The sequence below is a fragment of the Thermobia domestica genome, chromosome 3, assembly GCF_964235325.1.
Source record: "Thermobia domestica chromosome 3, izTheDome1.hap1.1, whole genome shotgun sequence".
Taxonomy (NCBI): domain Eukaryota; kingdom Metazoa; phylum Arthropoda; class Insecta; order Zygentoma; family Lepismatidae; genus Thermobia; species Thermobia domestica.
Window position 1 is genome coordinate 120,166,900 of NC_137456.1, and position 72,089 is coordinate 120,238,988.

The 72,089-nt window shown below is 37.5% G+C and overlaps 1 protein-coding gene across 1 annotated transcript; it reads right to left on the reverse strand.

The window, feature by feature from the left end:
* Positions 1-26,875: 26,875 nt before the first annotated feature.
* Positions 26,876-31,876, reverse strand: LOC145681931 (uncharacterized). Its single transcript, XM_081753532.1, has one exon. The coding sequence runs from the start codon at positions 31,874-31,876 to the stop codon at positions 26,876-26,878; it is 5,001 nt and encodes a 1,666-aa protein (XP_081609658.1).
* Between the last annotated feature and the right edge of the window lie 40,213 nt (positions 31,877-72,089).

Below are 72,089 nucleotides of genomic sequence, written 5' to 3' on the forward strand. Positions count from 1 at the left end.
AAGTTTCATACTGTGTTACTTTTCTGTAGAACATTTTTCTGTACATTTCTAATTTTGAAAAAAAAAAGTATTTGTTATCATTGTTATGACCATTATTGCTTCTTTATTGTTGCAGACTATTTCGTAACTTGAAATTTTAAAATATTATTCAATCCTTCCGGCAAAGTAAACATGCATACGAATTACCTATATTTGTGTTTTAAAAGTAAAAGAGATTCGTTTGTTCGTTCGTTATTTAGTGATCCTCCTTCTTAATGAAAGGTTGGATACAGTTCTCGAAAAAAAAGTGTATTTTTAACAATTTGAGCCCTATATCTGATTGTAATTGTTTTCTATTTTTAAATTAAAATGAAAAATAAGCATAATGATTTACCACGGGGAAAAAACAGTGGTCTAGCTTTCTTCTCTGTGAGAAGGATGTCAGTAATCAGACAAAAATAATACAGTATTTTATATTTTCAAATAATAATAATAATAATAATAATAATAATAATAATAATAATAATAATAATAATATGTGTGCCGCGAGAATTCAAGTTACCCTGAAGTGTGCCGCAAGTTGAAAAAGGTTGGGAAACGCTGCTTTACAGGAATGAGGAATGACTAAGCAAATAATAATAATAATAATAATAATAATAATAATAATAATAATAATAATAATAATAATTATTATTATTATTATTATTATTATTATTATTATTATTATTATTATTATTATTATTATTATCCTATGTGATCAAAAGTATCCGGACACTCCCCAAAACATACGTTCTTCATATTAGGCGTATTGTGCTGCAACCTACTGCCAGGTACTCATTATCAGCGACATCAGTAGTCATTAGACATCATGAGAAAGCAGAATGGGGCATTCCGCGGAACTCATGGACTTCGAACGTGGTCAGGTGATTAGGTGTCACTTGTGTCAGAAGTCTGTACGCGAGATTTCCACACTCCTAAACATCCCTGGGTCCTCTGTGTCTGATGTGATAGTGAAGTGGAAACGTCAAGGGACCGTACAGCACAAAAGCGTACAGGCCGACCTCGTCTGTTGACTGACAGAGACCACCGAGAGTTGAAGAGGGTAGTAAAGTGTAATAGGCAATCCAGACCATCACACAAGAATTCCAAACTGCATCAGAATCCACTACAAATACTGACAGTTAGGCGTGAGGTGAGAAAACTTGGATTTCATGGTCAAGCGGCTGCTTATAAGCCACATATCAAGCTGGGAAATGCCAAACGACGCCTCGCTGTGTGTAAGGGGCGTAAACATTGGACGGTTGAAGAGTGGAAAAACGTTGTGTGAAGTGACGAATCATGGTACACAATGTGGCGATCCGATGGCAGGGCGTGGGTATGGCGAATGCCTGGTGGACGTCATCTGTCAGCGTGTGTAGTGCCAACAGTAAAATTCGGAGTTGGTGGTGTATGGTGTGGTCGTGTTTTTCTGGAAGGGCGCTTGCACCCCTTGTTGTTTTGCGCGGCACTCTCACAGCGCAGTCCTATATTGATGTTTTAAGCACCTTCTTGCTTCCCACTGTTGAAGAGCAATTCGGGGATACCGATTGTATTTTTCAACACAAGCACGAGCACCTGTTCATACTACACGGCCTATGGCGGAGTAGTTACACGACCATAAAATCCCTGGAATGGACTGGCCTGCACAGAGACCTGACTTGAATCCTATAGAACACCTTTGGGATGTTTTGGAACCCCGACTTCGAGCCAGGCCTCACCGACCTACATCGATACCTCTCCTCTGTTCAGCACTCCGTGAAGAATGGGCTGCCATTCCCCAAGAAACCTTTCGGCACCTGATTGAAAGTATGCTTGCGAGAGTGGAAGATGTCATCAAGGCTAATGGTGGGCCAACACTGTATTAAATTCCAGCAGTAGAGATGGAGGGCGCCACGAACTTGAAAGTCATTTTCAGCTAGGTGTCCGGATGCTTTTGATCACATAGTGTACTTTAATATGGAGTCTGCAACTCTGATTGATGTCCGTGAGAGATTTGGCAGCACAGCGTAAGTAACGATGCTTAATGTTACCTTTCATCTACGTATTCTGACGGTTCTTTCTTTCTTACTAGCTTGTCTCACATAACAGACCTTTAAATGTCTGACCTTACGTACAATGGAATCTTACTTTTAGCGTGAAAACGAAAACGTACATCCTACCTACTTTCGTGAGGCAGGTGTGGGAGAGGAGAAGAGGATGGTGAAAGGGTGAAGCCTCTCAGCTCTGTGCGCTTTACGTGAAGAAGATGCGAAGATAGATCTTCTTGTTGTGGAGAAAGACCATTTTTTTTTTTTTCATAATGGAGGGCAATTGTTGTTAGCGTCAAGTAGTACAAAGACGATCTGAACATTGTCTATAGAATGTATAATTATTTAAATAGCGAGACCGAACAGAAAGCTGCCAATCTCCAGCACAGCGATTGCTACGTTGCCACATTTTAGAAAAGAACCACCATAAATAACCTTTGTTGTGTAAGATTACGAACGCTGTAGAGAACTGTGAGCAAGAGAAACATTTGGGTGTAGGTCCCTGTCAATCCTTTGGCTTCAACTCTGTTCACACATATCTTTTAAATATACAGTAGGAATAAAACATATTACAAACACACAAGGTATACATTTGCTAGTAACGAAAAAGGTGAACTTCGCTCTTCTCCCTCCCAAGTTTAAGAAATATGTTCCATGAAAATTTTATTTTAAAATGGTGTTTCATTCTAATGCAATATTTCGAATACCTTTTTTTAAAGGATTCCAAATCTTGCATGCATCTTTGCATGAACCTAACATTACGAAAGAATAAAGGTTGGATTTAACCCTCAAATTCATTTTGGAAAGTTCCACGATAACTTTCGTAAACATTATTCGAGGGCATATAAACATTTTCTATGAGACTTTCCCGCAGTACTCTATCCTTAGGATTAAAAACTCCTACGGTGAATTTACGCCACTGCGCGAGCAGAACAAACTGAAGCATCGTTAACATTAAAATTGACGTTTCGCTTACAGCGAGAAAACCTTATTTGTCTCTTTATTATTATTCCTGGTATATCATGTAATTTGTCTTGCTTGCTCTATTATTACAATAAGCTAAAGCACAATTAAGATGACTTTTATCCAAACTTTAAACAATATACTAACTACCCAAGTAAATTACGCAGTATTCTACTTGTACTCTTGAATGATACCTCTCCATGACGTTACTGACCGCAAAGTACACTGGGAAAAAAGGAAAGGTTGTTTTGAGAGACTCTTTTGGAGTTTCTGTTACTGTGTGTGAACATGCGTTTTTAGAACTCGTAATTAGGAACAATGTAACGTTGGCTACTTGTGTTTATATGCAGTGACAGAGAATTGGGAAGCAGAAATTCAAAGTGAAACGTTAACGTATCACTACAGTGGTTTCTTTGGGACAGAAACGGAAGTTTAAGAAGAACCAATATCTTTGTGAGAAAATTCGTTTACAGAGAGAGACAATGACAAATGCGGTGGCCGAAAGCATGGAAGAAAGGGGAACGAAGAAGTAACTTTGGTGAGTGTCTGTGTGAGAAAGAGAGAGGAGAAAAGAAAGAGAAAAAGGAAACGGAGAAAATTGTCTGGCAATACCCAACAGCAAAGTAACGAGAAGATACAAAGGAAGAGGAGAGATGGTTGAATACTCTATACCTCAGTTAGGGAATGTTCTTCATTACGCAATCTGTCTTTTTAAGTTAAAGCTACTTGAATTAATAGCCTAACAGTACGCGATGGAAATTGCCTCTTCCACGTACACGATGTAAAACTTATTTGGTTTTGTGCAAACAGCCTCTGGGAGTGTCGTCCATGACGTATCTAGTGGCGGGCGTTGCGTTTCGTTGGCGGTTTTGTTTTCGGCTGAAGAAAAGAGAGAGAGATAGGCGACTTTCCATACTAGGTGGCAGTAGTTGCAGCAGTATCAGATTCCAACCACCAAACAGATCCAGACCATCTAATTTCTTTCCCGATTCTTGGAAATTCGCACAAAAAGAAAGAAAACTGGTTAATTGATGACGGTAAATGCGGTGTATTTTATCGATGCTAGTTACACTGTCAAATATCAAAGAAATAATTTAGTTTGACATGTCAAGTTTTACTGAACTATTGATAGAAGAAAGAATGCCCAGTGGCGAAGCGTAATCCCACAAGTAGGGTATGCCCGATAAACTATAACACAAATAACATTTAATGCACCATAAAATGTTTAAAGTTATAATTCTATTTTCCTTATTAAGTTAAACAAAAGAAACTATCAAATCTGTTTATTTTAAAGAACTTTCTTAGCTGTATTTCTAACACTGTTTAGAGTTAAATTTATGCGCATGTATACATATTAGCTTTTTGTTGCTGTTGTTTAATTTAACAAGAAAGAACTGGATATTTATATATATATAAGCAAAAGTAGACGGAAAGTAGTTTATTATTATTCATGGAGGAAAACACGCAATGTGTATTAATGGAATATTATCATTAGCTCCACTACAAATATTTTGAAGTGCAGTTCATATTTTCTTTTGTCTGGGACTTGCAGGGGGATGAGGGGAATTTCCTCCTCACTTGCTGTTTTCATTTCCTGCATATTTGAAAATGGAGGGAAAGAAAAAGTAAGTACATTCTTACAGTTAACTGTCAAATTTCTTGGATCAGCGTTCTCCCACTTTAAAGTAAGTAAAATACTGCGTTTAATTAACGCATCACGAACATTAACTTCACTAGAAATGTTAATGCTCAGAAGGAATTTCATTTAAATCAACGCAAGATATTTGATATTGTATTATATGCAGTGACATATTTAAGAGGGTGGCTTTCGGGCATAGGCACTCACCGAAATTTTATCGCAAATTTTTATTATTTTATATAAACTGCACAATTTTTACACTTCCAGGAATAATGTTAACAAAGCCCCTCTCGAAACAAAGAAAAAAGAAAGAAAGAAAAGAAAAGAAAAGAAAAAGAAAATCACTAATTCCATGAAATGTAAAACTTAACTAAAATTGTGCAAAAATATTGTTATTTTATCCTGTGAGGTGCGTTTGGTAAAGTCATATATATGTTTAATTCATCAGACTTATATTCTACAAGCTATAGAAAAAGCCCCCATGTAGTAAAAAAAGATACTCTGAATAACTCCTGAGAGTATATATCTAAATTAACCCACAAAAACCCAAACATAGTTCAAGTAAGAATTCTTGAACAAAACTTTCATTGTTCACTGAGCGAGGGTCTTAGATAACAGAAATGTCGAAAAAAACGTTTTCGAATGAATTGGAAACCCAATATGACACCTGTGACTCAGCGAGAAACAAATGGTTCTTATAAGCCTAATCTAGTACATGAACAGTTACTATTTTACCAAAGGTATTACTGACCCATCTAGTTACAGGAAAAATAAATTATTAGGGATTTAAATACTTACTTATCATAAGAATAAATTAAATATATCCGGAAACTGAAAGGTGCTCGAGAACTCCATGAGCCACACGCACCTACTGACATGAAAACGTGAATAAACTTGCTAAAACCTGAAGATAAGGAACGAAACGAAGCTTGCTACAAAGGTTTATATGTGACTTGTAACGTACGATGGGTATATGTATAAAACGTTGGAAACTAAATTCATAAGGTCAACTGGAAATCAATGTGGCACCTGTGATACACTGGGGATTTGTGGGTTAAACAAATTATCACCAATAGACACATATAATTGTACACTGAAACTTCTTACTCCATGCAGGGCCGTCGCGTTGAACTTATTTTGGAGTATAATTTGATACTGTCGGTAAAAAGAACTTGAGAAGTTTTAATACACAGAGGAATATCATTAATAACAAGAATAAACAACTGGGGACCTAGAGTAGATCCTTGAGGGATTCCCGATAGAGTATTGAAGTTGAAAATTACCGGTAAAGTAAAACATCGTCTAGGATTATTCAACTGGAACTCTCTTCAGCCCTGTGTGAGAAGAGATTTTTTTTTTATTTTGGAATTTAATATTTGTATCGTTATTTATATATTCTATACTATTACTATGTTGATGCGTATCAAGTTCAAAATAAGCAAAAATAATATTTGATTTCAATAATTCAAAACTATGTTTTCATTATCTTTTGTTTTAACTACAAAAGCCATTCACTTTTAAACAAACTGACACTATACCAACTTCTTTTGACTTACATTATGATCTTATATTCCGTATAAGATCTAGGAGTACGGAATAAACTCTGGTTATATCTCATAACACACTGGGAGGGGTGGCATAGAATTCCCACGCCGGGCGCTTACAATCCACGCAACGGCCCTAACTCTGTGTTAAAGAAATAACTTTATAACATGTTAGGATTGAAAGATGCCTTCAACGCTAAAACTAAACTTCCAGAGGCGAGCCTTCGCACCTTCGCACCTTCGCAACAATGCATGCAATCCCAGCGATAATAGCTTCGCTCACTGAGCAGCATAGCCCTTAAACCTGTCTAGTGAGCTGGTGAGGCTCAGACGGAAGGGACTCCGAGTGTTTCCAACCTAATATTTTGTTACCGAAAAATACGAAATGTTGAAGTATTGACTATTTTGAAAGAAGTCAAAGATAAAGAAAATATATGCTAGAAAACAGGGTAGACCCGGCCTCAGAGCCTCATAGTACGCTTCACCACTGAATATGCTTGAGATTAATTTATACCGAGAGGCGGATCTAGTCCGGGACCGGGGGCCGAGGCCCTCCCCCAGTTTTTTGAATAACAAAAATAATAATTTAACCTATTATTTATACATATTCTGATAGTTTACAATAAACTCATGATATACCTTCATAGTCCTGGTTCCGGCTGCCCCCCGCAGTTTTTACCTTCTGGATCCGCCACTGTATATACCAGCAACGTCATTTCAGATTTTGGCAGAGTGGAGAGAAAGAAGATTGTCCACAAAAGAATTTCACGTTTTTCATTAATATTTCAGTATACAGTTTATTAAAAAGCATGTGTTTCTGAAACTCAGGGTGGGAGTCAATTACCCCCTGCCCACCAGAAATCACGCTCCTGTGTTAGCAATTTTAACATGTGAGGACAAGCTTGCTGTTAGCATTTTGTTAGTATTGCCTTAAAATCTAGTTTCCATCTGTTCATGTCAGCTTCTCTATGTCAGTGGTGCGAGGCGCGTCATTTGAAGTAGGCAGGAGTCAAGTTGACCCACTTGTGTTTGAGTAATACATACATTTTAGTCAATAGACATTTCCACTGATCTTTTATTGCACTATAAAATATATTAGAACTTGCGGATTACGGGAAACAATTCTTTTGTTCATGCGTTGGTTCTAACTAGTCGAGATTTGCAATTGAATTTGCTACTAGTGTGCTTTAAATGGCCGCTATGTTTGTACGTCATCGTTGGTTCAGACAAAACTGCAACCTGCTCCGCTCACTTGTCAGTAAGGAAACGGCTTAGGGAATGATACGATGCATTTTTTAAGTGACTATAACATTGTTATTTAAATGAGAAATGAGAAAAAGTAACAAAAGTCACTGTTTCATTGAAAAGTAAACCATTTGTTTATGACCAATTATTGGAATATTCCGAATATCTAAGGACGAGATTCTACTGCACTTGCTTGCAAGATTACACAACAAAACATTTATCATATATACTGAAGTATTATTCAGTAATAAGCAATGGATTGAATTTACTACACTACTTAAATATTTGCCTAGTTTTACTCTCCTTACTAGTACAAACACTCAGCGCCTATAAACATACTCATGCAAGTTTTGCAGTTCTGTTAGAGTACATTTGTTTTATCTTGGCACGCTTCCTGCCTAAAGGACGAATCAATTGCAGCCTGGCAAGAATGCGTTGCAAAGTTACGAGTTACAATACGCTAGGAAACAGCAAAACGCCACACCACTCACAAGTCACTGTAACGCACTTGTTCGCGTGTGGCAACTAAGCACTTCAAATACCCGCCAAATAAAAATGACCTCATTTGATAGACTGGCTGACAATTAACGTCACTACACGACAAAGCTAATAAGACATCTATTGGATTAAAATATTGACGTGAGTGCTAGCAGAAAGTACTTTAAAAGCCAACCAAGTGCACTGGTGGGAATCGTGTCAAGATAAAACAAACGTACTCTAAAAGCTGAAATGTAAGCTACACGTATAAGCACATTAAGGCTATTGTGATAATAATTTTATTTAACACTCTTGCATAAAGGGCGTTGTTTACAGTCTAACCGTAAGTTACTATACAATAATTAAGGTCCTTATGTTTGAGTTAACAACTGACCTTAAAGCGAATTTTATTCATTCTTAAGAAAAAATCAACGATAGAGAAGCACAGTGGTCTTAAAGAATGCTAATTTCTGGTATGCAAGTTATAATAACGACTGTGTTCAAGGGTGGGGTAGAGAAAAACACAAGAAGAAAACATTTCCCTAAATAAAACTAATCTAAATCCTTTACTGCATTCAATAGTACTGTAGAACGCACAAACGTAAGATGATAATCATGTTTATGAGCATTCTGGGAATTTTCCAGTACTATTATCAAACTATTTTAGACCTTAATAATATTATTTCACTGTTGTTTTCTGTAGCAAATGAATCGTACTCGTAAATTGTTTATATTAGTCCTTGAAATGTATATACTTCACATATTTGGTACAGTTTCGTACACAGTGGTCTATGTGGAAATTCAAAGATCGACTGAAATGTGGTCATGGCTTCGAATCCCGCAGCCTACTATCCTGACTGAGGTTTTCCAGGGTTTCCCTTAGTCCCACCAGGCAAATGCCGGGATGGCACCTACTAAACAGGCCCTGGCCGATACCTTCCCAAATCCTTTCCATTGTTAATGTTGTTGGATATCCAATGTAAAATGGCTTCTGAACTGTATCTGGTGATTGTTAAATAAATAAATAAATATCGGTCATTTTCTACTACTTTTACATGTCCCGGCAAACGCCCCCCTGAGACCCCCTTGTTCGAATTTAGACAAAAACGTTTAACTCTTATCTGGAGCCTGGACCAAGGTATTCATGACTAAAATGTGGTAACTCTCGGTCAAGTTGTCTGTTTCCCAAGCCGGTTCCTGTAAACGCCCCCTGAGACCCCACTGTTCCGAAATTTGAAAAAAAAAAATGCTTCGTCTTGATCTGGGACCTGGGCCAAGGTACCCCTGACAAAATTTGGTAACTCTCGGTCCACTCGTCTGGTCCCCAGGCCGCACACAGACAGACAGACAGACAGACAGACAGACAAACAAACACACAAACAAACTCTTTATTTTATTTATATTAGAAGATAGTTTACAAGAGAGTATTCAGTATGTACTTTTTATAATAATTGAGGTCATAACGAAAGGAAAATTGTTATATTTGAATAAACAGGAGAAGACGTAAATATTGCAAAATCTTTTTCAATATTTTTTTTTTATTATTTTGCTCGAAATTTCTTCATAGTTTGTTATTAAAATACTTGCTAACATATCCTCATTTTATTGTCCTAACAAACCAATATATGTTGATAGTAAAGTAGTTTAGATTGATCGAGCTCCTGGGCCTTCAGAATTTCATGTCACTCCTCCCCCCTCCCCGTTATGAAATCCTAGCTAAACAAACCAATATATGTTCCAGTAAAATAGTTTAGAGTGATCGAGCCCCTTTTGTGATGACCACAGTTTTTCATGTCACGGACCCCCCCCCCCTTCACAAAATCCTGGCTACGTGCCTGTCCACGTCTATCCTCTGCCACCTGATCGCGCTGTAGTTCGTCTGCTTAACCATAGCCACATCCCTTAGCACTCGGCAACATCACGTCAGAGCTTGCATTTTATTCGTTTAGTTGAAATGCCAAGATGTTTGTCACAGGCTTTCATTTCACACTAAAGAAAACCACATATAAAACATAACGCTATAATAATAATAATAATAATAATAATAATAATAATAATAATAATAATAATAATAATAATAATAATAATAATAATAATAATAATCACAAGCAGGTATTTAAATAACAGTTGGGGGCGCGGTGGCTCAGTGGTAGAGCGTTCACCTCCGGTGCTTGTGGTCCCTGGTTCGGTCCCAGCTCGCGCCGTGTGGACTTAGTGGTGGACAAACACCGTGCTCGTGGGTTTTCTCGGGGTTCTCCCGTTTCCTCCCACTTTATTCATTCCACCATTTCACTCATTTCTCATTATCTCCGTCTCCTTTAGCCTAACCGGCATACCCGTGGGACGTTAAACCTAAAGATTTCATTTCATTTTTTTAAATAACAGTCTATGATTTTCCACAAGAGAATCTACCAATTAAGACTTAAAATCGTCTTCTTTAGCGAAGAGGAAGTTTATACTTCGTCTAAGCTTAGCTAGAATATCTTTTAGAAAAATGACTTTCTGGGTCTATATTGTGTTCCGCAATCTTTTGATTGATTTGGCAGAGTTTCCACTTTTCTCTAAAGCGAGACTCTTCGTTTTCAAGTACCTTTCCTTTCTTACATCTTGCATTATTTGGTATGTAAAATCAATGGTGCTATTCAGCCGGTTCGCAACGGTTCGCTAGAACCGGTTGTTAAAATATTTCGACCTCGCAGAACCGTTTGGTATACCCAGACATAAATACACGTACACGTATGATCTACCGTGAGTGATAGAAAGAAGTCAAATTTGTTGTAACATCTCTGTACTTGTCCTGTTCCCTTGTATTGATGTGAAAACAAACAACTTTGAATTGTTTCAATTCAATGAGCAGACAGAAATTTGAATGGACAAATAGAAATTTAAATATGAACTCCGAGATCTTGTCCGGGATACTGGAATCTGTGAATGTAACGAATGTGATACGTACAGCGCCGCAAAATCAGCTGCACAAATCTGTCTTCAACATTTTGGGTGGGGGAGGAGTAAGACCGTTCCAATATTTTTTTAAAAGCGATGTTCAAAATATTTATGAAGTTGAAAAACAATGCTGTGGAGGATCTGGGCAGCAGCGTTGTCTTCAACATTGGGAGGCAGGCAGATTTGAGCCTTACTCTGGGGAGATATCAATTTCATCTCACTTTCCTTTGTAGCAGTCGGACACAAATCATCACATTTCTCCCCAAAATACACATTTGAAATCTGATTATTTTGGGACAGTCCCCCCAGTTCCAAGTTTGTGGGTACATGTCCCCCTCATTTTCCGGGATTTGCGCCAGTGTATCTAATGCCTATTATGCATGTTACCTATCTGTTTTTGAATGACTCCGATATCCTCATTCGTTCTGAAGATATGTGCCTTCGAAGCAATATGTACGAAATAGAATGGTCTTTTCATCGATATCTCGATCGATTGCTTGTCATGACCCATACTATCATTCCTCAAAATAAAACATTTTTCTGGTGTGACACCCTATATATAATAGAGAGAGAGAATCGGTTGTTAAAATATTAGAATAGCACCACTGTGTAAAATGTGTCTCACAAAGAATGCAACTTTTGAAGTGCCCGGCATTTCCGTTCTAAAAAGTTGGCAGCACTGAACGTTACACGATATGCATCTGTTGTCTTTGTGATTATTATTCATGGATCGCCGAATAGCACATGATCGTCGATCACTATGACAGTACGCTGTTCGCCAAGCACTCCATTGTTACCCTACAGAAAACAGATAACGGTTATGCGATATTAGGTGCTCCGTGACTACTTAACCACAAAGACAACAAATGAAAATCGGATAAAGTTCAGTGCTGGCAACTTACTAGAACGGAAATGCCGGGCATTTCAAAAGTTACGTCCTTTATGGTACACTCTATATAGCCCTATTTCAGTCACAGTCTTCTAGGATTTTTTGTCATTCCCTTCTTATCTAATAGCGTTGTTTCGTAATGTCTCATATTGGGTCTGACCAACTTACCTCTTCTTTTCGAAACATTCTTCACTGTACACTCATTTCTAATATCATTTCCCTCGGGGGGGGGGGGGGGGTTGCTCAGTGGTAGCAGGGGCAATCGCCCACCCCCAGAGGAGCAAGCTTTCTTATTTTATATATAAATAAAACCCATCCCAGAGTTTGAAGCTCTTAAAATTAGCTCTAAGTAGCAGTATTACAACCCACCGCCCCAGAAGTTCGTCCTGGATCCGCCCTCAGTGGTAGAGCGTTCATCTCCGGTGTTTGGGGTCTCTGGTTCGACCCTAGCTCGCGCCGTGTGGAGTTTGTGGTGGACAAACATCGTGCTCGTGGGTTTTTCCGGGCTTCTCTCGTTTCCTCCCACTTTTCATTCCACCATTTCATTCATCTCTCATCATCACCGTCTCCTTTAGCATAACCGGTATAACCGTGGGACGTAAAACTTAAAGATTTCATTTTTTTATTTGAATCGAGTTTTCATTTTATTGCTAATTTACTCTTCCAACATCCTTCTATACCGCCAAGATATCAGTTATATTCATCAATACTAAATTTAGTTCAATTTCTATAAGATTGTTCCCAAAGTGAATCAACTTTTAAAACTAGTTAAAGCTTTATTCAATTAAAGTAATTTATAGAATTTATAACTTTAAGGACTTATTGATTAATCTATTAGATACGTAATTAAGTTGAACAATAGTAATTATTGCCTTTTTTTTTTTTTTTTTTTTTGCATTTCTTTTCAGAGTCCGTAGCTTATCATCGACTTCCTCGTTGTGCTTTAATTAAGGTAAGTACTGGACTTTCCGCATACCCTATAGCATCTAAAGTAAATTAAACTTACGCGAAAATCCTTTTATACTCAGAAAATCTTACACTTGATAAGTAATTACAAAAGTGAGTCAGAAGTCTTTCAATGTTCTGGTACACAACATACCTTATTTATTACAACATAATGAAAGCAGGTAGACTTTGAAAGTATAGCGTTTCGTGTTAGATTGTCTGTAGTCGCCTTCCTGCCACTTTCTCGATACCACGTCTTATTATTAGAGGTAAAGATCAGTCACTGCTGTCTCCACATCCTGTTGGTTGGTAAAACATCATAATTTTAGAAAGTGCACCATGGACCGCGATATCTAGTAATCCAAAGGGGTAAGGTCAGGACTATACAGCATAGTTTGATGCTATCAAGATCCTAATTTTTTTCTATTCTCTAGCCATGTGTGGTTTAGACTTTTACACCATACATCATACACCCCTCAAACTGTTTGGAATAAGGCACATGTTGATGGCACGACCGTTAGGAAGGAATTCAAAGTGTATTACACCCTCGTAGCTCCACCCTACTCAATTGTATTAAAAAAACACCAACTTTTTGCTGCATGTGACAATCCACTTTAGAAAAAGAACATCACACGGATTTTGCAGCATTTGTTGGCACACATCCACTCTCCCCTGGGTCTGAGCTGGGGTCAAAACGTGTGTCACAATGTGGCTGTTCCTGATAGTTTATCCAAGTTCGTGGAGATAACACAGTACAGTGTATTGAGACGTACCGAGTTGATTTGATAATCGTCGTGTGCTGCTAGATGAATTTTCCTCAATGATATTTTCATGACCTCAACATCTGTTACACTGGGACAGCTGGACCTTTGTTTGTCATCGACATTGTTACAACTTGCACGAAATTTCTAAAGCCAACGAGTTTTTGTACTGTAGTTCATTGCACCTTCGCCTTTCACATGACAATTTTTGGGACGCTTTCGCATCGTTATACTCAATTGCGAACTCATACATCAACAGTTTACGTATCAGATGTGGTTGAGCCCTCACTATCATCATCATTAAAATCTGATTAAAAATACTGAAGGACTGGCGGTTTCCGTGTTAAATAGTCCGCTTGCCACAGTACCTCTTGGGCCAGTTTGACGGCATACTTGCGGTAGCTCATAGCGTATACACAAGTCTGCTCTTCGAGGTGTGGGAATATTGCAGTACGTATGACTCATCCATCCTTGTATATCAACTTCAAAATCAGAACTTATTTCAAGTCTGAATCTAACGGCCGAACAAATAAGTAGAACATGAAAATTCGATCCATACACTTGTCATTATTCTTTCAACATTTCTTTAAATCATACACCACCTTATTCTAGATTCTGTTCAGCACATGGCACTAAGAAAATTAGAATATATTATTTAGAAGCAGCGGCTTAAGCAGACTTTTGTCAAGAGGAGTTTCATGCATCACACATTTTTATCTATCTTCATGATACGTGCATGTTTTGTAATCATATCATATAGTGAATATTTAACTTTCTATAGTATCTTTCAGTGGGAAAAATTAAGATCCGATAACCTTCCTTAGCGTACAGCACTGTATCGGAGAGATTTTATAACCATCCTTAAGTTATTCCTGAAAGTTGTTCAAGGAAAAGATTGTCAATATATATATATGTTCGAATCAGTAGATATCGACGTGCAGAGAGACGCAAATATACGTTCGTCGGGTACATGAGATGTGCAAAATGTCCGCCATGGATAGAAATGGATGCATGACAAGCAGGATCATGGATTGGCGAACCGGTTTGAAGACATCTAGTGATGGCGAATAGTTACACAGACGTTATGGATGTCATGTTACAAGTTGTTGACATCGTTGACAGGAGTAACGTACATCACACTTTTAATGTGTCCTCACACTCTTAAAAATTTAGTTGCTCAGAAATGAGAAAAATGCAAGTTCAAAACAAAATAAGAAATATTTACTCATATTTGAGGAACAATGTCTCATTATTTCCAAATGTGTTTTCATTTGTGAGCTCAAGGCAACTTTTCAGGTTCCCATTTATGAGCTTTTCTCACTTCTTAAAAATGAGAATGAAATAGTGCGTAATTTGCAATATCATAGATGATTAAAAAATAAGGGTAACAATCTTACCGAAATAATATTACTATGTTTTACTAGAGAGTAATATTGCTGGGGCTCAATTACTATTCAGGAAACGAGATAAAGGATTTCAGCTGTAGCAGAGTGCGAATAGATATGAGTACGCAGTACGTGATGTAGCTGAGGTGGCGTATGGATACATGTCATGTGACAGCGGCGAGGAGCAGCATACATATCAACATTCGAACGTAAGTTTGGGTGAATTGTAAACATAGACTAAAAGTTACTGTAGTACATTCGTTAGGGTGTAGAACACTGACTCCCCTCAAACAGGTTATATAGGCTATAGCAGTCAGGTTGGCTTCTTTATGTATCAAAGCTCAGTACTCAATTCACATAACAACGAGCGCAGCTATAACAAGTGAAGGCGGGTTAGAGCCCCGTAGGGCACGGAGGCATGTCAATGTTTTACACCCTTCGCCATTCGTTATAATGTGCAAAATAGCTTATGTACGGAAACAAAGAATACATAAGTCATCTGTTTAGTAAGAAACAGCGTTACAAAACAACGTGCTATTTATTATTATGGAATTGTAATACAAAGGTACTTTGTACTGATCACCGAGCAAAGATTGACGCCTCCTTTTTTTTCACGACCAGTAATCGTTTTAATGACACCAGTTAGCAGGTTATTTGTGGCATAGTACTGTACGTATTTGTTCTTAATTTAATATAGGGGTTGCGATAGCTCAGTGGTAGAGGGTTCACATCTGGTGCGATGAGGCCCTTGCTTTGATCCCAGGATTCTCAGCTCACGGCAAGTGGGTTTTCTGGTGGATAAACACAGTGTGCATGGGTTTTCTCGGGGTTCTCCCATTTCTTCCAATTTTCTTCATTCCACTATACTTTCCATTCTCATCATCATCCTCTTCTTTAGCCTACCCATCACAACTTTGGAAAGTAAAACTCAAAGATTTCATTTATTTTTTAATCCAACGTCTCACGATTGTGCTCCAAGGCTAAGAGAGACAGTGATAGAGATGGTTAATAATGGTGTAATGAAAATGTGGACGTACGTTTCTTGGCAGTTTTTGCATGGGTTTGTGACCTTGTTTCCAATCTGAATTGAAACCTTAGCAGTGGAGTTTCAGCACATTTCTGAGGGGAAGAAACTGCCACATGCCCCTGCCGTAATGAAGAGGGTGGAAGGTAGGGGCTGCGTCCTGGAACTCCAGACCTTCCCAGAAATTGCTACTTTTATGTAAATTTTATCTACTTTTAGGGACAATTTTACATATTTTAATACAATAACTCGGTTTGAACTTGGAATCCCCCGCAATAAATTCCTGTGTACGTTTCTTGTAGGAGGAAACTGGAGAATCCTGGAAAAGCCCACAAACACGGTGTTTTCTCATGTAGGCAACTTTTTTATGGTAGAGAAGTAGGCACATTGGACTGCGATGACTCAGTGGTAGAAGTAGCCTCCGATGCATGGGTCCACCTCCGTCAAGTGGGCAGTGTGAATAAACATCTTATGTGTGTTTTCTCGGGATTCCCTCACTTTCTTCACTACAGCATTTTCGCTTATTATCATCATAACGTCTCCCTGATCTTAGTAGCATAATCGTGGGACGTTGCACTCCAGCAGAAATTGTTGCCGTTATTCTGAAGTAAACGGATAATTCTTGAATCTGTATTATCAAGAAGTTGGTATAGTATTATAGGAAGCGGGAGAATCTTGAGTAAACCACGTCGATGAAAAAGAAAAGTCTTGAGAAAGTGAACAGTGATAAAAAGGAAAATGTTCAACTGTCTGATGCAGTAGGAATAATTAACGCACCTAAAATACAAGTCATCGTGGTATTCGTGGAATTTTCTTGAGTTGAAGTGAAGATTTAAATGTGTTATGTTTTAAACAATATCTATAACTATAGGTGTTTATTTAATATAAATTCTGGGTGTACTAATAGTTTGAATTTTTTTGCATGTTTATATTTTGTTTATACCCTTTTACGTTTTATTGTATTTGAGAATCCCGTTTCTGTGCACCGTTTCTCGCTTTTGAGGAAGATGTTTCTCAAACATTTTTGAGAAATGTGTTTCTCAAAATTGGGGTTATTCGTCTCATTTCCTCAAATGTTACTTTCTCAATTTTAAGAAAAAATACATTTTTTCTCAAATTTGAGAAAGCATTTGCACCCTCAGAAATGAGACATAATTCCTCGCATTTGAGTCATTATTTCTCAAAATGATTTGAGAAAGTCGAAATCTCACTTTTAAGAATGTATTACTCGGTGCACAGGTAAGAAACGGATGTTCTCAAATACGAGGATTTTTTTCTCGAATTTAAAAAACCATTTTTAACAGTGCACAGATAAAAATCTAGTGGATTCAGGTCTGAAGACTGAGCAGATTTATACACGCGCGAGATCCCCATCATACATTTACTAAATGTTTCACCAAGTCGCTAGGGAGACATTGTCCAGTAACTAAAGCAGTGTACCAGGCAGGAAGATCAAATACTGTGCTCCATTCAGTCTTCGGAATACGTAGATTATAAGTCGATCATGGACAATGTTACATCATACATTGAGTCCAAATTTTTGTTGATGATGAGATACAACTGAACTATGGTGATGTGCATCTGGCCGCGCGTGTGTGTGTGTGTAGTGCACATAGACGATATCACCTCTTCCAAATGTGGCCTCGTCACTGAACAGTACTGATACCTGAAAGGGTATGATGGTAGTGGTCTGTTGAATGAACCACTTACAGAATTATTTACGTGGTTGGAAATCCGCTTCTGTCAGTCCTTGTACCCTTTGAAGGTGGTGTGGGTACAAGGCATTTTCATGTAATGTATGGCACAGTCATGTGACTAACAGGCCTCATTTCATGTAATTTTCCTCTTACGCATACCTCGCTAATTATCCATAGCTTCTAACACACGTTCATCCATAGCTTCTAACAGGGATTCGTACACAACGGGATCGACCACCATCCGCGTGAGCACATAGTACGGTCCCTGTTACACATACACGCCGATAAATTTTTGTAAACATCATATGTGATGGTTGGCGTCTTAGAGGAAAACGCCCCTGATAGATTTATCCTACTTCACGCCCATTGCCATGTACACGACCGTACATGTCGGCCTTTTCGAAGTTTGAATAACGTACCATATTTTAGTGGAGCACTGGCACTTATTCAATACTCGCAGCACAAAGACCGCATTCCTGTATTGTAGAGTCATCAGCAAAAGCCATAATTGTGTGTGTGTGTGTGTGAACCTAGCAACTACGTATTAAAAAACAGGGCCACTTGTAGACTTTCATAGGCTGCCATCTCTAAGTTTATTATTATCAGATAGCTGCCGCTTTGAACTTGTTGTTCCTAGGCTTTCGACCCTCACATGAGCTTAAGCCCAATATGCTCATGTGATGCGTTTTGCTTACCTGCTTATGTGATGTTTTTCATATCGCAAATTTTTAAATAAAAATTCATGTTATCAATTATGTACAAATTCTCATTGCTTATCATTAATTAACCTAAAACACACCTGTTGCAGTAATTTTACGACAACAGTGTTGCCAGGAGCCGCGTTTCTCTCAAAAACACACATTTTACGGACTTGCATTAAATAGCCTTTTTATATTGCAACACTGCATCAACCTTGTCACATTTTCGCACCAATGGATAAACGTTGATGCACACTATACTCATACACAGGAATTCACCCGCAGGAAATAAGTTTTTGCAACTGAATATTGATTTTCTTCATTTTGCGCATTTTTGTTTTACTTTATACTTACGGCAATTTATTTCATTACTACACAAAAACGTAACACGTTCCAGCATCGATCATAATTTCAAAAATATCTACATAGAACATGTTTACATTTGTTTTGAGTCTCAGGTCTTTATCATTCTTAGATCAAAAGATATACGCAATCAAATTTTGAGTTGCGCAACTTTACGAACGCACTATATATATATATATATAATATGAGATGTGGCCTACAGCATAAAGTGGGATCCGAAACACATGACCTCTTGCTGGGAATCGAACTCCGATTTTCTACGTCAAAGGCGCGTACGCTAACTTCTTAGCTGCGAGGGAGCTCAAAGGCAGTTTGCTGAAGAGTGTAATTTTTTTTTTTTTTTTTTTTTTTTTTTTTTTTTTTTTTTTTTTAGAAAAATGCTATTTTTCCGAAAATTAATCTCACGAATTTGTTTATACCTCATTCATCAATAACTTATTAGCAACTCTACTGCATAGTATAAGTCATATCTCTGGAAAGAATTCTAAACTTGTGGAGTGAGTTTTCCTCGGGCGATTTTCTCAAGAAAGACTCGGACGATTTCGTTCATATTTCATAAATAATCTTTCGTTAATAGTATAACAAATGGCATAGCGCATTTATCCTGAAACTTTTCACAAGATGTAGTTTACTCTTAGGGGGAGATTTTTTGTCGAGCGCTTTTCGTAGGAAAGACGCACATGATTTTCTTCATATTTCATAAATATCTGTCCATTACCTACGTAACACCATAGCACAACTCATTTGTCTATAATATCACATGGAGCAATTTAGCATTGGGGTAAGTTTCTTGTTTCGATTTTCTCGGAAAATTCTCAAGCGGTTTTGTTCAAAATTCATGAATATTTCCTCAATGACCCCAAAATCTTGCATAAATCTCTTGTCATAAAAATATCCACAAGTAGTTTATACTTGATAGATCTCAAAATAGAGTTGTAGAGATACTAAATAGAAAGTCTCTGAAACTCTATTCAGTCGCTTGTTCTGTTAAATAATTTTCCCAAATACGACTCATTCGATATTGTTTATCTATATTTCGTAAATAAAGTTTTTTTTAATAACCCCATTATATTTCCAAAGTCGTTTCCCATGAAAGAATTCAGACCGGGTAAATTTACTTCGGAGGAAGTTTTCTGAAAATGCCTTACAACTTTGTTCGTTTTTCACGAGTTATTGTTTCAGTAATAGTTTCAGCATAACGTGATTTAGTTTAAGATATTGAGAGTGAGAAAATTTAGTGTGGTTGTCTGTACCATTTCATTGTTATGTTTAACCTTACTTTCTGTATTCAAGTTTGGAAATTATTTTTAATTTAATTCTTGGTATGGATATTTTTTTTATTATGAATGTTTTATGAGTTAAACATACATTAATGAAGCAGAATTATTCATGGTGCTTTTATGGTAACATTTCAATTTACCGTTTTTTCTTGCATTAAAGACAAGTATTGATTCATTTTACAGGTGAATTAAAAAAAATAAATGTAATGAAAACAGTGGCATTAAAAATAAAATATGCCTTTAAAAAAATATTACACTACCAATAAAAATGTAATGATTTCTTATAGCCTTCTCAAAAGTTAAATATACAGCACTAACCTTCCTTTTTGTTATTGGAAAACCATTTTAGCTAAATGCGAAATTGGTATATAAACTCTTGTCTTCTTTTTGTAAAGTCAATCAGTCTCTTCTTCTAATATACGAAAGCTTTAATGTTACGTATGTGATTCTCTTTGGGTTTTTTTCTTTATTCTTTGTCAGTTACTAAAGTAACGATATTGTACTCCAACACATCAAAATAGAAGCCCAGTGTACTATTTTGAAAGCCTAGCGATAAAACTTCACTCTTTTTTATATTTTTTCAAAAGCCAAAAAAAAACATCTCACAAGATGGCGGTAAGAATAGTAGTGTTACGAGCGTTTTCTTCCCTTCACGTACGATTTTTATGGACATTCTTTCGATTCAATGGGTTTGCTTTCTTTTTTCTTTTCGTCTTGATGGTGCCCACGTTCAACTCTTTAGTTCTTCGGTTGTCACCTTTGTAAGACTGAGATTCGATCACCTGACAGTGGAGAAAAGAATTGCACACGACATAAAGAGAGAAAGAAATAAAAATAATAGATCTGAAAGAATTTTCTCATTACGAAACGCCACGAACAATACGGTATTTAATTAAGTTCTGGTATAGATAGAAAACTCACTACGTAAAAAAGAAATAAGAAAATGATAATTGCAGAATTTCTTTTCAGAAATACTATAGGATCATCTATTATTGTTTGACAAGTTAAATATTTTTATTGTTTCAGTGATGGATTTATCGTTTAATTAAAAATGTGAAAAAAAAAACAAAGAGTAATGAAAATATTTTTATACAAACTTTTTTCAAGACTCTCAAGCCTTGAAAAAAGTTTGTATAAAAGAAATCCCTTTATCAGGACTATTCTCGTGAGATAAACTGGTACAGAATAATCGAAAATAATAATAATTCGGAATAATAACTTATGTTTTATATAGTCCTATTTGTAAAAGAACAGGCCAGTCTGTATGTAACGCTAATTCCGAGTAGTACATAGTCAAGCTAATAGATGTCACTATATGTGCTACCTGTTGATCTGATGCCATAATATACCACTAGCATGCAGACAATTTGGATATTTAAAACTACAACATGTCCGGGATGTCCGTATATTCTTATACCATAGGTACCTGAAGAGGCCAGGGGTTCGGGGTCCCCCGCGCTGACGAAAATGTAAAATTTATTAAGATTTTCCTGATACAAATAAAAAATACTAAACATAATATATCAACCAGGCAGATGGTCCCCTTAGAAAATTTTCTTCTGTCGTCCATGCCCAATATCTTATTGGTTTGTTATTAGCGTATCGAATTTTAGTAATATATTATTATTAATAATATAATTAATGTTTGTTGAGGTTAATGTTGGCGTAGAAAATATTATTATTGTTATTGTTGTTGTTATTACCCATTATTGGTGGTCTTAGTATGCCACAATCAATCACATTCTGTAGGTTGAAATGACTGGCAAAACTACCTTTTCTGTTGAAGAGAGCTTATCACTAGTGTGTGAGGGGGGGGGGTATGAATCTCTTCACACAAGTGAAAACAAAGCATCTGGCCTGATGACACCCGATAACTCATTAAGGGGGCATAATGTCAAGATGTAGGTTGCCAAACATTGCTACAGAACCAACCAATGTTACCAATTTGGGGGATTCGACTTTCAAGATAGAGACCAAAAATCATGTTTCTGATGAATTACTTTTTGATGATTTCTACAACGTGTTCCGGAAGTGGGCGTACCCCTAATTGGTGTTTTCTGACGGTTTTAGGTTTTACCCTACATTTGTTTGGTAACATTGCTTGGCATTGTCTGGCAACATTGTTATCCATGTTCATTTGTTTTCTGCTGTTTTCTTCTTGGTAACTGCTATTTGCAGTGAAGTTGGAGTAATCAACAATGTGTGATCAAAGTACATATAGCATTGAAAAAAGATTAGTTGTTGCGGTTTGGCTTCACGAAAGGTGTTACACAGGTGACACCATGGAAAGTGTCAAAGCAAAATTTACAGACCGCTTTGGTATTAATCCATCAACAAAAGTAACAGTGTTAGGGTGGGAAACGTGCATTTGCTACGGGCAATGTGAAAGACCTTTCCCGATGCAGTCGATCGATAAAACGAAGGGAAATGTGCCGTGAAGTGAAAGCATCAATGCAGCAGTCGCTTTAAAAATCAACACGTAAAAGGTGTTCGGAGCTTGGTAGGCCTCGGACCAAAATGATGAGGCACATGAAAGAAGATCTAAAATTGAAGGTTTACAGTCCAATGCATGTGAATGAAGTGAGTGACACCGACATGGATACGCGGAAAGAGGCACGCAGAACTCTCCATAAGGCGTTCCCTTCCAATCGATCTTGTGGTGCAGTTCTCTTCACAGACGACGAGTGTGCTATCTACTGGAGTATGCACTCTCGGAACGTTGTAATGTGATGTAAGGAAAGACCCCCTCCCCGGGTTTTCAAAGAGATGGAGAGAAACCCAACACACGTGATGGTGTGGGCTGGAATGAGTGCAACACACATTTTTGGGCCTTCTTCTTCGAAGACAATGTTAATAGACATTCTTACCTGGAAATGCTTAATGAGTGGTGGTGCCTCAACTGGAAGAAAATGGTATCAAAGACACTGTTGTCATACAGCAGGATGGAGCACCAGCGCACTTCGCGATTCATGTTCGCAATTACCTGAATCAGACGTTTCCTGGCTGCTGGATTGAAAAAGGTTGTCCATCTTCACTAGCTCCCTTTGCCTGGCCTCCAAGAAGTCCCTCTCTGACGACAACAGACAATGCTCACTGCGGTTTCATAAAGCAACAAGAAAGAAACACTCATATCACACAACGCAGGAATTACGAGCAGCTGTGGAACACGCCTTCACCGAGAACTTGGCGCAGAATTCAGCTATGTTACGACATGGATGGTGATCATACCGATGTTTATGACTCTTAAGACTTCAAGGTAAAAGTGTACATACATTCTACCATAACTAACACTATACTGTTGAAACTAAAGGGGGGTATGTCCACTTCAGGACCACCCTGTACATGGCACTAGACTTACTTACAAGTCTAACGACTTTTGTGCTGTGAATAAGTTGTCCTTCTGTTATCCAGCACAATTAGCTTGAAGCAGTTTTGAGATATTCTTTCTTTTAATTTGTTTTATTCAGCACAAGCAAGGATGAGTTGGGCAAATCATCCTTCCAGAATCCCACTTTGTTTTCTGTTATCATTTGTCCTCTAACGGAGAACAATTCCAACCTTCAACGCTCTTTAATTTGCACAGCTTCCGTTGAGAGGCACAATTAATGCAGCATTAATCAGTGTAGATGCGAAACTTAAAGAAGTAAGTGCTAAACTGTGATGACTTCGGAGATGGCCGGCAGTTAACTACTCAGAAATTTATTTCGGGATGGATCTAACTTCAATATTATCGGGGGCATTTCTCCAATCATGAGCAACCTGCATTTTATCAGTATTTTTGCACCCTGTGTTTATTCAAGGTCCTTTTCCTTCGGGGAAATCTGAAATCGCCACTGATATTAGTTTTTATTTGTGAATTTTTAAGTTTTGTACGCTCTTAAAAATCGCATAATATAATCAATTTATAGTATTAATTGTGTGGGAAATGTGTTTTAATTGTTAGCGACTTTTCACCCCAAATTGGAGTCATTTCATATCCTTTTGTCACTCGCGCTGTTGGATAAAAGCAAACAGGTGATTAAAAACTAATTATTTTTACGAACGGTCGCATTAGCGGATTCACCCTCACTGCTATTCCTCAAGTGGTTCCTTCCCCTCTTCCACCTAAAAGCTGCAATTGTAGTGGCTTCGGGTTACATGCACAGGACCGATACGGCGTAGGGCCGACACGGCATAGGATCGACACGGCACAGAACCGAAACGGCATAGGATCAACACGGCACAGAACCGAAACGGCACAGGATCAACACGGCATAGGATCGACAGCAGAACTTTCATACGATCGAAATAATAAAAAATACATTATTTTATAATTACGCAATATTAAGTAACAATTATCTTCTTAAGGATATATAGGAGAGAACCGTCATACGATCGAAACGGCATAGGAACGAAACGGCGTAGGATCGACACGGCATAGGACCGAAACGGCACAGGGCCGACACGGCATAGGACCGAAACGGCACAGGATCGACACGGCACAGGACCGAAACGGCATAGGATCGACACGGCACAGGACCGAAACGGCATAGGATCGACATTCTGTAGGGTGGTCAACACTTTCTGAATATATCAATATCGCATATCCCTCACCTTGAATTTGTGGATATAAAAAATTGTAAGGATAAATAATTCTAAATGGTCTATTTTTAAAAAATTATATATATATATATATATATATATATATATATATATATATATATATATATATACAAATTGTATAAAAATACTGTTCGTAATATATCCATGTCCCACACCTTTAATTTTGTGATATTAAAAAAAATGACGCTAAATAACTCCAATAGTTGATTCGAGGTTTTCAATACCGAATAAATAATATTATTTGTCTGATATTTTTATAATGCTGTAATTTTTTATGTATACTAAGTTGAAGTATGTACATGTAACTGCAATTTTAAAACTGTAGGCTTAGAATTTGCGTTTGGAAATTTGGATTTTTTTAAGGGAATCAATGCACCTATGTGAAGTTGCCTCCTTTCAAATTTCGAATTGAAATCGGAAGCCAATCGTTTGTTTTTCGTTTGTTATTGACTTTTTTGAAGAAAAAATAGTAAAAATCGTATCTTTCTTAAAACATAAAGAGATGTTTACAAAATAAAGTTGGTATGTGGCCAAATTTACCCTTGTTCCTCCACTTAAAATTTTGATTGAAAATCAAAATCAATTGTTTGATATGCGTATGCTATTAATTATTTTGAAAAAGAATAGTCTGTTTCGAAAAACAGAAAGAGTCTTTTCAAGAGAAATGGGTGATGGAATTTCATATTGGCTCCACTTTAAAGTCTCGAATCAAAACCGAAGCCAAGCGTTTCTTATTGGTTGTTTTTAAGAGCAAATCGCTTGTTTCGAAAAAATAGAGAAAGAGATTTATAAAATAAATTTAGAATGTGATCAAATTCAATCTGATTCCTTTACTTATAAATTTCGATTCAAGACCAAAATCAATCGTTTGATATGGATTTGTTGTTGCTTGTTTGGAAGAAAAGTAATTTGATTCGAAAAATATAAGAATATAATTAAGAAATAATGTTGATGAAGGTGATTTGTTTCGGGGCGGGTTGCTTATTTTGAAGAAAAAATCACTTGTTTCAAAACAACCAGTAAAATATATCTATTTGCAGGATACATTTGGTGGTCAACTTCATACTGTTTTTTCTGCTCTTAAATATCGATTCAATACTCAAGTTAATAACGTGTTTTCCTTTCTTATTGATTGGTTTGAAGAGAAAATAGTTTGTTTTGAAAATTATTAAGAGGCATTTGCAAAATAAGGTTGGGTGGGCCAACTTTTTGGTGGTATTTCAAATTTCGATTCAAAATCAAACTAAATCATTTATTTTTCGTTCGTTATTGATTGTTTTGAAGAAAAACTGAGAACCATTAAAGAAATTTTGATAGTAAAGGTGGTCACCTTCACAGGGTCCCTGCACTTCAAATTTCGTTCAAAGCATAAAACGGTTAAAATAATAAGAAAAACACAATCAGTACTCTACGCAAATGTTTAGGGGGTTCAGGGGCTTTAGGAACACAAGTTTATATAATATCAAGTGTTTATATATATAAACGTGCTAATATGATAAACGTGCTTAATTTTGCATAATACCTTGCTCAAGGGGGGTTTCAAAGTCCTTAATCCCTTTCCTTCAGTACGCTACTAAACATCAATTATAAATCATTCGTTATCCAAACTGTACTTCTTGTACTGATTCAATTCTTAATTTCAAAGTTTAAAATTATATGAGCACTTATTATGCTATTGGAAAAGAGCACATATTTTATGACAGTGCAAGGAAGTTTCTTGTTTTAACAATTGAAAGAAAGGAAAACACCAATAAAAGTAATAATAATACCTGACACGAATTCCGATAGTAAATCATATTTCATTATTGTTCGGGATGCATGCACGACAGCATTTCCCATTATTTACTAAACCTTCCCTGCGCCTCGCTACTTGTTGTTTGTTTCGAGGAATGAATCGGAACCTGGTTAAAATATAGCTAATTTAATTAACAAAATATTTAATATACACTAGTGGACACAGGTATGTACTGTATGTGAAGTTCTCACTGAATGTTTTTATTGCACCACAATAGTTCGACACAAGACACATCCACACACACATTTCGACTGTCTAAAAAACACACACACACTCTTCGTGGCGGCTCATGTTCACTTTCTACAAAAAAGGGGGAGAAAAAGGCCACCCTCCGAGAGCGAAGGGAGCCAAGGACACTGACCATAGCCTGACATGTATTCTGTTACGTTATAGCTGTTCAGACTAAATATTTTGTAAAAGAAAAAAAATACACTCAACATACGCCGCCCACCTTGAAATATCCATATTTCAACACAAATCCCAGTATCGAAGATCTTAATATTGACAATAGATTAAATAAAAATACTAAAGTTACAATACTACGCAAATAAATGTTAGAATAAACATACTAAATGATCAATTACTTGTCTTCAGATTGAACTGTTGATATCTCTCTTTCGTCGAAAGGCAATAGGGACAACTTCACTATCGGCCTCTTGTAGAGTCCGTCAGATGTTTTCACTGTCACCGTACGCACGAGACCATCTTTTCCTGGGTGAATCTCAACGATCCTGCCAAGTTTCCACAGTTGCGGGGGTTGGTTGGTCTCGCGAAGGATCACCATGTCATTTGGTTTGAAGTTGGCAGTTTCTTTGCACCATTTTGGTCTTCGTTGAAGTTGCGACAAATACTCGGAAGACCACCGTCTCCAAAAGTGCTGCGTTAGTTGTTGAGTCAGTTGCCATCTTGTGAGACGATTCACCTTTGTACCTATGAAATCCGCTTGTGGTGGAGCTAACAATGCGTCGCCAGTTAAAAAATGACCGGGTGTGAGGGCCCTAAGATCACTAGGATCAGCTGACATGGGAGTTAGTGGTCGCGAATTAAGACATCCTTCCACCTGAACTAGCACAGTTATCATCTCTTCGTATGTCAGCACTGCATTTTTCAAAATGCGTTTCAAATGATACTTCATTGACTTGATGTTGGATTCCCACAATCCCCCAAAATGGGGTGAGGCTGGAGGGTTGAAATGCCACTGGATTCCAAGTGAGCTCAAATAATCACTTGTTGAATTTAAAACTCCTGTCGGCGTCACTATTGTCAAAAGATCCTTCAACTCACGGTTTGCACCTACAAAGCTTGTTCCGCAGTCACTGTATATGTCACTTGGCTTCCCTCTACGCGCCACAAAACGTTTAAGCGCAGCCAGAAAGGCTAAAGTAGATGCTTCGGTCACTAGTTCAATATGCACGGCCTTTGTACTGAAGCATACAAACAATGCAATATATCCCTTATATGTCTTGGCAGACCTCCCCTTTGTGTTCTTCAACAAAACTGGACCAGTGTAATCTACCCCACACTGGTTAAACGGCCTACTTGGAGTTACACGCCCAGCGGGCAGTTGTCCCATGAGCTGAGTTGTATTAGCTCGAGAGAATCGGTGACAGGTTATACACTGTCTCACAATCTGGCGCACCACATCTCTTCCTCTTAGTATCCAGTACTTCTGTCGAAGAAGTGACAGAAGTAGCTGTGGACCAGCATGCAAATTTTTTACATGTTCGTCACGCACAATGAGTTCGGTTAAAGTATGTTTCCGTGGCAGTAGAATAGGATGCTTCTCGTCAAAGTCTAATTGTGCCCTTTGCAGCCTTCCTCCTACCCTAAGCAGACCTTTATTGTCTATGAATGGATGCAGACAAAATAATTTACTTTGTGCTGGTACGTCACCGTTTTCCTTAAGACATTTCAGCTCTAAAGAAAATTCCTCCTCTTGTACCAACCGAATCCAACAAAACAATGCTTCCTCTAACTCACTCGCCGTCAAGGGTCCATGTAGCCTTGCGTCAGGTTTACTCCTTGAATTATTTATAAATCGTTTGCACCAAGCTGTCACACGGTTTAATCTTGCTACCGAAGAGTAGTTTGAGAGAAGATTAATATCTACCTTGGCGTGCATGGTAGCAACCGACGTCTTTTGTTCAACAATCGCTGCATCTGAGGTCTCATCGTTAACCTCTACAGCTGGCACTGTTTCTGCTGCTAACCACTCTGGGCCCGTCCACCACAATCGATGATTGATCAGCTCGGACGGTCTAACACCACGACTCGCACAGTCTGCAGGATTGGTCTCACTATTCACGTGATACCACTTGATGTTACTTCTTTGTTGCACTTCACTTACTCGATTTGCCACAAATGTCTTCCATCTACTTGGACATGACGCAATCCAAGCAAGGGCTACCGTCGAATCAGAATAGGCACTCGTGCTGACTATTTCGACTTTAAGGGATTGAGACACAAAGTCTAATACTTTCACCAGGAGCACTGCGGCACATAGTTCAAGACGTGGCAGCGTTTGTCTTTTGATAGGGGCCACCTTTGTTTTTGCACTTAGCATGTTCACTGCAATGCTTCCGTCATTTCGCACACATCTCACATACACTACAGCAGCATACGCAGCATCTGACGCGTCACAGAACCCAACGAGATGGACTTCCCTTGTATCGTGTGGAATGGCACATCTTTGGATTCTCACTTCCTGCAGCAGTGGAAGTTCATCGCAATAGTCATGCCATTGTTTGATGATGTTGCTTGGAAGAGGGTCATCCCAGCCAATTCCTAGCTTCCAGATCTCCTGCATGAGGAGTTTGGCCTTTATGGTAGTAGGAGGTAGCCACCCCAATGGATCAAATAGTTTGGCCAAGTCAGACAATAACTGTCTCTTCGTAACACTATGACGAGTCTTAGGTACGGTGATTTTAAAGCAGAATGTATCTTGAGACGGACACCACTGGACTCCTAATGCCTTGATAGCATCATTATCGTCCCAAGGATCTATCGCGTTTGTTTCTCTTAAGTGACTTGGAATGGACTCTAAAACACTTGGTTCATTACTCGCCCACTTGCGCAATTCAAACCCTCCCTTTTCTAACAGTTGTACTAGTTGTGAATGCAGATGAATTGCTTCTGTCACCGAGTTACTCCCAGTCAGACAATCATCCATGAAGAAATCGTTAAGCACAACTGGTGATGCTAACGGGAAGTTGTGTCCTTCGTCGACGGCCAGCTGCTGGAGACATTTTGTTGCTAAGAATGGTGCACATGCGGTCCCATATGTGACTGTGAGCAGCCTGTAATCTTGAATAGGCTGTTTCGGATCCGATCTCCACACAATGCGTTGAAAGTTTGCGTCTTCTTGCTTCACGCGAATTTGCCTGAACATCATTTTTGCGTCTGCACATAGGGCCACCGGGTGAGTTCGGAAACGCATCACAATAGACGTGAGATCCTCTTGCAATCTTGGACCGACCATGAGAATTTCATTCAGTGACACACCTGTCGTGGTTTTTGCACTAGCATCGAACACTACACGCAGTTTAGTAGTTGTGCTACTCTCCTTTAAAACAGCATGGTGAGGAAGGTAGCAACTTGTTGTTGGGGACACACTGTCTTCACTTGGTGAAATAGGTTCCATGTGACCGAGTTCTAAATATTCTGCCATAAACCTGCAATATTGTTCCTGATAGCCAGGCCACCGTACAAACTTTCTCTCTTGTTGATGGAGTCGTTTTACTGCTATATCACGAGAATAGCCAAGGTCAGAGTGATTGGTCTTAAACGGTAGGCTAACTTCATATCGACCATTAACTCTTCGATGCGTCACTGCAAAATGCTCTTCACATTCCCTTTCTTCTACTGTTAAGGGACGCACAAACGGTACTTCTTCGATCTCCCACAATCGCCTCAATGAGACATCTAGATCACAGCACACATGAAATGCGGACACTGTCGATGAACCACTGCAATTCACTTTCCCCGATAACACCCAACCCAGTGCCGTTTCCAATGCGATGGGTGCACCTTGAGGGCCCATGCGTTTGCCTCCTTGGACGAGTAATGGAAACACGTCCGCACCGAGTAGTATGTCCACACCACTTGTTTTGTAGAACTCCGGATCAGCCAGATCTAAATCCTTGATATGGACCCACTCATTAACCCCAGTGAGAGCCTGTCTGGGCATATCTCCGGTCACTTTTCTCACTACCACTGCTGTTGTTGAATACTCATCGTTATTGTATCTTGACTTAAAAGCAAGATCTACAACTGCACGTGATTTGCATGCACTACTGGAAGCTATTCCCGAAATAGTTATATTTGCACTACGTCTTGGGAGTCCCAGCGCTTGAGCACACCGTTCAGATACAAAACTTACCTCTGATGCACAGTCAAGTAACGCTCGAAAAGATTGAAATTGCCTTCTGTTGTTTCTAACCTTTACCACTGCTGTGGACAGCAACACTTGAGGAAGAACAGTTGTCATTTTTCCCCCATCAGCTGCTACGTGGGAAGACACATCTTGAGCGCACTGAGAGGAAGAATCACCTTCGGGCTTCCTGTCAAAATGTAATAACGTATGATGCAGCTTTCTACAGCGATGACACCCACCTGATTTACACTGAGCAAGTTTATGTGTTCCTTTTAGGCAATTGAAGCACAAAAGCTTACCCTTTACAAAGGAATGTCTATCGTCTACTGACATTTGAATGAAATCCTTGCATTTATGCAGCGGGTGCTGCAGTCCACACTTCACACATGTCACATCTGCCGAAGCATGATACGCCACTGTCCTGCTCTTTCCGGACGAACTTGCCGATTTATGAGCCTGAGGTTTATTTGATTTGCTTGTCGCGGAAGCCGCGAGTGCGCGCGATCTCTGGTTGAGAAACTGCGATAAGTCTGCGAAAGTTGGAAGTTCGTTCGAGTTAATTGATAGCTCCCATTGTTCTCGTGAATCACTATCCAGTTTTTCAGTTATGTGATACACTAGTATAGCATCCCAATGCTCCACAGGAATGTCGAACACTTTCAGAACTCGCACACATTCATTAGTTGTATCCACAAGCCGTCTTAGAGAAGCTGGTGAATCGGCTACTGCACACGGTTGACGAATCAGTCTTTTTATCGTATCATTTACGAGTTCGCGTTTATTCTGGTACCGAGCATTGATTATTTCCCACGCCTCTGTGTAATTTTGATCGGTCACCGACAACGATTGTACAAGTATTGCCGCTTCGCCACGCAAAGATGCCTTCAAATATTGAAGCTTTTGCGCTCCACTCAATAATGGATTACTGTCCACGGATGCCACGAAAAGATCCCGAAACGACAGCCAATCTTTTAAAGAACCATCAAATGTTGGTAATTCCAGCTTCGGTAATCGCACTTCACTCACTTTTGAAGAGGTTACGTTTTCATTTGATGTTGATGGAACGCTTTCTGATTGTTTCATTACCACCAATTTCTCAATTAATTCGTCCACTCTGTCTTGCATTGTTTCTATTTCTTTGTCATACTTATCAAATGTCTGTTGATCACAAATTCTTGTAAGATCTAACACAAGTTTTTTTACAGTCATCTGCTAGTTGATTTGCCTTCTCTATGTACGTATTCACTCAAGCTTTATTGAAGGACTCACTGTTTATTTTATTCTCCAAGCGCGTTATTTCGCGTTTGGTGACAGTTTTGGAAGCAAGTAATTGTTCCATAGTTGGTCAGTCACTTTTCACTACACGGCTAAACAAACAACGGAGAAGGGGGGGGGGTGAACGAGACACAGGCAGTTCAGCGGTTGCACAAATTACGCTGGTGATCTTTACAATTCCACTTTTCTTTCTTCTTCGAACACTACTAAAAAGACAGTACACATATATACACACAGTTCAAAATACTGCTCTGTTTTAGTCTTTACGATTTTTTGTAACAGCAAAATCCGGCTTCACTAGGAGGACCAAATGTTCGGGATGCATGCACGAAAGCATTTCCCATTATTTACTAAACCTTCCCTGCGCCTCGCTACTTGTTGTTTGTTTAGAGGAATGAATCGGAACCTGGTTAAAATATAGCTAATTTAATTAACAAAATATTTAATATACACTAGTGGACACAGGTATGTACTGTATGTGAAGTTCTCACTGAATGTTTTTATTGCACCACAATAGTTCGACACAAGACACATCCACACACACGTTTCGACTGTCTAAAAAACACACACACACTCTTCGTGGCGGCTCATGTTCACTTTCTACAAAAAAGGGGGAGAAAAAGGCCACCCTCCGAGAGCGAAGGGAGCCAAGGACACTGACCATAGCCTGACATGTATTCTGTTACGTTATAGCTGTTCAGACTAAATATTTTGTAAAAGAAAAAAAAAAATACACTCAACAATTATCTTATTTGAAACTTTGAGAAAATTGAAGCTCTACACCGAATACAAATTGGATAATAAGCAATGCTTTATAATTGCTTGATACATTTCAAATTGAGAACAAAGAGAGTGATACTGTTTAAAAGAAAGATTGGATAAAAACAAGAATTTTAGGAATGATCTAAAAAATGGATCAAAATATTATGATCTTGGCTAATATTAATTTTTGGATCAGTTACCATAAAATATTCGAACGGTCTCTAAATCGAGTTTTCTCCAGATATGTAGTTCTCCAGGTATAAGGAGTACAAGAAAAATTTCGATTAGTGAAATATTTTGGATTTTTTTTATAACGGGGCACAAAATTTTTGGACGGTCCCTAAATCGACTTTTCATATTTTTTACGCAATAAGCATATCACACTGAGTTAAGTGATATCTTGGGTTGGGTTACAGTATATGTAGTTCTCCATATATAAGACATACAATAAAATTATTGATTGAATGAAATATATTGGACTTTTTGGATCAGGGGCTACAAACGTTTGGACGGTCCCTAAATCAAGGTTTCGTATTTCTTTCGGAATAAGCACATCATGCTGAGTTAAGTGATAGTTTTGGTTTTGCTGCACTATATGTAGTTCTTCAGATATAAGACGTACAAGATTTATTTTTTATTGAATGAAATATATTAGATTTTTTGGATCAAGGGCAACAGAATTTTTGAATGGCCCCTAAATCGAGTTTTCGTATTTTTCAGGCACTAAACACATCATACTGACAAGGAAGAGTCACGCAGTGGCTCCTCTGAGATCCGAACGAGACAATTGTGTTTGCATTTGAAATGTTATAACTAGATGAATTCCAAAGTTATACGTGCCACCGGGAGGAATATCGTGAGTTACAACATATTTTGTAATGTAAGAACTACAAAAAAATTACATGGCAGAATAGTTTGAACCGAGTCATTTGTTCGGAAATTGTTGGGTAACTGGAAAACTCGACCAACACGTATCCCATCATTTTCAACGACAACCTTTTTGGGGTAAAAGACTTTGTCCCAGGGTCCCCCGCAGGATCCCAGACAGGGTCCAACTCAAAATTTTCAAATGGCAAGGGGGTTAAGTGGCACATCATTTGAAAGCTGTTGTAAAATGAAAGAAAATGCAGCAAGTCTCGACTCTCTACAACAACCCTGTGCAAAATGACGGAGGGTCAAAATGTAAACAAAAACTTAATTGAAAAGTCCATAGTCACCCCTATAAATCGGAAATGGTGAGACTTGAAAATGGGAAGGGAGTCTGGCGTTATGTTCAAAGTACAACAATTTAAGTGAAAACGTCTTGTTCCAGGGTCCCCACAGGGTCCCAGGTGGGGTCCAACTAAAAAGTTTCAAATGGCAAGAGAGGTTAAGAAGCTTATCGTTTGCAAGATCTTGTTAAATGAAAGTAGATGGAGCAAGTCTTTGACTTTCTACGACAACCCTGTCCAAAATTGTGGCGGGTCAAAATGTAAATAAAAGCTTAATTGAAAAACTATGGCCACCTTGAATCCAAGATGGCCGCTTAAAACCTATGCCATTCATAACAGTACAAATCTAAATCTCTATTTTTCTCTATTATGTATTTAGAAATACTAGGAAGACTAAAGAACAATTGAATTTCGATTCACTTCAACTATTATTTCATTCGGTAACAACACATATATGGTTTCTTCTTAATGCACGTTCGTCACGGTTCTCTCGGTATTATTTACTTGAATATAACGAATATGCGATGAACACACAACTATGACTTCCTACTCATAGTAGAAAAAAAAAGTTGAATACCTTCGGGTATTTTTCTAATTTTGTCATACGTAGTTTATACAGAAAGAACTTGCTGCACCAGTAAGTTGGAGGCTCTATTGTAACGTATTCGTGATGGTTACATTTGTATGTCATTCGTTGGTTTGATCTCAATACTTCAAACAATACCAAATAAGAAAAAAAATCATTTGCAAGATTGGCAAGTAGTACCAAACATATGTAAGTCATTTCAGTACATCGAACTGCGTCACTTTGTTGGCTTGGTCACAGTATTCCAAGAAATAACATGTTTATATACAAACTCATTTTTCACGCTGGCAGCCATATTGGATTACAGATTATACTCTTTGATATTTTGTGGACTATTAACCATAAACGTTCACTTCTCCAACACCAGTGGTGTGAGCTGGATATGCGTTCGATACATAGTGCGGCATTTTGAACTCAAGATGTCGCGTTTTTGAACATTTTGCATATTTTAGTCACTTACTAATCAACATTAATGCCAAATTTGTTTTCCTAGCTTCAGCAGTTTGGTATGCTTATCCTTTCGATATAGGTTTTAAGCGGCCATCTTGGATTGTTTTCCAATTTGTTTACATTTTGACCCACCGCAATTTTGGACAGGGTTGTCGTAGAAAGTCGAGACGTGCTCCATCTTCTTTCACTTAACAAGAGCTTTCAAACGATGTCCTACCTCTCTTGCCATTTGAAATTATTTAGTTGGACCCCACCTGGGACCATGTGGGGACCCTGGGACAAGACGTTTTCACTTAAATCGTTATAATTTTAAAATAATACCACACATCCTTTTCTGTTTTCACATTTGTCTCACCATTTCCGATTTATAGGGGTGACCATGGACTTTTCAATTAAGTTTTTGTTTACACTTTGACCCGTCGCCATTTTGCACAGGGTTGTTTAGAGAGTCGAGACCTGCTGCATTTTCTTTCATTTTACAACAGCTTTCAAATGATGTGCCACTTAACCCCCCTTGCCATTTGAAAATTTTGAGTTGGACCCCGTGTGGGACCCTGCGAGGGACCCTGGGACAAAGTTTTTTTTACCCCAAAAAGGTTGTCGTTGAAAATGATGGGATACGTGTTGGTCGAGTTTTCCAGTTACCCAACCATTTCCGAACAAATGACTCGGTTCAAACTATTCTGCCATGTAATTTTTTTGTAGTTCTTACATTACAAAATATGTTGTAACTCACGATATTCCTCCCGGTGGCACGTATAACTTTGGAATCCATCTAGTTATAACATTTCAAATGCAAACACAATTGTCTCGTTCGGATCTCAGAGGAGCCACTGTGTGACCCTTCCTTGTGACTTCAGTCATAGTTTAGGTTTGGGTACACTATATGTTGTTATCCAGATATAAATCCAACAAGAAATTCATTGCCTGAAATATATTGGACCTTTTGATCCAATAATAGTCCTTCATCCTCCATTTATACATTAAGCAAGTAACAGTATAAAGTGTATATTATGTGATACACTTTGTATTTTATGGTGTGATGTTTAATAATAAATTATTAACATAATATTCGTTCTTCGCTCGGGGAGAATAGTTTCATTTTGAGCATAAAGGGCAATGGTATCTGAGTATGGATTTAAATTGCATCGGAAGTGTTACTGTTCGTCTGAGTGACTCCAAATACTATTTCATCGACACTAATATCGGTATTATTTTTTATCATTATATATATATATGGTGTAACTTAATTAATGTAATGAACGTCTGGAGGTGATTCTTGGACTCGGAAGAAGAATTTAAATGAAACGATGTCTTTAGCTTATCACAATTATAACTTCTATGCTAATGGTAACGGATGATCAATGAACGGCTTCCTGTTCAACTTAAGAGTGTGTAAAAATGGAAAAAAATAACTTTGATCCAGAGTAGGTTTATAACGACTGTGCATAAGACAGTCAGGGGCAAAAATCATGTATGATGAACTAGAGTATAAGGGATTCTTCACATAACAACAGTGATTCCCACAAATTATGTGAATATAATTTGAGCCAAAGTAAGCTGCATTAAAAGATTTCCTCCCCTTAATGCGTAAATCCGTGGAAGATAATAACTACGAGTACAGAAGGCATGAAATTCGACGATACTCAAGGTGTTGCGCGTGTTGCACAAGGAAAGAAAGAAATACAATTTCAAATTATCGATTTATTCTGTTTCGTACAAGGTAGGATAACTGTGAAATACTCAGAGGTACCTTGTACAGTATTTGTGCAATGCAGTATGTGTACACGAGACAACTATGAAGAATAACAGTTCACAGTCTGATATTGTCGACCGTTGACCGCATTGCAAAGATGACATCGGCGAAGCAAATTTTTCCGCGTGTGGTCAAGCACATCTGAAATTTCGTAGATGATTGCCGCAGCTATATTAAATCGAGCTACAAGTTCTTCGACTGTCGTGGCCGGAGTTTCATACGTATCCCCGAAATAAAAAATCAAGCAGCGTGAGGTAGAATGAACGAGGTTGCCATAACACAGGTTTTTCTCTCCCAATCAAACGATCTGGGAATGTTTCATTTAGGTAAGTCTGCATTTTCCTGTCAAAATGTGCAGATGCACTGTCATACTGAAATCACATCTGCTGTCTTATGTTCAAGGGCACATGTTCTATCAATTTTGGTAGAAAATTACGTAAAAATAAAAGATACGTACTCTCACACAGGCAGGCCGGTAATAAATAAGATCCTACCACAAAATTATCCACCATACCACACCAAATTTCTGCTGCTGATCGTTTACTAGAGTTATATGTGGATTTTTACGCCATACACATGATAGTTTCAAGACGGTCTCTGATCATTCGACGTACGCTGTCTTCAAGTTCAGCTGTCCATATGGGGCTATTTCCTCCGATTTCACATACGAGAAACTGAAGGGACCCCTCTCTCGAAGTCGAATATGGAGGCGTGGAAAAATACAAGGAAAGTTACTCTCTTTTGAGGGCGACGGTCACGATATAAACTCCTCGCCTCTGGGCTATTGCCCCTTGCTACTCCATTAATGAGTTGCATATCTGCCAGCTCGTGAACAGGGTAATCTTCCATTGCGCAGGCGTGTACAGGTTAACACAATCAATTTTACTTAAACACCAACGTCTACACTTTTACACGACCTTAAATACCTGGACACAACTCTCTACCGTTGAACGCAACACTTCCCATTCTGTTATACAGCAATTACACGTGTAACAATAGAGCATCTGACTATGTATATCACTCACAAGTTGCGTAGATGCTTATTACAACTCAGCCATGCTAATTGATGCCATTCCATAATAAAACTGCAAGACAGCCTTCTGCAAGCCACTCGCAATTGACACACAAGGGACGATAGTTCCGTAGGTATTCCTCCGTGTAGGTATTCCATACAGCTCTAAGGTACAAATGGTGATCAGAAAAATGGAAACACCTGAACGAAATTGCAACTTACCAGATTAATATGGTGTCGGGCCACCTTTCGCCTTCAGAACAGTCTTGATGCGACGTGGGATAGAGGCATAGAGATCGTGAATGGTAGCAAGTGGAATTTTACACCATTCTTCGTGCAGGGCATCAGTTCTGTGAGAGAGGATGGAGGGGAAATCATCGCTGGAGTCGTGTTTCCAAGACGGACCACAGATGTTCAATTGTGTTGAGATCTGGGGATTGGGCAGGCCAGGGGAGGTGTTGAACTTCATCCCGATGTTCCTCAAACCACACTGCAACAACGCCAGCTAGTGAATGGGTGCATTATCATCCTGGAAGATGGCGTCATTGTCCGGGAACAACATCCGGACCATAGGATGCAAGTGGTCTCCTAAAATTGCGACATAATTGTTGGCAGTGATTCGTCCGCTAAGTGTGACCACAGGACCCAATGAAAACCATGATATGGCGGCCCACAGCATCACCGAGCCGCCGCCATGTTTCACAGTTGGGCGGAGACACTGCAGATCATAAGCTTCTTTGGGCGTTCTCCACACATAAACACGGCCCGTGGTTGGGAATAGGGTGAAGGATGACTCATTCGACCATATCACACGTTTCCAGTCCTCAACGGTTCAAGTTGCATGGTCGCGGCACCATTTGCGGCGTGCGAAAGCGTTATGGTCCCTGATGAGCGGTTTGGCCCGTGCAACACGACCCCGTAATTTCATGTCATATAATTCGCGGCGGACTGTGATTGTCGAAACAGGGTGGGGGAGATGCTGATTGAGTTCCTCCGTCACCTGCTCCGCAGTGGCACGACGGTTCTGCGTGACAATGCGCTTTAATACCCGGCGTGACCTGTCACTCATGATTTTCTTCCGCCCACTGTACCGCTTCCCCGATGTTAGGGATGGTACCGAGACCGAGACTAGTCTCGGTATCGTCTCTATAATTCGAGACGAGACCGAGACCGAGACGGACTTTTATATACCGAGACGAGACCGAGACGGACTTTTACATACCGAGACGAGACCGAGATCGAGACAGACCTCTATAAATCGAGACAGACCTTGGTCAGTCTCGAAAGTCTCGGTCTCATCTCGAATATTGATAGTTATTTTGCCTTTATTCAAAATTTGTTTCGTTGCTGCGTGAGCTAATATGGGAACGGTTGACTGATGTACAGTGGCGTATTTAGGGGTAGATATGGGGCTCAAGCCCCTTCCGAAATATATTTATGATCATTTTTTCGCATTACACGTACAACACAAAGGTTTCTTACCCGTTCCTCAAGCCTCTCCCGAAATAAAATCCACTGCTGTTGTACATAGTCTCCTCTCTCTCTCTCTACATATATATATATATATATATATATATATAGGCGCAGATCTAGGATATGATAAAGGGGGTGGGCTTGAGGGCCGGGAGGGAAGAGGAGGGACCATACTTTGCCTCTTTATCCAGTGTAAAGCAGGAATGAAGCTCATTTTATTCAGTGTATACCTGAGCGTTAAGGGGGAATATAGCCCCTTGGATCAACGTATATATATATATATATATATATATATATATATATATATATATATATATATATATATATATATATATATATATATATATATATACACATTCAAAATGCTGAAAATTTTGTACCATGTTGTGTGAAATGTTGAAGGAAAAATTCTTCTAGATACCCTACAATACCACTAGATAAAGAAGCAGTGTTGCTAACGCAAAATAAAGTTTTATTTTCTCAAATTGCATTATGTAAAGTATTACCTATTTCTAATTTAGATATTAAATAAAACCACTATACCACATACATTATTCCGTGTAACAAAGGACAATACAGTATCACTAACATCAACATTTTGGAGATGACTAATAACTCAAATGGAATGGTGCAATGCTCATTATTTGTATCTTAGTCTCAAATACTATGATCATGGTATAATGCATTTCGAATGAATGAAGGAACAAAGTTATAAGAAATGAAAAAAATAACTTTTTCTGAAGACTTTACTTCGAAAACGTGCTGACATATCACGTCTCATCATGTAGATTCTTCCAAAAGACTTAAGTGATCATAATGTAATTTACAACAATTGTTATTTCAAACCGTTTCAGAGATACCAAACACTCGGATAGTGATTGTTATACTGCTTAAAATATCGTATTTATGTTAAATTTTTTATAATGATTGGTGCTTTAGTTTGCTTCTATAACATTACAACAATAGTTTCTGGTGGTTTTAATTACAAGTCGCAGTTCCATTATTTTAAGCAGTGTTGCCATCTTAAATAAATGTTAGATATTATTCTAAATACAGTGAAAATAACGTAGCTAAACTGCAATATATTTTTAAATTACACGTAATTTGTTTTATGGTACAAGAATGTTTTCAAAAGACGATGTTTTTCACAGTCTTTATAATGTTAATGTTAATGTCAAAGTTTTGGTTCCAGCAATACATGTAAATGCAAATTGTAACTGAAATTAAATGTAACTGATAACTTTTTAGTAACACTAGTTGTTCCCCTTAGCCTTAGGCCTGATATACACAAAACCATACTTAATTAAAAGTTCTAATTACACCCTACTTACATTTCACTTGTTTTTTGTTTGACTACCGATCACCTCAAACTCGATCCATACCATATAGCTATATGCAAATTATTTAAGGACTTACAGTTAGTAATACACACTGTGTTGATTTTTGGTTTGGTTTTAGTCTAACGTCCCACGATTATGCTAGAGCGTCTAAAGCAGACGTGGAGCTAATGATTATAATGGAATCCGAACCACTTCGGTCGTTCAACTGTACCCCCACCGGGAATCGAATTCGGAACCACGCGAAACGAAGTCAAGCTTGCTAGCCGCTAGACCAAATGGAGGTCCTCATATTGTGTTGATTTAAATCATTGAGTCAGTGTTGTCAGATTTAACACAAAGATCAAAAACTAGCGTTTCAGTGCTCCAAGAGTAGCGGATTTGAACTATTTGTAGGCCAAATGTATAAAATAGAAAGAATTATTTGGCAATTAATGACTTGTACTAATAAAATTATTTTTAGCATGGGCTGGAAAATGTGCTGGACATATTGCAAGAAATTATGATCGATGGACAAAAACAATTCTAGACAGGATACCACGAGATAGAAACAGCCTAGGAAACGTCCTTGTACAAGAAGGTTTGACGAAATCAAGAACAACTGGGGAGTGACCTGAAAAAGAATTGGTCAAGATAGATAGTTGTATAGACTTGGAAGGACCTTCATCCAGCAGTGGATTGATAATGGTTGATTATGATTATGGCTATGACTTTATTATATCTGGACCTCAGAGGTAAACTAAACCATGTCACAATTTCGCAATTTTACAGGAGAAGCGAATATCCGGTTCCTTAACTAAGACCTATAGTACTGTTTTCAAACTATACTAAGCAGTTACAAAGTAATAGGTTGCTTTTAGGCTTACATTATTACACCACTGGAAAGAACACAGTATATTAAAAAAAGTATAGTTAACTCAATTTCGACCAAAAAGTGACTCAGTATAGTCTACCTCTAAAATTTAAAATTTATATATATATATATATATATATATATATATATATATATATATATATATATATATATATATATATATATATATATATATATATATATATATATATAAAACTTTTGCGAGGTAAGGTAGGGTAAAAACGGATCCAAAATTTAACGAAATTCGTACAGGGAAAAATAAAATATTGTTGATCCTTCATATTGCAGCAAAACTACGAAAATTAATAGAAAAGAAAACTAGAAAGTTAAGAATCACTTCTTTTGCCGGGACAGAGAAAGTAGATGCAGATAGCTCGAATTACCTATATACTTATATAATATGTGTGTCCATGTTTCGCAAGTAATTTTCAATCAATATAAAAATTCAGCGTAATGAACGCATGATTAGTTTTCTCTAATAAAGATAGCATGCAGCGCTGAGAGCTCAGGAATAAGCTTAATCTATGTTACGACACTGAATATATGCTTATGTAATACATTACGACATTATGAACTTGTATAAGAAACAGAATGTACTTAAAGTGAGACGCAAGCATCAGACTTTGAATCTAACTTGTTTGGTGATCCAACCAGAGACCACAGATGATGAGTGTCGTAGCTTCCACCACAAGGTTAAGGAACTGCCTGTTTTAAAGTGTCAATTAAACACTGAGATGTGAAACGGTAATAAAGCATTTGATCAATTTGAAACAAAATATATTGTAGTAATAATTTACTCTATTTGTTAAGATAATGACCGTTATTTTCTGTTTTTAAAATGACAGTCCAAGCAGAATGTATTGGATAGTAACTGAGAAATTGTAAAATTTCAATTTCGGTACGATTAAATACATTCGTGTTGCTATGTGTTGCGTTATCCGTTAGGAGGTATTGAACAACTCTGTTTCAAAGGAAGGAAATAAACTACTGTATAGTACTGGAGTTAATTTAATAGATTTTAATTGTATAGGCAGTACTGAGGCTATATGAGACAAAGTCTATTACTGAAAGTGAAATATGGGTTACTATTAGGGTTTTATCCCAGGTATATTATACCCACACTGATGATTGAACCTGGAACACACGCATGGAAAGCATTAGCGATAGCAAATTAGCTACGAAGAGGTACATCATACCATAATTCTAAATCAAGAATGAAGGCAAAAAAATAAGAAGCGAAAACGACAGACTGTACGATAATAATACTTTCACAATTTTAATTTCACACTATTTATTTTGAGACTTTCGAGACGAGACCGAGATTTGGCCTTCGAGACCGAGACCGAGATCGAGACAAGCATCTGCTGACCGAGACGAGACCGAGACGGCGATTTTTCACTCGAGACGAGATCGAGACCGAGACCGCTACTTATCTACCGAGACGAGAGCGAGACTGTACAAAGTCTAGTCTCGTCTAGTCTCGATACCATCCCTACCCGATGTACCCGTGTGCTGTGTAGGCCGTCATCACCTTCGACACTGTCCCACGCGATACAGCTAACACAGTAGCCACTGCCGTCATACTCACTCCACATAACCGCGCACCAATAATTTGCCCTGTTTGAAAATCTGAGAGGTCTCATATTTTACACTACCTCCGTCTGCTGCAGCCACTGGACACTGCTGTTCCACTGCGCCTGCCGTAGTATGGAGACCGACCTAACACACCACCACCAGCGGTCCGGCGCTGCGGGCGCACGACACCACTGCCAACCCATACATCTGACGTGTTGCCAACTACAGGTGTTTCCATTTTTCTGATCACCATCTGTACATTAGAATGTCGAAAAAAGACTATCCTTGTTTTAAAATGTACTTTCAACGAGCTTCTTTTTAGAAAATTTCTCCAGCAATGACAAAATCAAAATGTAAGTGGTCTACACTAGGATAGTATTTTGGTATATTCACAATAGCAATGAAGTTTTTCATAGCTCAGGGAAAAGTTGAGGTTTGCCAACTCGAAGGAAGGTGAAACGCCATCAAAAGTATTCCTGCGAGAAGATTCACCTAACGGATAAATCAAGTATACTGTTCCAGCGCACTTCTTGGTATCCTTATGCAACGTGTACATCCCTTGTTTCTCCACTTTTGTTGCTTCTGTGCACAGAAGTACCATATTCCACGGAATTACATATTACGAGGAGGAAACCGTTTTGCCCCATATGTATTCACACAATATTTGGAATCCCTGGGTCATGTGGAGAATTCTTTATAATCAAGTGTGCAGGCGGGACATAGAGCCCGGTTCCTCTATTTACACCTAGAATTCTTTTCCTTTGCTTCAAGAGAGCTTGGTTTCTCCTTTATACCAGCGTTAGGGTCGAGTCGAGCCAAATCTGGTGTGTAGTTTCGAGTATTCTCTTCAAGTATCTTGCATAGACAATATAGGTTATCAATGATACTAGTACTACTACTAGTACAACTTTTATTATTATTATTAATAATAATAATAAATAATAATTATAATTATAATTATAACAACACTGTGATTAAACATGAAAGATACACGGTCTGTATTTGAATACTAAAAAACTAGTTGATTGCTAACCTCGGTAGTCGTGAATTCTAGGAGTCAAGGATATTGTTCACGAGCTTGTGAATTTGGGTTGAGGGTTTAGGTTGAGTATTCGGGCTCAAGCCAAACATTGTTAAAAGTTATAAGGAAGTGGCCAAATATCTTCAAAACTGTTCGCCCCGAGTTTACAATTGTCAACAACTTGAGCAGCTCGGCTCACAGCGCACTCACTATCGACCCGAACCGAGAAGTGAGCCGAGCCAACATCTCACCGAACCGAGTCAGCTAGAGCCTTCGGCCCAGATGAGCCGAACCGAGCAGATGGCTCATCCCAACCAAGCCATCTCGAGCTGATGGTTCACCCCAAGCGAGCCGGCTCGAGCCATCGGCTCAGTTATTACTTCCCAACTGAGCTTCTTATTAAAAAATCTCTTGTGGTCTCGATATCGAGACGAGAAGACATGCAAGCAGTGTTTCCTCTAGTGAGCAACATTAAAAGTATTCCATATTACTACTTAGCTTACATTTCTCATAGCTTTCGCTTTCTAGTGTAATCAGGCCATGATTTCAAAACGAGTTAAAATGTAATAATAATAATAATAATAATAATAATAATAATAATAATAATAATAATAATAATAATAAATATAAGTATTCCATACATATAGAAATGCTTTTGACCAAGCACACAAGAAATTATATTTTGTCCATTTAGCACTATCATTCTTTTGTCACTCACAATTATTAATATTCATATAGTAAATATCTTATAATTCTTATGTTTTAAAATCAATTGACAGGGCTCTGATTGCTTTTATGAGAAATAAATCTTTGGTTTTATAGATCCTACGCAGTGGCGATGATCGTGCGTCGTTTCGGTCCTATGCCGTTTCGGTCCTGCGCCGTGTCGATCCTGTGCCGTTTCGATCCTGTGCCGTGTCGATCCTGTGCAGTTTCGTTCCTACGCCGTGTCGATCCTGTGCCGTTTCGGTCCTATGCCGTGTCGGCTCTATGCCGTTTCGACGTACGTATTCTATGCATGTAACTTGCACAGGCATAGAATCGACAGGAGTTTATAATTTGTAAGAGCAAATATTAAACAGATAATAAAAATATTATTTTTTTAGGCACATGATTAAAAGTTAAATTATTTCAGAGCAGCGGCGTGAGAGCAAAACGGCACAGGACCGAAACGGCATAGGATCGACACGGTATAGGACCGAAACGGCACAGGATCGACACGGCACAGGACCGAAACAGGTTTCTGAGCTGAATTGGTCGTATGTCGTGTCGATCCTGTGCCGTGTCGATCCTGTGCCGCATCCCCGTAGCTTCCAGTACAGGTTGGGGAAATAGTTTAGTCTGTGTTTGCTTTTTTCAAACACGCGAGTAGTTCCGTGATAAAAGTAGCAAGCATATATTTTTATGGAGTTTGAAATTTTCCAACGCGCGATCGTTAATGTGATAATTAATGTTTATAAGTAAAGTTTTTTTTTTTCTGAGCAATGTCTCGCTTCTTTAATACAAGCGAGATACAGAAGTGGCTTGACAATATTTATGATGAGTCTGATGTTAACTATCGAAAATTAGTGGCTGCTGAAAGCGATGCGGATTTAAGTAATGAAAAAGTGAATGAAGATGACATTGATCATGATAGTGAAGCAGATAAGAACAGTGTAGATGCAGACTCAGATGCAAACGATATGGATGTGAGTTACAGTTACAGTGAAAATAGTGAAAATTGTTTCATTGGGAAAAACAAAATGGAAGAAGTAACTGGCAGCATCGGCAAATACAAAGTGTAAAAACATTGTAAAAAAGATGCTAGGACCGAAACTTACTGCTGAGGGTATCACTGAGTAAATTGATGCTTTTTTAAATTCAACGATATAGCCGGATTGATGAAATTGTAAAATGCACTAACAAGTATTCGAACAAATTACGAACAAGTTTCGACGAAGAATCCACTATAACTGTACAGCAACTTCAAGAGCGGAATTAATGGCTTTATTTCGACGTCTTTATTTGATTGCCACAAAGAAGGGAGCACGTGATGATGTAAGATCACTGTGGGCATGTGACGGAACAGGAATTCCAATCGTAAGAGTAGCAATGAGTTACACGAGCTTTTTACTGCTACTCAGGGCATTAGATTCGATGATTTTGAAACCCGACCTTAGAGAAGAGGTATTGACAAGCTATAGATATACCACATTGATTTGACACCTAGTCTTCTGTTCCAAGCGCTGCTATCAACTGAAGGAATCCACTCTCTTTCGCCAAGGCTCTGTCGTTTAGCAACAGCTAAACCCTTATTGGCTGAACGCGTGGGCGTGTCGATAGTTTGAGCTTTAGTTCGCATTTTTGCCATGGATCAAGACATTTTGACAGCACTATAGCAGCAATTCGAAATGTTCTAAGTAATTTACTCAACAAGTGCATGCATTACTTCAAATAAATGTTACTAAATATATTGTTTGAATCTCAAAATATCAATGTTGGAAAAAAGCAAACGCGCGAGTAGTTATGTTACTAAATTTGGCGCGAGTGACAAAAGGATATCTCGTTTAGCGACTTTCTGTGTCAGTATTCTGACAACACTGGAACTAACGATGAACTTCAACAAGCAGTACGAGGTGCCTTCGGTAAGATCACACCTGCAGTCTTGGAAAAAAATATTACAAAGAGCCTAGAGCCACATTCAATTATGTATCCAACATGATGGGACACATAGGGATCCCTTGGACAACTAATCTAAGTTCATTACTAAATTATTCTAATAAACTAGTAAGGTATATGGGCGTACTGACTTCCCGGACATAGTGTATTGTGAAGATTTAATTGCAATTTAAAACCCGCAATGTTTCAATTTAATTATTTCAGAATAGATCAAGGTTAATAACCATATTTACATTTGATTATTAATATTTGAGAATTTCTACGGTAATATATTCTGACGATTTAATTTTGTAACTTAAGCTACAGGTATATTATTTCACTTTAATTATTTGAAAATTTATAAGACAATGATACTGAATATGAACGTGGTTCGGTGTTTATTGTTAGGAGTAGTTTTTGTAATAGTAGGTATTAAAATCATAAAAGAAAACTTGTTATAAAATTTTACTTGTTATACAATTTTACTTGTTATACTTGTTAAACATTTATGATAACTTATGAAAAGCTATTCACTGTACTGTACTGTTGCTTAATGATTACGACATCAAGGGATTTCTTCATCATGACAAACAAAATACTACAGCCACTTACATTAATATTCAGTTTTGATTAGGAGTTGCCAAAAAGAAATTGGGTTTGGATAAGAAACGATCAAGTAAACATAATTTGTAAGGCAAAAGATACTTGGATACATATTGAACACTGACAGACATAAATGTGACACAAAATGCTAATCAATGCTTGGTAACAAGATGTGAAACAAATAATGGACCAAAAAAACCTCCCATTAATATTCTGTCTCGGTAATACAACGGTGTTTACTCGTTTCTGTACTATGTAGAGGGCGTGGTATGGTGACAAGACATGTACTGTAGATGGCAGCAGAATACATGCCACGGCAGAGGTGCATAAGCAGCACTGAACGTTGTGAATCAAACAGGTTACATGGACTGTGGCGAATATGTGTAGAAAAAGTAAAAATACAAGTTTCGAGCAGCGGCAATTAGTTATCTATTATCATGCAAAAAGGGCGTAATTACGCTGAAATAGCTGAAATATTACGCATTTCCAAGCGTACCGTTGGAGACATTGTCACGAAGTATAAAAATGAAGATAGAATAGAATCCATACCACAAATTGGACAGCCCAGGAAATTGTCAGATAGTGACGAACGTGTTATTCTTCGCAAAATTAAGAGCAACCCTAGGCTAAGAGCAGTGAGTATAGCGGCATCTCCGAATTCCAAGTTAAGCAAGAACGTTAGTGCAGAAACAGTCCGTAGAGTGATGAGAAATTCCGGGTTTTATTAGAGTACCAAGAAACAAAACCGTATGGAAGTGAAGTCAATAGAAGAAAACGATTTAATTTCGCACGAGAACATGTGGGCAACTCGGGAGACTGGTGGGAGAACGTATTCGTGGACAAAAGTAAATTTGAGGTGTTTGACTCAGCTGGAGAAAGAAATATGAACAGTTAGCAAGTAGAAATCTGATGCCGACAGTGAAACATAGTGGTGGCATGTGATGGTGTGGGGATATTTGTCGGGCAATGGTATTGGGGGTCTTGTGTTTATAGATGGTTCAATGGATCACCATGCATATTTACTCATTCTAAGCGAAGATATGATGAAAAGTGCAGAGCACCTTAAGATTAAAGGCACTTTGTTTTACCAAGACAATGATCCCAAGCACACAGTAGCGACAGTAGGTTTGTGGCTTCTGTATAACTGTCCGAAGGTACTTGCAACTCCTCCTCAGTCACCGGACCTAAACCCAATCGAACATCTGTGAGGAATACTGGATAAGAACGTTCGACGCACACTAATCACCTCCAAGGTAGAATTACAACTACGACTGGCAGAAGAGTGGGGGAAAGTTACTGACAAATATACCAGACACCTAGTGCGAAGCGTGCCAAGGATATTCATGCTTAGGCGACAGGGATATCCTACCAAATATTGATTGAGAGAAACCTAATATTAATGTGAGATCCCAATTGGCAGCAAAAATATGGTAGCTCAGTGGTGGAGAGTCTACCTCGGGTGCATGGGGTCCTTAGGTCGATCCTATCTTGCACCAAGTGAACTTTGTGGTGGACAAACACCGTGTGCGTAGGTTTTCTTGGGGTTATCCCGTTTCCTCCCACTTTTTCACTCCACTATTTCATTCATTCATTTCTCATCATCACCGTCTCCTTTACCCTAGACGGCATAACCGTGGAACGTTAATGATTGCATTTCATTTTTACTAGTTTTGTTAATACTTGTGTCTTTTTGTTTTTTTTAAAAAATGAAATACCGTACAAGTATTTATAACATGAAATCGTGACAAATTAAAGGAATCTATGTTAGTATTTTGAAGTGAAATTTACTTTTATACTAGATTTTGTACTTCATGATGTTTTACAACTTATTGCTTTAAGAAATAATTCCAGATCAAGGAGTCACATGTAAATAAAACCAAAGTCTCTCAAGAGTAAACCAAAATGACGTTATCACAAGAATCATATTACTCAAAAGAAAAACTATGCATTCATATTTATCGTCTACATTGAACGTGGGAAAACAGTTTCTGATGTGGATGAAAGAACAACGTAACTCTGTATTCAAGTAATGATATACAAAATATTACAGAATTTTCATAAGCAAAGGCAATATTTCTTTTGGATCCCCTAAATCAGATGGTAAGTTGTGAAAGTGCAGAAATTAATGAGGAATATTTACATGAATTTTGTGAAGGGAACATTGTGTAATTAATAATGTAAACTTCTTGTTCACAGTTCATTAAAACATATTAATAATATTAATAATACATTCATTAACACTATCTGTTCATTAATACATATGGTGTGAATGTTATTCTTGATAATATAAAATTATATGCATTTTTTTAAAAAAAGAAATCATTGTAAGCTCGTAGTATTCTTTTACATTTTTGCTAATGGTTTTTGATAAACTGTTGTTTGAAAGCACTTTTGCAACGTAATGTAATAATCAAGAAACAATAAACAATAAAAATGAGAAAATAATAGACACTAAATATTGATAATGTATTATAATGTTTTCGATGTGAAAAATGCACAAAAATTTGTATATTATTATACAGTAGATTGATTTATTAAAATATAATGATTTAAATAGTTTCCCCAAGAAAATAAACTTTTGTTATGTTCGTTTAACTACGCATAAGATATACCGATGGAATATGTTCCATCAACGAATTATTTTTGGCAATATCACTTTTTGTTTCTCCTGTAAAATTACAAAAAAGAATTTTAAGTGATGTTTGGAAACAAGCTATATATATATATATATATATATATATATATATATAGTAGTGATAAAAATCCATAGAGTCATCCTTCCCCTCCCAACCTCCCCATTCTCTCTTCATATTAATGGGAGTTTGAATTTCGTATATTTCAGATAAAACTCTGGGATTCAGGTATATTATGATGGAGCTAAATACTTCCAGTTAAGCGTGCGATTAAGACAAAGGAAACGAATCATACATTATTTATTTTTAAAATGGTGATGAAAGCCGTACCTCTAATAGAACACATCGTAAGTGTTGTATATAAATGCATCGATTGTACAAAACCTGTACATGATAGGACAGAACAAATTATGATTTTATTGTTAGAGTATTATGTTTGACTTATGTGTTAAAACATATTTTATGCTTGCAAAATCTGCGAAGGCCTGTGTAATGTGTAATAGAATTATAACTATTTAGAGTTCAAAATAATTAGTTAGTATACTGTCTGTACGGTCCTAAAAGCACAAAATATACAGTAATTACTATTAATTTACCAATTTCTTTGATATTCAATGATATATTCGAGCGTCTTTGCATTCAATTGTGTTACTGATTTGAGGTGAGCTACGCGCAGTTTAAGTAGTCAAATTATTTGACAATCGTTTATGTACAGTTTACTGTAGAGCGTACTAAGATAGAATCTTAGCTATATGACAATTTTATCTCAAGTTTGAGGTACACGATAATGGTATTCAAATAGTCAAATTATTTGACAATCGTTTATGTACAGTTTACTGTAGAGCGTACTAAGATAGAATCTTAGCTATATGACAATTTTATCTCAAGTTTGAGGTACACGATAATGGTATTGCACATAATGAGATTTTCAAATTATCATTCAAGACATACGAAGTAAATTTAAGGCTACCAGAAAATTGATTTTAGCACACGCATCTTTGTCGCGACACTGAAACAATATTTCGTTTTATTCCTCCACTTTCTACAAAGAATTTTATTATCATGTTCATTTTCCTCGGCAATTACCGTGATAGTAGTTTGATTCTGTGGCATCTTCAAGTAAAAATTTTCAGCACCTAAGGCGTAGATTTACCGCGCACCATATATATATATATATATATATATATATATATATATATATATATATATATATATATATATATATATATATATATATATGTACTAAAGTCCACGTTCCAACTTTGGATGAAGTATTACAGAATTGTATGGATCGCTGCTACCTAGTATATTCGACAAATGACAAATGCACTATATCTATCATAGAAGAGGAAGGGATAAGATCAGATCACTGCCACTAGTTGGCGTTTCAGAACAAGATAACTCGTACCAACTGAGAATGCAAGACAAATCCTTGGTTCCTCAGAAGCCCTATTTATATTTTCAAGGTATTAGTTTCTAAGTACTGCAACTTTCATCCGCTGTGATGACTTTTTCATATGTACCTTTAACAACAATTGTAATTTCCATTCGTATCGATCGCGGCATAAAGTAGTGAGTTGGACTGTATTTTTTCTACCTTATAACTGCAACTTCCTTGTATGTCAAGTATAGTGCCATATATATAGGTGTATTCACATTACTCTGGGATTTAAAAAAAAATAGTAATTTGTTTCTTACTGCTATCTAAGTATTAGCCGCTACAAAGCTCAATTTCTTTAAGTATCATTTGTTCTTTGATATTTAGAGGCGAATTCACAAACACTTTTGTTTTCGTGTTTGGAGTTTAAAATTAACTATTTTGAAAAAAAAAAAGTTACACATTTTGAATCTAGAAAGTTATGTTTGGTTACCCATACTATGGCATTCAAGGAGTATTGTGCCGTTTAGGATCTTTATAGAGTATACACACAATTAAACAATGTTAATGGTCAACACAAAAATTAGAAAAGGAATAAAAAACGCGGTGGTGATTTACTGCTATCCGAATTACGTATTTAAGTCTGACGTACTAAAAGCAATAAGAGAAAAGATTTATGACCCAATGTGTGTGCGAATTGGCTATAACTCATCCTAAAAACTTTAGGTTGTGAATATTTACTGAAAGAGAAAGTTTTTAGTTGGAAAAATATTTCTCAGAGTGACCCAAGAAACTTATACCACCAAGGACACTCACACACCTGGGCTCCATCATTTGTCAAAATAGCCCTGGTTTAAAGGAACAGAAGAAACTAAGTTTTGTTCACTTGTGTAGGCAAGCAGTTAAACGAGAAAGTTCAACTGTTTCTGCAGAACGTGAGAAGAAAATTTCCTCACTTTAACTGCGTCATTTGACACTAAGCAGTTGCGTCAACAAAAGACATGCAAGTGTTCTTGAGGGATGGTTCTTTATTTGTTACAGTCTTAATGGACCTTGTTTGTTTACGCGTTTGAATGTGATCTGCATGTTCGTGATTTCCAATCTATTATTTTTAGTCTTCGAAAAGTTCATGTGTCGTGTAATCCACAATCCGGTTTGGCAAGCAATTGTAAATAGAAGTTATGTAATTTTTATACAGGGTGTGTCAAAAGTCCCCTAACATGGGATAACTGTTATTATCAGAGTTAAACCAAAATGTAAGAGAGGAAACCGTCTCTAAATATGTTGTTTTCAATCTAAAGTGAAGGAATATTTTTTTATCGGACGAATCGTTTGGGTTGAACACTTTTGATGTGCCCAATGTTAAATGAAAATGCAACGTTGCCATTTACCGGGAGGTGGCTACATTTTGTAGAAGTATGGTGAATGGAGGCATGTTTGAAATGGGAAATGACAATCGAACGTTAACGTAAAAGACAGCAACTTCATTCACTTAAGTTGTGAGTTCAGGTAAATGGCAACGTTGCATTTGCACTTAACATTGGGCGCATAAAGAGTGTACAGCCCAAACGGCTCGTCCAATTAAAAAAAAAAAACTTTCACTTTATATTGAAAACGTCATATTTGGAGACGGTTTTCCCTCTTACATTTTGTTGTAACTCTGATAATAACATAGTTACCGTATGTCAGGGGACTTCTGAGATACCGTGTATATATCAGAATGCAGAAATGTAGTCAAGGTTTTGTAAGCAATCACGACAGAAGTTCTAAATTATCTAGATTAATCATCAAGCAGTTCTAAAAAGTATAAACTTGTAGAAGTTCTAAAATTCATTCACTGTCGCTGGTTCAAAAATGCAAAAGCCCTAAAAGACGAGAAACCAATGCTTGAAAAAAATGAATGATTCGTAAATTACAGAAGTCAAAAAGTCATATCTTTGAACAAATCCTAAAGTGCGAAAGATATATATAATGCATAAAAGGTACATTTAAGGACCAGCGACAATGGATTAATTTTAGAACTTTTTTTTTTAAATAACTAATGTCTGACTACACTGTAAAAATTCGTTGTGTTATTTCAACTAAATGCTTATGTGTTAAGACGATTGTGTTAAAATATAACACAAACGGGTGGTAAGAAAAACACTCTCAATTTGGAGTCGTGTGTTAAATACCGGTAGTTGAAATGACACACTGCCTGTGTGTTAACACAAGTGTAGAATCTTCGGTGTTGTTTTTTGCGTGATTGCCAAATATGTTGGCATCTAATTCTAAAGGCTAATGGATTAAAGCTACAGACAAGCACAGTAGAAAGAAATACTTAAACAAATCCAGGTATATGCAAAATTTCAACATGCAAACTGCGCGATGTGTTTTCAATTATTTTACATAATGTTTCTGAAGAAATATGTCAACAGCGAGAAACAACATCGTATTACTGTGACACTTCTACACTGCACTAGAGCTAACCAGTCAAGACCGGAGACTGTGCTTCAAAAATGGCGGAAAACAAGTAGAATCACGATTAAGAGGCAAACATATTATAAGGTATAGGTAAGAGTTTCTTATCATTTTTTAACAAGTTGTTTGTGAGGGTTGTGTTTCGCACCATCAAGAAATACTTCACAACAAATGTTAAGGAGGACGACAAAAATTTTTATGAAGATTTTCTATATGAAGTGTTCTGTGATTTACTATTCTTATTTTAAAAGTAGAATCTTCCGTAAGCGTAAGCATGCACACCACATGGTTTTCCAACACAGTACAAAATGGTCACATCAACATCACACACGGAGTTATTTCATCACCAAAATAGGCATCGTAGTAATATTGAAATGGAGTCGAATTAACACCAAAAACGGTGTTAATCTGGTGGTCTCACCTTGAATTTTGACACAGATTGTGTGTTGAAATAATAAGAAAATGATGTTGAAGTAACACAAGGACTGTGTTGTATTGATACTTGATATGGTGTAATATTAACACAATACTTTCTTCATATTGGTGCAACACTGCCATAAATAACACTCAACATTTTTCTCCATACCACCGACTCTGATATGGTGTCTAATTAACACCGAAAATACTAACACATCCGAATTTAACACCACACAACACCGGTTGTGTGTTAAAGACGTAATACACCCCATGTATTAAACGCCAACACCACGGGGTCTGTATTGAACTAACACCGCATAGAGGTAGTCACGCTGGAACCACTGCTCTGTGTTAAAATTGAGTTCAATTAGCACAACCATTTTTTACTCTGTAAGATCCCACAAAAGGTCAATTATATATTTACCTTAACCCTCGGGTTATAACAGTAATACCTACGTTTTTATTTTGAAGCATGGACTATTATAGACTATAAAGTTATGGAACAAATAAAACTAATTAACAATACACGATCTTAATTTGAAATATGCCTCATATCTCCGATATATCCAGGCCACGCAAGTTAGTAGTCGACAACAACATGACCATTGGTTTTCTCGAGGTTTTCCCTTTTCCTTTCACATTCTCATTTCACAAATGCTTCCGTAATCATCCATCTCCTTTAGTCTAAAGGGCATAATCGTGGAAGGTTAAAATAACTTCAATTTTTAAGAAATTTTAATTTATTTCGCTCCACTTCATCTCCGAGTTCTCCACATTTCCTTAACTATACGACTATGTTCCTTTTACTTTCCTTCAATAAGAGAAGCTTCAGGTCAACTGTTGCAGTGGTTTTTTCCTGCCTCAGATATACTATATTCCGAACTTTTACAACCTACATCTCAGATTTTCACAGTCCCTCATAAAGCATAGTACGTAAGTTGTAAGTCAGGAGACTTGCCCATTCTTCTTCGATCCCTACACGCTATTCAGTAATATAGGTTCAACTATGTATAATAGGTTTCTAATTCTGTTTGACTAGAATAAATAAAATTCGAATCTGACCTATTCTTTCTTTCAGATATAAATCTTTGAGAAGGGAGGGAGATGGTTTCAACAAGAGAATTAGGAAAATCAACCTTTGCCATTTTATATTGTCTTCTTCCGAAGTGGTATTTTTTTTTCAGTTTCAGTGAATCTGAAGCTACAATTTTTAACTGGCACACACAACACATGATACAAGATTACCTAGACAGTGTATACACAGTAAAAAATGGTTGTGTTAATTCAACTCAAATTCAACACAGGACAATGGTTCCAGTGTGGCTACCACTATGTGGTGTTAATTCAACACAGATCCCGCGGCGTTAGCGTTTAACACAGGCGATATGTTATGTTTTTAACGCACAACCGGTGTTGGGCGGTGTTAAATTCGGATCTCTGTTAGTATTTTCGGTGTTGATTCGACACCATGTGTGGGGAAAAGTTTTGAGTGTTACTTGTGGTGCTGTTGCACCAATACGAAGAAAGTAACATAGTGTGTAGCGTGTTAATTATTTTCTGTTAATATTACATCATATCAAGTATTAATATAACATAGTCCTTGTGTTATTTCAACATACAATCTGTGTCATAATTCAAGGTCAAATACGTATAAATAACACCGTTTTGGTGTAAAATCATCACTCTCTGTGTTAAAATTCAAGGTCAGACCAACAGATTAACACCGTTTTTGGTGTTAGTTAGACTCCAGTTTTGTGCTACAAGGACACCTATTTCGGTATTGAAATAACTCCGTGTGCTGTGTTGATGGAACTATTTTTCTGTGTTGCAAAACCATGTGGTGTGCATTAGGGTGGAGCGAAATTTTTTTTTCGAAATTCAAATTTGGATAGGGGCAAAAGTTGCATCATATCATAGTACTTTACCATCGAAAATTTCAATTCTCTAAAATAATTTTTAGCTGGGGCGCAAGAGGCTTCAAATTTGAGATTTTGCAAATCAATTTCCGTTTTCTATGTAACTATTTAGCAAATCTTCGCTGAAAGTAGACTGTAATGTGTATAGTGGATAGAGAGCAAAAGATGTATCTTTTGTCAATAGATAACAACATGAACTTTCAATTCTCTAAAATTATTTTTAGTCGGGGCGCAGTGGTCCTGAAACTTGGAATTAATAATAAGTGATCAACTATAAGCATTTGTGAGTTTGTCATGAAGAAGGTCTTTCCTATTTAATAAGTCTTTTGATATCCTACAATGAACTTTTGGCAGTATTGTCAATAGTACAATAGTTTGGTTGGTGGTGACAGTGACGTAACTAAGGAAGGAAACGAGGCTTGTGCCCCGGGCGCCGAATTGGGGGCGCAAAACTGGGCAAATATTTATTTTCACTATAAGCCAAGGAAAGGAGTTTTGGCAAACTAAAGATCATAAAAAAATACCTCAGAAACTTAAGAGGACAACAACGACTCATCAACTGACACTCATCACAAGTTAGCTTCAACGTTATCTTTTGTGAACACTGTAAAAACTTTTGCAGCCAAAAGAGCACGCAAGGTTAAATTTTAGTTCCATCTTTTTGTTTTCATTTAACTTACATCGATTTAAGAGATTTGTAAAATGTCCGAGTATACTCGAGACTACAGCTTGATTGTTTGCCATAATTAAATATTCTATTCAAAAGCAAAAGACTGTTGATTCATTCTACACATATGCACATCCCGATATAATTCGAAAAACATTGCGATTTGCAGATATTTCGTTAAGATTGTAAGAATGTGTCAACCATGCTACTCTCAGATTATTTGTCAATCAGTTACAATGTAGTGTAGTGTTTTATCTTGTACTAAAAATTAAAGTATGTACTACAATTTTGAAATCAAGCTTTACCACTTCAAGAAAGAATGGAATAGAAGAACTGCTGTCTGATGTCAATATCAGGTATAGTTGGGGAGCGTTTTGGTTTGGTTGGTCGGGGAAGGGGGCGCTAAGGCGAGTACTTGCCCTGGGTGACAACTAGCCTAGCTGTGTCACTGGGTGGTGAGTAAAAAAAATATATTCGGTATTATTGATATTACTTGGACAAAGACATTCATGAAAAGAGAAGGAAGGAAAGCCAAAAAGCGATGTTACGATGAAGCTTTTAGCCAAAGAGTATTATACTCTACTAGTTACATTATCGAATCTTCAGACTACTTGTCATCTTCGGAAACAAGATAGGAAGGCAATAAAGAACACACTGAAGCTGGAGGAGATCATATTTTAGTTGCAAATATCCTTTGAAGAAGACAAGAGAGCAATCACATATTGGATGCACGCAAATGAGAAAATTCGTCCCAACATTAGCAAAAGTGAAGGAGAAAACCGGCGTGACTAGAAGAAAAATTGCAATAATTGCTACTGCGGTTTTGGAAAATTTTAAATAGAGCAGTCGTAAAACATAATTGACAGAATTAAAATTCAAAGAGAGGTTGCGAAGAAACCTGTAAGTGTAAGAACTAAAGAGACTGTTCATAAAGTCAAACATCGTGCAATCTATTTTGATTGGAAGAAAGAACAAACGCTCGTGATGTCCGGAGTTAAAGATATGAAGATGGATTGTATCCGTGAAGAACCGGGTAACAAATTTCTCGGCTATGTCTCTTTGACCGGATCAGCATCAGCAAAGAATATTGCTAGTTTCATCTGCCGCGAATTACAAAAAAATAATGTGGACCTATCAGATGTGGTAACTATCGGCTGAGATGGCACTAATAGTAATGTTGGTACAAAAGGAGTGATTAGAGTGCTCGAGAACCATTTAGGGAGCCCCTTGCAGTGGTGCATATGCTTATTGCATTTCATTGAACTACCACTTCGTCATTTACTAAAAGAAATCGATGGTGTAAGTACTGGCCCTTATACTTTCTCTGGCTCTATTGGTAGATCATTTGTGAATTGTGAAACAAATTCAGTGTACGGGTTCGAAAAGATTTCTTCGGAACCTTCTACACTCCTAAATATGAGTGATCTCGGTTATGATCAGAGGTACTTGTGTGAAGTACTCCAATCTGTCATAAGAGGAAACTGTGACAAAAGCTAGCAGATAAAGAAACCTGGGCATGTTTGCTGGTTAACAATGGCTTACAGATTTTTGCGTCTATATATATCGATGCCAAGTCCTTCAGAGGAGCTCAAAACTCTCACAAAGTTTGTGGTAAAACTATATGCACCAGTGTGGTTCAACATCGAACTGAAACCTCTTGTCAAATAAGGAACTAAACCATTTGTTCTTGACCATAAGACTTTCGCGATGTTTGCAAGAGCCATATAAGACTCTAGTCAATAAAGTAATTTCCAGAAATGCATTCTATGCGAATCCTTAAAACATTCTCATTGCCATGATTGGTGACGACAGATCAGCTACACGAATCCTTGCTGCTGATAAAATATTTCAATCCTAAAAGCAGTTTAAACCTTCTGAAATTCGTTCCTTCGAAGTGCCAGTATTAAACTTCGAGGCTAATAATTACACAGAAATTATAAACTGGAGTGAGTGTAACATAACAGAAACGCCAATACTGACTCATGTGACAGATGAAAAATTGCAAGAAAATACATGTGTTGATATCCCTGAGTTCAAATGTCATACGCAAGTAGTGGAGATTAGTGAAGCTTCTTTCAGTATGTGGGGCACGAGAGAGCGATTTCTTTATTCGTTCCAAAATTGACTCGAGAAGATACATGCCTATTTTTGAGACAAAGTCGCAGTATTTTGCAGGAAGACGCGAACGAAACTTATGAAACATTCAATCTAATGTTGACGGGTGGGTGGGATTGAACTCGATGGCAGCCATCTCTTAGTGGTGAATTCTGGGTTGATGTAGCCTATAACATAGAATATAAACTTCGGTAGCTTTAAAAATTCATCTTGTCGCGACAACGAATCCTAACACCCTCAAATTACAGTCTACTTCAAGCGAAGAACTAACAATTACACAAATACACAACAAACATGTATTTGTTTACAAAATCTAGGAAACTTAAGGTCTATTGAGCCCCAGCTAAAAACATAATTTAGAGAAATGAAATTTTACTATGATATGATGCAACTTTTGCCCCATATCCAAATTCGAATTTAGATTTTTTTTAAAAAAATTGGTCTCTTTTCACTTATTTACATAATCTATCAAACTTAAGGTCCATTGCGCCCCGGCTAAAAATTATTTTAGGGAATTGAAATTTTCTATGGTAAAGTACTATAATACGATGCAACTTTTGCCCCCTCTCTAAAATCGAATTTCGAAAAAAAAAATTGGCCTCTTTTTCACTTCACCCTAGTGTGCATGCTTACGATTACCGAAGATTCTACGTTTAAAATAAGAATAGTAAACTACAGAACACTTCATTTAGAAAATCTTCATAAACTTTTTTTGTCGTTCTCCCCAACACTTATTGTGAAGTATTACTTGATGGTTCGAAGCACAATCATCACCAACAACTTGCTCAAGAATGATAGGAAACTCTTACCTATATCCTTATAGTATGTTTGCCTCTCAATCGTGTTTCTACTTGCATTCCGCCATTTTTGAAACAATCCCCGGTGTTGACTGGTGAGTTCTAGTGCAGTGTAGATGTGACACAGTAATACGGTATTGTTTCTCGCTGTTAACATATTTCTTCAGAAACATTATGTAAAACAATTGAGAACACATCGTGCGGTTTGCATGTTGAAATTTTATGAATACCTGGATTTGTTTAATATTGCTTTCTACTGTGTTTGACAGTAGCCTCAGTACATAAGCCTTTATAACTAGCTGGCCAGCACATTTGGCAATCACACAGAAAACAACACCGAAGATTCTACGCTTGTATTAATTTAACACACAGGCTGTGTGTCATTTCAACTATCGGCATTTGACACTCAACTCCAAATGGAGAGTGAGTTGTTCTAACCACCTGTTTCTGTTATATTTTAAGACAATCGTGTTAACACATAGGCATGTAGTTGAAATAACACAACGATATTTTACAGTGTAGGTAGTTTAGGTCGTTATTCCTGGGTTATAGGACGTCCGCCTTATCTACATAGCTTGCCAACGCCTCACGATGCGGGGTCAGCATCGAAAGAGTTTTCTTTCGTGGATTACCTCGCGATGATTTTATGCTGTTGGGATAACTCAAATCACACAATATTCGTCCTTAGTAAAGTATACTTCTGTCTAGCTTGGGAGCATTGTAACCACATGGATTCACTTTAAGATAGTTCACATGAATACGTTAGATAACATCATGGTCGGGGTTTGCTCAGGGTTAAGTTTGACAACGAGACACATGTTAGATTGTTAGATCTCAAAAAGGTGTTGTAAAGGCGATGTCTTGACTCGGACAATGTGTAAATTTCTATTAGATTGGAAGAGCACTATTTCGTCTTGTATATCATCCAAATATTTATGTCCCGTCTCATCTCGTAGGTAAGTCTATTCAGGAGTCTCTCATTTAAACCATTTGCTGATTTCAGAATTCCGACTTTATAATCAATCTTCTCTAATTCAATATTCGAGTGAAGGAGCACAAGCTATAGAAATATTGTATAGTAGTAAAGAGCCTCCTAATATGTGACAAGCCGTGTGAAGGATCCACATTTTTTGACTTCCTATAGGTGACGAAGCTAGTGTCACTCATCGACTCCCTTTACTCACCATGTATGCATATGTATCCATTATGCAGCAGTTGGGTGAATTCTTAAGATTCTTTGGTGTGAGAGTAGAACCAGAAATCTCACCGGGCCGTTCGCTCAGTGGTGCTATTCAGCCGGTTAAAATATTTTTCAGTTCGCAGAACCGTTTGTTATACCAAATCATAATCTCTCTCTCTCTCTCACACACACACACACACATGCACAGCTGGAGAACGTATGGAACCAAATTTTTCACAGCCAGAAACAATTGACCTATTTAGAGAACTTTGCTTTGCTCTGTACATACCAGAAATTAATGACAGGATGGGGGAACAGTAAATATTAATTTTAAGTATCTTTGATTTTAGAAATTCTTATCTTTGTAAAACATATTATCTTTGAGAACACCGTAAACTGTTTATTACATAATCTCAAATGCTCAGATATCAAGAATGAGAACTAGGGTTATATTTGAAACGTACATACCGTTATCAACAATAGTCTATCGATTGCCACATGAAGGTATTTCCAATACTTTTGGACCTATGTTGGACGATTCGTTTTTAATATATTCGCAGTGTTACATAGTTTCATCACACCACCTTGTATTAGGATACTGTGAGGTCGTTATTTGTGACTTGTAAAAACTTCAATTTTGTCTACCTTGTATCTGAATTAAGTTTGAATTTTTCAATGCCTTTAGGCGTTTGTAGTGTGAATGAGAAATAGCCCTGGAATTGCTAAGCGTTTGGTTTTGGTGAATCTTTTTCTTCAACACTCAAAAAATTGACTTAAACAATTCCTTTTGCAAAACTCAACATTCTTTTGCTAAACATCCGAGACAAGTTTTCCTGTTCGAAATTTAAAACATAACCACGCATTCAGAAAGTATCAACATTGCCCAACTTCCTATAGTAGATTAGAATTATGATTAGGAATTAGATTTCTGGTTTTTCGGCATCTATTGCCATATGACGCAATTGGCGATTCCTTCTTTCTTCATCAGAGGAAAGAGAAGGAAAAAAGGATTGGGGAAGGAAGGAAACGGCATGAACCTGTATGTTAGGTACCCTCTCGGCATTTGTCTCATGGGAATCCTCACTCAGTATGGCTGACCTGAAAAAGATTTTACACTATTTTGACCGAGTGTCCCTACCGGGAATCGAACCCGGGACCCTTTTTTCGTATAGTAGAATTACAAAATAAACCAACTTGTTTTACCAACAGAAAAACTGTGAAAAGGACACTAGTGTCACAGATGGATTCTCAATGAGTCAAACATTGCCATCCTTACTAAGCATTAGTCACTTATTATTGTTACACGTGGCACAAGAAAAAATGTTCTTCCCTATACATTATACATCTCGTCTGTGACGGAAATAAGTAGGTTTTCTTTGTGTGCAAACTACACTGGTGCCAAAATGAAACTTATTTTCGCTCCCACGAACAAAAATAGGTGATTCCTATAGGTTTCGAGCTCCTGAGTTCGAATCCGTAACCCATTTTTCTCCAGGACGTACCAGTTTTCAGGGAGGAGAGGGGTGTTTCAATATCCGCCCAAAGATGCTATTCTCCACTCATAATAATTTGTACGTTATAATTTAAATATCAATATAAACTATGCAGATAAAATTGCATAAAAAGTTAAAGTTTGACACTTAAGTGTCACTTCGTTTTCCTACTCCTATTGTAATTACTACAGGGTGTCTCGCATGTCACATTCCAACAGAAGTCTGCCAACGTATTCACACTCCATTTACCATTGTAGCGCCTCTCCGTGGTAGCTATTTGCTGGTGAAACCTTTCCCCCTGTTTGTCAGAGATCTCCTCCAAGCTGTACATTTCAGGGAAGAAGTCCAGGTGGCAATGCAGGAAGTGTAACTATAGGGACATATTACATTCCATGTTACGAAATGAAGTAATTAACCTGCCCACAATGTCTTTGTAGTCAGGTAACTTATGGTTACCGCACACTTCTCGAAAGGCCTCCCAAGCCTCACTTTCCACTTCATTAAGCTTACAAGGGAACCTTCCGAAAATTATAGTTGCAGTGAAAGATGTGACCTATGCCAATTGAAAGAGCTGTAACAGAGATGTTCATTCCCAAAAAATTAGCTGCCCATAACAATAGGTTCAAGAAATATAAGGGGTGAAAGTTCGGGAAACAGCAAGGTTGGACAAGGGGGAAAAGTGTAAATTCCGCAAAAAAAGGGGGGGGGCACGGCAAACTACAATGCTGTCAAGTGATGTATAGAAAGAGACTTGCCACAATAGGGAACAAATGAAGGCTACCAGTGGGGTTAACAGTGTTGCCAACTGCAATGAAAAGTACATGTTTTGCAAAGAGCACTATATGAAGTGAGTAAAATATTCAGTGTCAACCTGTCATGTAGAACATAAGATATGATGTGTATAATCAGTGGTACAACCTAACAAAAGAGAATAGAAAAAAACAGAAGTACAAAAAATACGGAAAAGACGAAGTTTGCCATAATGCGCCACATTTAATTACGAGCTGTGCATATTAGAATGAACAAAACAAGAAAGCACCAACTATGCAGGAAACTGACGTACCTAGAGTCGAAAAGAAAAACGAGTTCCAAAGTTGGCAGCACTGGCCATGAAAATCCAGACAATTTTAATATAGTTAGGCCACTCGCTTCACAAAAAGAAAACTCTGGCAACAGGCATTAGCCTTCGCATCATTTGTACATGCTCCTCCACATTGTACGTGCAATTGTTCGATGAGACAATGGTCCAAACAGAAGATACATTTGCAGTGAGCACAGCTGAATACTGCCAATCCCTCACACATGTACAATGATCGCCTACGAATGTCTCGAAACAGTACTCTAGAGGTGTCGGAACCTTTGGTGGTCTTTCTATCACATATCCACACCTGTAGAAAGCAAACATAATCAAAGGCTTGATCTGCTGTGTGTTGCCGTCTGCAGTACTATCACCGCCTATATGATATATCCAGAGTATCCCACCTAACTCTGCGACTGAAATAGTTTCAAAGCGAAAAAAAAGTGACACATCCAGTTGTGCAGGAATGTACCCATGTCAGCAGGCGACAAACTTCTGTGAGATGCAAGTGCCCCCAAGTCCCCCATCATAGGGTCCCAGGGGCCAACTTCAAAATTTCAAATAGCCCATCGGTCGAGTTATATTTCTTTCGATAAATCTTGGAATATGCAACAACGCATATCAGAAATATTTACTATATGGGATTTCAAAATGGCCGCCAAAAATATCTGCTCGGTGACAAGAACAACATCCATTTTTGGCGGCCATTTTGAAACCCGTGCTTTATAGCAAATGTTTCTTATAGGCGGTGTTGTATCTATCCAGAGAAATATCATCCGCCCCCTGTTCCCATTTGAAATATTGCGGTTGACCCCTCGAGCCTTATGATGGGGGCCCTGGGGAACTTGCTTCTTACAAAGTTTTCTTGGCCCTCGACATGAGTACATTCCTGTGCAATTGGATTTGCAACATCTCTTTTCGCTTCGCAGCAATTTGAGATCACAATGCTCGATGCCATGTTAAGACACAACATATATTTGTGGCGGCCATTTTGAAAAACATGCTTCATATAGCAAATGTTTCCTATAGATGTTGTTTCGCATTCCATGATCTATCGAGAGAGGTCCCTGTTGCCATTTGAAAATTTGAAGTTGGCTCCTGGGGCCCTATGATGGGGATCCTGGGAACACTTGCTTCTCACAGACTTTCATCACCCCCTGACATTGGTACATTCCTGCACAACTGGATCCGTCACATTTTTGTTCGTTTCGTAAATCTTTCAGGTCACAAAGTTTGGTGGGACACCCTGTATATTCCCACATACGACCCAACCATGACATAATGTTCACTACTTCTATTATCGGTTGTTGGCGCAATCCAACCATTTCATGTTCCCCGACTTGACATTGCCTCAATCACTCTAGTATTGATGCATTCCGAGTGATGCCTGTTGCCGGAATTTTCTTTTTGTGAAGCGAGTGGCCTAACTATATTAGACTTGTCTGGATGTTCATGGCCAGTGTTGCCAACATTAAAACTCGTTTTTCTTTTCGGCTCTAGGTGCGTCGGTTTCGTGCATATTCGGTGCTTCTTGTTTTGTTCATTCTAATATGCACAGCTCGTGATCAAATGTGGCGCATAATGGCCAACTCCGTCTTTTCCGTATTTTTCGTACTTCTGTTTTTTCTATTTTCTTTTGTTAGATTGTACCACTGATTATACACGCCATATCTTATGTTCTACATGCCAGGTTGACACTGAATATTGCACTCACTTTATATAGTGCTCTTTGCAAAACATGTACTTTTCATTGCAGTTGGCAACACTGTTAACCCCATTGGTGGCCTTCATTTGTTCCCTATTGTGGCAAGTCTCTTTCTATACATCACTTGACAGCATTGTATTTTGCCGTGCCTCCCCCCTTTTTGCGGAATTTACACTTTTCCCCCTTGTCCAACCTTGCTGTTTTTCGAACTTCCACCCCTTATATTTCTTGAACCTATTGCTATGGGCAGCTAATTTTTTGGGAATGCTCATCTCTGTTACAGCTCTTTCAATTGGCATAGGCCACATCTTTCACTGCAACTATCATTTTCGGAAGGTTCCCTTATTAGAAGAAAATGTAGTATCCTTAAAAACGTCTCTGATTTGAGGTCCCGTAAAACCACCTTCCTTCACCTTGGCCTCGCTGAGTCTTGGGAATAGTTTTCTGAGATGATTAAATGCTTCACCATCCCGGTTCAGGGCCTTGATGAAGATCTTCGTGAGCCCTAATTTGATATGAAGGGGTGGTGTGAATATTTAAGCAAGAAGGTTTAAGTCTCTGATCAGGTCATTCAGCTCTTCCTGACTTATCACATGTGGTTCATTAGTGTCAGGCACTGGAGCGTAATTGGAATCTGACTGTGTACTCGAAGATTGTGCAACATCCTCACAAGCAGCAGGTTCTTCATCGGATGAAAGACTGCACAGGGTGTATGAGTCTGATGGTACGGGTACAGACAGACAAAGATTATGTGTCACAGGTCTCCTCGCGGAATCTAAGTTAGGATACTGTATTTTATGCTTCATGTTTTTGGAGAAAACTTTTATATTAGTCAGGCAGAAGTAACAGTCTGAAACATGATCACGGGGCTCGCGCCAAACCATAGATACGGCGACCGGCATCGATTTATGTATAGCTTTCAACCATCCTGTGAGAGTACGCGTACACGAGTTACAACTTCGTTTCGGAGCCCAAACGCGATCCTGGTCGCCGATTTTAATGCACCACCCCAAGTACAGATGGTAGACTTTCTTCAATGGCCTACTTTGTCCCTTGAAAATCACTTTCCCACATATGTAGCAGAATGAATCTGTCGAATTGTTGCAAGTTCTCGGCATGTTCGTTTAACACAAATGTCAATATTTCACGCAGAAATATTTTTCACCTATGGTATACACAGACACAGCGTAACACCACCACCTAACACGAAGATCAACTCGAAACTGAAATATTTGTTTCACGTGACAACGTGGTGTACGTCTTGGCGCCTTTTTTCAACAATCTGTCTGTCGTCTAGACAAAGGGTAGCCGACGAATGATCGCAAGTTGATTACGAAACCTTTCTCCGTCAATAACGCCTAGGTTTTAGTGTATGCAGTGTGCAACGACAATAAATCTTTGCAACCCAAGGGGAGGGGGTACGTTTCCGGGGAGTCGTGAGCTAAAGAAAAGAATGTTTCTGGAATATAGCCTAGTAACAGTTCTTGGATTAAGATAAAAACTCAGAATTATGCACTCCAAACACGGAAAACACATATTAAATACGAAAAACTACGATTTTCTGACAATTATGGAAACAGCACCCCGCCAAAAAAAAAAAAAAAAAAAAAAACTTACGTGCTGAAACTTTCTCGATGAGATATTCTTAATCAGCGTCTCGAAATCTATCCGGTACGCCCTTTCACCCTCGTGGAAGATTTTCATGCCGATCAGTGCTATACAAAGATCATTGGGAGATGTGGAATTTCCAGCATATGTGATCTGCGAATATAACAATAGAGTTTTAAACTAAAGTTTTCATTGTATTTCTCTATATAAGCTAAGTTGATATACCATTCTTCTCTCCAAAGATATGATATCTGCCTTAAGATTTCATGCTTTCTTGTATAAAAATGTTTCAGCATCACCGTTATAGCAAATTAATACTGTTGTTTCTTTATGAAATTTAGCGTTCCTTCTCAGCATAGACGTGCAGATACAAGTTTAAGGATAATCTAAAACAATGTAATGCATTCAAATTGGCAAACGCTGTCCCAATGGGATTTGAATCCGGGACGACTTGCACGAAAAGGTCTCACGCGCTAGGCTCTAGATCCGCTGCGAGGGGTGGAATTTAATTGCGTCACGTTAAAGAAATAAATGAATTAGCGAGATTTTCGTCGTAAATGCCACCTACCTACATGGCCAAACACATAACAGGAAATTAATTTCATTTAATTAGTTAGTTAATTAATTTGCCGCTAAATTAAACATACCGTCAACAAGTCAATGTTATGACATTTCTCTTTAAAATTTGAAATTCTGTGTAGGATACTTTTGTTTTGCTTTGTGTTACAACTAATGGTGGGAAAGTTTCTGAATATTACTATTAACAGAATTACTATTAACAGTTATATCTTATGTGAAACTTTATAAATATGTTTGGATCAATGACATATTTTTTGCTGTATGGGTATTTAGAAATTAAGTAACTTTTCTACAATAATAACATACAATGATTTATTATTTTAAAAACCACAGTAAACTTTAACTTTTCGTTTTACAGTATGCAATATGCATACCTTTCTGGTATAACAGTTGCTTTTAAGTTTTGCTTTCTAGCATTCTGAACATGGAACACAACTGTCAGACTGAGGAATTAGCCACAAAGTTTCCTTTTACATGATAATCTTGCCTCTTCCCTCCCTTCTTTCATCTCCCTCCGCCCACCTAACAAACTCAGAACTCTGCACCAGCCAGATTAATATTATTGTGTATCCTTTCAAATTGAATTGTTAACTTCTCGCTTATACATGGCGGACAAGAGAATGTTTAAGACTAGTTATGCTTAGAACTTTTATGTCCTGAGATTAACTGAGCAACGTCAGAGTGAAATAATACAAGCACAAATACAAAATATGTATTAAAAAATACAGGAAAAAAACTTTAAAAAGGCGCAGATATTAGTATGGACTAACACTGTGTTTATGAAAGGAATATAGTATTGTTTTAAAACTAAGCAGATTTTCACTGAAGCAAGATGAAGTGGGAGCTGAAAATGTTTAGGTAGAACTGTTTGAAAGCTCATGAGTTTCATGCATTTATTGTCTACATGCAAGGAGTAAAACTTTTCAGAAATTAAAACTCAATTACACTCTCAACTTTCTTAATACATACCCCTTTCCAAACTGCTTGACGGATCGCACCCGTAGCCTTTTTTGCTGTGAAATCAAGCTCAGATGAAACATGCGCCGTAGAAAGTAGTAGTGTGCATGAGACGAGACTAGAAATAAAATTGTCTCGTCTCATTTTGCAAATATATGTACAAAATATATGTCTTGATTGTTTTTCTAGTTTCATCTAGAAGTTATCAGAATCCTTTTGTGTTATGAGAGATCTACGAAGGGTGTGGTATTAAAACATTTAAATCATACTTATTATTGGAGTATATTGTGAAATGACTTCTGTATCTTTAAACGTTAATAAATGCTCTCTTTAATGTTTGTACCTAGGTACAATCACTTTATCAAGTTATAGTTTTATACTATGCATTATGTAACACTGAGACTACGTTTGAGAACTAAGAATTTAGTAAACTAGTGTTTCCCAGAGGACTGGTAAAATTCATCATCTCTCTCGGAAACGATATGAGAAATATCATGTTTCTTGTCCCGACTCGAATTTAAAAATACACCTATCATCTCGTGGTAACATTAGTAGAAAACTAAAGCATGTCAAATTCGACCTGTAGGTTCTAGACATTTCTATAGCTAATTAGTTACAAGCGTAAATTTAAAGGAGGTCCTCCGTTTGGGACAGGTTATAGAAGGCCCAAGTCCTAGTTGACGATAACGCTTCACAGCAGTCTTTCGACTTCTCACCAGACGTTTGTGACCAGAGAAGGCAGAGGGAACAGGTTGAGCAAATGAGGGATGGGACGAGGTAGGGGAAGGCAATCAGTGATGAAAATTTTCCGGAAAATTTTGAAACGGAAAATTTTCCGGAAAATTTTCCGATTCATAAAAACATACTCTCCTTATTCCTACATCGTTGTTTAGCCGTGGTGTGAAGAGGAAAATTTTCTTCTATATTTTCCTGGAAAATTTTCCGTTCTTAACAAATATCAGTGATCAAGTAACAATTCCTCAGTATTCATAAAATCAATCAACTTCATGTATAGAAATGTTAAAAAGTGAAAGATCGTTTAAAGAATCTGAAAATTTTCATGGCTCAGACAATTTTCAGTACTATGTAGGAACAAGTGAAACAATTTTTCATGAATCGAAAAATTGACTATCCTATACAGTGATGAAAATTTTCCGGAAAATTTTCAAACGGAAAATTTTCCGATTCATAGAAACATACTCTACTTATTCCTACATCGTTGTTTAGCCGTGATGTGAGGTGGAAAATTTTCTTCTATATTTTTCTGGAAAATTTTCCCTTCTTAACAAATATCAGTAATCAAGTAACAATTCCTCAGTATTCATAAAATTGATTGAATTCATGTATACAAATGTTAAAAAGTGAAAGATCGTTTAAAGAATCTGAAAATTTTCATGGCTCAGACAATTTTCAGTACTATGTAAGAATAAGTGAAACAATTTTTCATGAATCGAAATATTTTCTGTCTTGTATGGAAAAATTAAAGAACTCTTCATGAGTTGGAAAAGTTTCATAATTTTGAAGCAAAAATTAAATCAACTTTTTGCGAATTGGAAAATTTTATTTCTCTGTAGAAACAAGTGAAAGGAATTTTCATTAGTCGGAAAATTTTCATCACGATGTAGAAACAAGTGAAAAAAACTTTTCATAATCCGGAGAATTTTGGATATTATGTATAGTGATATTTGGTGGAAAATTTTCCACTATATTTAACTGCACATTCAGCTATAAAATTCAACTCCTGTAGAGGAAAGTTAGACAGCAACAAATTATAATTTTCCAGTTAGCTTTCGGAAACCAGAAAATTTTCTATTTTAAGTTGGAAAGTAAAAATATACAGTGTTTCTCTCTCTCTCTCTCTCTCTCTCTCTCTGTGTGTGTGTGTGTGTGTGAGAGAGAGAGAGAGAGAGAGAGAAGTTGAATTGAGTTGATTTTGAGTTTAACGTCCTTCTCAGTAGCGAGACCATATAAGACGGGACCAACTAATTAACGTGGAATCCGAACTACATGAGCTCCCGCTGGGAATCAAAGAAAGGTCTTGCATGCGAAAGGCGCGTATGCTAACCGCTTAGCAACGAAGGAGCTCGCAGAGGAAGAGAGAGAGAGAAGCACTGTGTAAAATTTTACTTCTCAACTTGAAATAGAAAATTTTCCCGTTTCCGAAAGCTAATTGGAAAATTATAATTTGTTGCTGACTAACTTTCTTCTACAGTAATTCAATTTTGTAACTCTATGTGCAGTTAAATATAGTGGAAAATTTTCCACCTAACATCACTATACACAATATCCATAATTCTCCGGATTATGAAAAGTTTTTTTTCCATACTTGTTTCTACATCGTGATGAAAATTTTCCGATTCATAAAAATTCCTTTCACTTGTTTCTACAGAGCAAACAAACTTTCCGATTCACAAAAAGTTGTTTTACTTTTTGCTTCAAAATGATGAAAATTTTCCGGCATAAAAACCGAAGTTATTCAATTTTTCCATATAAGAGAAAATATTTCGATTCATGAAAAACTGTTTCATTTGTTCTTACATAGTACTGAAAATTGTCTGAGCCATGAAAATTTTCAGATTCTTTAAACGATCTTTCACTTTTTAAAATTTCTATACATGAATTCAAACAATTTTATGATTGCTGAGGAATTGTTACTTCATTACTGATATTTTATTAGAACGGAAAATTTTCCGGAAAAATATAGCGGAAAATTTTCCGAAATGGAAAATTTTCCGCGGAAAATTTTCCACCTCACATCACTAAAGGCAATAGAACAAGTGTTGGAAGTATACGATGTTTTAACGTTATAGATCATAATCACTAATTGGATAAATTAGTTTAACGTGATATTCTAACATAGAAGAACCTTAGTTTGCAATATCAAAACTGACAACACTTCTGAACTCCTTATACTTATTTATTATTAATTTTCCTTGACTCGTACAATATTTACCTATCACAGATATCCATTCTATGCTACCTTCGTGTAGTGGTATTTTATGTTATGAACATTTATCAATGCCGTTATCATACCTTGAAATATAACTAATATTGTTATTTACACAAGACATTGCACTAGGAACAGCTCAAAAGCAGTATGTACACTTTTTAGTAAGATTTTCCGCCAGCTACCTTTACACAATATCCCAGCAGAGTATAATTTTTGGCATTTTACAGTTTGCACTGACATGGATGATACCATGTTCACAGACATAACTCCATTATTTATTTATTTTGAGGAAGGAGTGGGTAGATAGTACCACCTGCACTAACAAAATTCTTGCAAATTCGAAGGAAATTTAGTGAACTCCTATCAGTGGCATTTTGAAAAAGAAAGGACACTCATACATTTCAAGTAAAACTCCAACAGTAACGATCAGTGTTTATAGCACTTCCTGTATCACATAGGGCCGGATTCATCACTAGACCTGGGTCTAGGGGCATAGCACTCTAAGGGCGCACGTTGAACGTAAATTTATTAAGCAAATATTGAATAATAATAATAATAAATTATTTAAAGTCAGAGTAAACGCTCTCCAAGTGGTAATTTCTTTAACAGGTCTATTGACTTTTATCATTGATACCTGAAGTTGAATGGAATTTTAACGTTGTGTTTCCAGTAAAGAGTTACGTAGCAGCAGGAACGTAACGCTGTTGTGCTGGTGCATGGCACGTCTCAGCGAAGCGTTCCTGTGCACCTGCTCCGCATATCACCCTGTCAGCAATATTCATGAAATTTATACATGTTGAAACAAAGTATACATTAAATAAGATTATTTTCAACGAACGTAAAAAGTTCGTTACTGAATTCTCTATGTATGTGCGTGTGTGTCTGTCTTTAATTTGCGAGGTTTGAACCTTTTATTT

What these genes read in the sequence shown, in the direction of transcription:
- LOC145681931 (XM_081753532.1), bottom strand. Translation starts at nt 31,876, where the DNA reads ATGACTGTAAAAAAACTTGTGTTAGATCTTACAAGAATTTGTGATCAA.